The sequence below is a fragment of the Paramisgurnus dabryanus genome, chromosome 17 (genome assembly GCF_030506205.2).
Source record: "Paramisgurnus dabryanus chromosome 17, PD_genome_1.1, whole genome shotgun sequence".
NCBI classification, from domain to species: Eukaryota; Metazoa; Chordata; class Actinopteri; order Cypriniformes; family Cobitidae; genus Paramisgurnus; species Paramisgurnus dabryanus.
In genome coordinates this window covers 3,585,315-3,649,806 of record NC_133353.1, presented here as the reverse complement: position 1 = coordinate 3,649,806, position 64,492 = coordinate 3,585,315, and the positions used below count along the sequence as shown (strand labels likewise).

Below are 64,492 nucleotides of genomic sequence, written 5' to 3'. Positions count from 1 at the left end.
AACTGCAACATAAGTCGCTGTTTATTTACTTCCATCATTGCTGGTCTTCTCAAATTATACACAACAAGTTGCTATTTCTTCTTCGTTTGTGGGTTAACTTGCTTAGCTTCTTCTTCTCTGACGACTTCTGCTGCTACTGTGGTTACACGCGTGATTACTGCCAACCAGCGGTTTCGCGTGTGTTTGCACGTCGACGCGGACGGCGACGCACAAGTATAAATGAAAACCGACGCGGAACCTACGTCGTCGCTGCTACGCCGTAGGACCTACGCACGACTATAAATCGCCCTTAAGGTCACGTGACATAAGAACGTCCTCGCGAGAGCTCGCGAAAGAAAGGGTCAACTTCCTGCTCCAGCCTGCATTTTAAAGCGTAACTAATGCTGCGTTCCAGGCAACCTGTAAAGGGCGATTTATAGTCGTGCGTAGGTGCTACGCCGTAGGTACGGCGTAGGCTATCCGTAGCCTGTGCGTAGCTCTGCGTAGCCTGACGCGCACCTCACAAAATTCCTAACAGCGCGTCGGCTCTACGCGGACCGCAAGCTCTGTGATTGGTCCACCAGAACCCCTCCCGTCAGGTAAAAAAACTGCGTCATAGGTTTTTCCGGTTGAGACGGTGAAAACAAAGATGAGCCAAGTTGAGGAGTGATTTAACTCAAACTGCAACATAAGTCGCTGTTTATTTACTTCCATCATTGCTGGTCTTCTCAAATTATACACAACAAGTTGCTATTTCTTCTTCGTTTGTGGGTTAACTTGCTTAGCTTCTTCTTCTCTGACGACTTCTGCTGCTACTGTGGTTACACGCGTGATTACTGCCAACCAGCGGTTTCGCGTGTGTTTGCACGTCGACGCGGACGGCGACGCACAAGTATAAATGAAAACCGACGCGGAACCTACGTCGTCGCTGCTACGCCGTAGGACCTACGCACGACTATAAATCGCCCTTAAGGTCACGTGACATAAGAACGTCCTCGCGAGAGCTCGCGAAAGAAAGGGTCAACTTCCTGCTCTAGCCTGCATTTTAAAGCGTAACTAATGCTGCGTTCCAGGCAACCTGTAAAGGGCGATTTATAGTCGTGCGTAGGTGCTACGCCGTAGGTACGGCGTAGGCTATCCGTAGCCTGTGCGTAGCTCTGCGTAGCCTGACGCGCACCTCACAAAATTCCTAACAGCGCGTCGGCTCTACGCGGACCGCAAGCTCTGTGATTGGTCCACCAGAACCCCTCCCGTCAGGTAAAAAAACTGCGTCATAGGTATTTCCGGTTGAGACGGTGAAAACAAAGATGAGCCAAGTTGAGGAGTGATTTAACTCAAACTGCAACATAAGTCGCTGTTTATTTACTTCCATCATTGCTGGTCTTCTCAAATTATACACAACAAGTTGCTATTTCTTCTTCGTTTGTGGGTTAACTTGCTTAGCTTCTTCTTCTCTGACGACTTCTGCTGCTACTGTGGTTACACGCGTGATTACTGCCAACCAGCGGTTTCGCGTGTGTTTGCACGTCGACGCGGACGGCGACGCACAAGTATAAATGAAAACGTAGGTTACGCAGGTAACCATGGATCTGTGAGACCGAGGGATGACCGTCACTACGGTCTAAAAAGGAATGATCACCTTCGTTCTGCCTATCACCGAGACCATATGTCAACAAAGTCATGTCCATGACCTCCGGAAGCAGAACGACCCGCGTCTATAATTAGCAGAGAATGCTCCCGGTTCAGTCTCCTACCTTGAGCGCCTCAGATTGGTCCGAGCGACAAGGATAGTGACGGTCATCCCTCGGTCTCACAGATCCATGGTTACCTGCGTAACCTACGATCTGTTTCGACCTCACTCTGACCGTCACTACGGTCTAAAAAGGGATGACACATACCAACAGAGTCGCGAGGAACCCAGGATCAATTAGAACCTCGCTCAGTCACAGACATGAGGGCAGCGTCGCCGACCGGAGCTGGTCGAGTCACATCCACCCGGTAAAATCTTGTAAAAGTGCATGGCGTAGACCACGAAGCCGCTGCACAGATGTCGCTTGCTGCCACCCCCTTGAGGGCAGCCCAAGATGTAGCCACACTCCTAGTAGAATGAGCCCTTGTACCTGTTGGGACCGGTATCCCCTGAGCCTTATAAGCATGGGAAATAACCTCCACCAGCCAATGAGATAGCCTCTGTTTGGAAAGCGGCAGTCCCTGCCTTGCTGCCCCATAACAGACAAACAGTTGAGAGTGCATTCTTCTTAAAGCCTGTGTACGGATCAGATAGGCTTTCAAGGCCCTGACTGGACACAATGTGCTAAGCTTGTCATGCTCTGCCTGTGAGGCAGCGGAAGGCTGGAATTGGGCCAGCTCCAACACCTTGTTCATGGACTGCTGATCAAGCACTTTTGGCAGGAAAGCTGGATTCGGCCAGAGTGACACGACAGTGCCCCCTGCCTGCCACCTCAAACAGTCATCACTAACGGAGAGAGCACACAGCTCCCCGACTCGTTTGGTTGAACAGAGAGCCAAGAGAAATGCTGTCTTAAGAGACAAAGACCGTAGATCTGCGTCTGCAATAGGCTCATAAGGACCTTCAGTGAGAGATGTCAGAACTGTAGGCAGGTCCCAGCTTGGTGCCCGCAAGGTGCGACCTGGACGTAACCGGCGGGCTCCCCTTAAGAACCGGCTAATCAGAGGGTGCCTACCCAGGGATGTGTTATCTGCCCCCTGGTGAAAAGCTGAAATGGCCGAAGCATAGACCTTAATCGTACTGGCTGCCTTGCCCAGATCAAAATGGGACTGCAAGAAGCATAATACTTGTGGCACGGGACAAATTGTTGGCTCGATGCCCAAGCCAAAACACCACTCTGAAAAGATCCTCCATCTGAGTGCGTAGCCAGCTCTGGTAGATGGGGCCCTGGCATTATTAAGTGTCTCCTGTACAGCCTTATCTAGCTGTCCATCGATGGGCTCTGCAGGGGCCAAACCCATAGACGCAGGGCTCCCGGGTTCGGATGCCAAATCCGCCCGTCTGCTTGCGTCAGGAGATCTGCTCTGCACGGTAACTGCCATGGCTGACCCTGCAGCATCCGGAGGAGTTCTGGGAACCATGGCCTCGCCGGCCACCGTGGCGCGACCAACAGGACTGAGTGTTGGCCCTCTCTGATCCGTCGGAGGACCTGAGCTATGAGAGGGAGTGGAGGAAAAGCGTATAACAAGCCTGTTGGCCAGTCTTGCGACAGAGCATCCAGGCCCGAACTGCCCTCCTGCCCCATGAGGGAGTACCATTCTGGGCAGTGTGTTGTCTCCGCTGAAGCAAAGAGATCCATCTGGGCCGCACCGTAACGCATCCAGATCTGAACAACTACGTCGGTGTTCAACCTCCACTCTCCCGGGAGTGGCCCTGTCCTGGAGAGAATGTCGGCCGCTCTGTTCTCCACACCTGGAATGTGCACTGCCCTCAGTGAGGAAAATCGAGGCCATGCCCATATCAGAAACTCCTCTGCCACCTGGAGGCATCGCTGGGACCTCGTGCCTCCCTGGTGATTGACATGATACACTGCTGAAGTGCTGTCTGTCCTCACCAGAACATGTTGGCCTTGCAACTCTGGCAGGAATTTCTGAAGAGCAAGATGGATGGCCTTCAACTCGAGGACATTTATGTGCTCCTTCATCCACAGTGGCTGCCATGTGCCCCTCACTGCCCTTCCTTCCCAGACAGCCCCCCAGCCTGTCAGGGACGCGTCCGTTGAGATGACCTGTCTCCTGTGGGGAAGGCCCCCCAGTGGGACACCTTGTAAAATGAACTCCCGGTTGCTCCAAGGGCGTAGGGCTTTGATGAAGGTTTGAGATATACGCAGTTTCATCTGCCTGTCGTCTCTGGGGTGAAGATGGAAAGCATTGAACCAGCACTGCAGGGGGCGTGCCCTCAGCAGGCCCAGAGGAATCACTGCTGCTGCTGCGGCCACCAAGCCCAGTAGCTTTTGAACTCTGTGAGCTGTGACAAGGCTGCCCAAGTGGAACTGCTTCGTCATGTTGATCAAGCTGTCTGCTCTTTGTGAAGTGAGAGATGCAGTCATGCTTACCGAGTCCAGAAGGATGCCGAGGAACTCTGCCTGTTGGCGGGGTTGCAGGTTGCTCTTTTTGTGGTTGACCGTGAAGCCTAGCATTTGAATGTGGGCCAGAACTGTGCTCGTGTCTCGTACTACCTGCTCCTGAGAGGGGGCGCACATGAGCCAATCGTCCAGGTAGGGCAAGATCTTCAACCCTCGAACCTGGAGGGGGGACAGCGCAGCTGACACCACGCGAGTAAAGACCCTTGGGGCCAGAGAAAGACCAAAGGGAAGGACCTGAAACTGGAATACCCTGCCTTGAAAGGCAAAGCGCAGGAAGGGCCGGTGTTCTGGACAGATTGGGACGTGGAAGTAGGCGTCTTTCAGATCCAGGGACGTGAACCACTCCCCCTGCTGGATAGACTGCATCACCACCCTTGTGTGAACCATTTTGAAGGGTAGCACCTTGAGATATCGGTTCAAGGGCCTGAGGTCGAGAACAGGCCGATGACCGCCGTCTTTTTTTGGAACAATAAAGTATTTGGAGTAAAACCCAGTGAGCTGTGCGCTGGGCGGTACTTCTGAGATGGCCCCTTTCAAAAGTAACTCCTGGACCTCTTTGACGAGGACGGACATTAAAACAGGGTCTTTTACGGACGTTATCTTGATCCCTGAAAACGTTGGGGGTCGCCGCCGAAATTGTAATCGGTAGCCGCGAGCCACCGTAGCCACGACCCAAGGGTCTGGCACAATGCCTTCCCAGGAGGTCCGTGACAGCTGGGAAGGACAATCGACGGGCGACCCGGGACTCCTATGCAGGACCGCCACCGCGGCCTGCACCCCTGCCTGTGCCCCGCTGTGGTCCTCGTCGTCCCTTAATTCTGGAATTTGAGGCTGTATGTCGGTCAGGTGCACGAAATCGCCAGTCCCGTGCCTCTGGGTTGTCACCTGCTGATGGAGGCCGGGTAGGCTGCCGCAGCCTATACCTACTGACAGGTGGGCGGCCGGCAGTTGAAGAAGACCTAGAGCAAACCCTCTGGACAGCTTCCCTAGATGCTGCAGTCCGTTCAATCCGATCAAGCACCTCCTGGAATCCAGGGTGAAAGACGTGTCCTGGTACCACAGGGAGGTTGAGTAGCTCCTGTCTGATGGCATCTGGCAGGGAGGTTTGTGCCAGCCAAACTTGTCTGCGACACAGCACTGCAGAGGCCATAGCATCCCCCACGTCACGTGTCAGCTGGGAGTGGGAAGAAAGAGCCGCGTCGACCAGGGCCCTGGAATCATGATCGTCTGGGCCCAGTGTCTTCCGTAGAGCCGCCAGGGTGATGGCTAGAGCGTTACCCATACGGGCCGCTCGAGCTGATGCGTTGAAGGAATTGGTGACCAGCCGGTCCGTCTTGGCACACTCCTTGCGAGGGCACCGTGGATCGGAGGATACACGGGAAAACCCCAGAGACGTCAATGCAGCCATAGGCGACTCAACTGGTGGCATGTTCCCCAGTCCAGTTTCAACCGGATAACTAGCATTTGCCAGCTGGCGACAACCTGCATTAAACTGGGGCCGTTTCGAATTTGTACCCCATGATGACCTCAGCATTGCAGTATAGTCATCTGCTACAGGTATAGAAGGCCGTGGTTCAGGTCGGGAGATGCCCTCCCAAACACCTCCAGCGGGAGCCGGGGCAGATGTAGGCCCCTGAAGGCCCAAAACCTTGGCAGCGCTCAGTACCCGTGACATCAGGGAACTGACAGGGGCCTCTCCTGTCTCCGTGGAGCCGTCAGCTGGCTCAGCAGAGCTAGAATGTAGCTCCCTTTCGAGGTCGTCGCCACCTGTGGTGTCGTCCACCACTGTGTGTGAAGCGCATAGGGATAACACATCTACATTGTCTTGATGTTCCTCCTCGCCGAAGCTCTCGGGCCTGACTGAGAGGGGATCCTCATGTAATAAGTCCTGTTGGTTACCTTCTAACTTGTCCAACCTCCGTGACAGAGCCTGGAGAGCCGCAAGGATCTCGAGTGACCCCGTGCTGCTGCTTTCTGCCACCGTAGCTGAGGCAGGGGGCTTAACAGATTTGGGTGGCTCAACCTGGGTAACTCCATGGGGGGAATCCCGCTGTCGATCACGCGAACGTGAACGCTTGCGCTTGTGTTTACGCCCATGCCTACTGGAGAGGGACGGCTGGTCAGGGGAGCGCCGCTTCCCGCTCCCTTCCTCACGCACATGCCCGCGCACCTGGCTGGCCCGGCGTCGTCGCTCGTCCCTGGAGAGATCACAGGCTGCACTACAGGGATTGTCCACGTCTTCCAGCACGTGGGCAGCTCCAAGGCATGTGGGGCACTCCCTGTGCCCATCCCTAGCACTCATGGAGGCGTTGCAGATCCTGCAGTAGTGGGAAGCCATTGCAGCAACACAGAAACCCAATATAATGCCTGGAGTCCTCCTCCAGCAATCCGCCAAGGTAATACGGTGGGCCGCACCAGCGCACGAATGCACTTAGCGGTCGCACACTAGCCCCACCAGCTGCAAACAGGGGTATAGGGTGTGTCAGGGGGTATTGCAGGAAAAAGTGTGATTGTAGCCGCCACTCAAGGCGAAAAAAAGTACCTAAGAGCAGAAAAGCACAGCACACAGTATTATGATGGCCCGCACCGGCGCACGAATGCACTTAGCAGGCACACACTGACCCCTTACCAGCTGTGAACAGGGGTATAGGGTGTGGGGAAATACTGCCACAGCCTGCACCAGCACGTAAACGCACCTAACAGACTGAAATAGTGAACACAATAATAACAGGGCTGTTTATAGTGTACTGGAAAAAACAGCTCCCAACTAAATAATTCAACAAAAAAATAGCACTAGTAGCAAACACAATATACCAGCTGAAAACAGCAGTAAATACAAACACAGGTATAATGGCGGCCCACACCAGCGCGCGAACGCACTTAGTGGGCTCGCACAAAGCCCACGGCTGCGAACAGCAGTAGAGGCACACGGATAAACAACTTAAATTCCCCGGAAATCTAGTGCATATGAGTTTAAATGAAAGGTATATACCTAGAAATAATAAGTTAATACGCAAACCACAACAATTCTCGGGGGCACAAGGCACCCGCACCGTTTAGGTAACGAATTAGTGGAATGCAACAAGGAAATAGTCAGGAATTTCTTACCTGAATACGTAGTCTCTTACTCACGGTCTCGTATGAGGCGATCAAGGTGAGAGACTGAACCGGGAGCATTCTCTGCTAATTATAGACGCGGGTCGTTCTGCTTCCGGAGGTCATGGACATGACTTTGTTGACTATGGTCTCGGTGATAGGCAGAACGAAGGTGATCATTCCTTTTTAGACCGTAGTGACGGTCAGAGTGAGGTCGAAACAGATCCGACGCGGAACCTACGCCGTCGCTGCTACGCCGTAGGACCTACGCACGACTATAAATCGCCCTTAACCCGTAACTCACGACTTCAAAACCACGACTCACGACTCCACCCACTGGCAATATTTGAAAAATGCAAGTAAAGTGGGCCACTTTTATCTCCTTAAAGGCTGGATTTTACGGCTCGACAGCTTATATAAACTTATTTCTGTTTTTTTTTGGCTTGTTAGCTGTACACCTTGTCACACAACAGCTTTTAGGCATTATTCTGTTTTTAAGTTTTACTGTAAATAAGTAAATGAATGAATAAATAAATAAATGTAAATGAGACGGTTGGATTGTTCCCCCCAGTGGGCGTGGTTTTCAGGTTATGACGCGCTGTTCTCTGTCTCTATATCCAATAGGAAAATTCAATTGCAGTAGCCACCGTTCAACCTGAAGAGGGCAGCACTCAGACATTTTAACACCATATATTGTCCAAATTTCAAAAAACGTACTAAAATCAATGAGCAGCAGATCATTAACTAAAAAAGTTTGTTTAGGGTTTAGTTACTTTTTAAATGGAGGGATAATAACACGTTATGAAAGTTATAAAAAATATTGCGGGATTTTATATAATGCTTAATAAATGATGCATGTAAATGTACACACATGTTTATTACGTCAATTACTTTTTTTATTGCATTTAATACTTTTATATTGATTGAAATTAAAATCTTATTTAATCTGGCCCACCACATTCTTCTTATTTAATCAGAATTGATGGACAGCTATGCCTGGGAAGACACAGCTGTTTCCAAATGGAATAGAAAAGTCAAAATAAAACACATGCATCACTTTCAGGTCAGTTCTGTGAAAATGTATAACTTTTGCTGCAGACCCACCATCTCATCTGCCTAATTTATATATTATAACAATGTACCAATTTATATCATGTAACTTCAATTGTGACAAAAGTGACATTGTGCTGCGTTGCGCATGGTAAAGATATTCATGCTAAATACGTTGTTTTGTATATGCTAATAGCTACACTGTTTTCTTAAAGCTGATTTTTAATTTACTCACAAGAAATGCATTTAGTAATTCTCCAAAATTGCTTGAATTTCTACTGACATGTTACATTAGTTTTGTCACATTAGATTAAGTCCATAAGCTACACAGGTATGGATACTGAAATATAGGCCTGTGGTGTTTTAAGGATGTGTCAACTGGTGTGAAACATTTTATAGGCTAACGCGCTACCCTGCAACACTGAGCTATATTTTAAATTGGCCTTCATTTTATTTCACAAACACTTCAAATAAATCTTGGAATGGTGAACATTTTTTTGTTAATCCCATGATGAGGGAATAGAGGAATCATCATAGACTGAACCCCTATTGACCCCCCACATTTTTTGGCTTCCAACACTCATCTATGAAACACAAAACAAATAAGTCTCCTATTGCTTTTGTTTATTAACATTGGGTAGCTACAACAGTTAAATTGATTATGATAATGAAAGATCTATCAAATAATACTGACAGATAAGATGTTTCAGTTTTGCAGCAAACAAGGTGGCTTTGGTAACTTCAAAAGTTCAAGATGTGTCCATATTTCACCATTTAAATATGTGAAGCAAGTTTTACAACTCTGCCATCTAGTGGAACATGGTTATACTACAACATGAAGGACTACCATCAGATGAAACTGGCATTCATTTCCTGTCTTACATGAATATCTGGTGTATGAAAGTCTATATTGCACGCAAAAAGTTACAAAACACAATATATTAACAGATGATGGTCTGACGTAAGCAGAATAAGACAATCAAATCAAATATATGGTAAAAAATACAAATCTGCTTGCATGTCTTTGGTTTGTTTTGCACACTGAGATAGATGAGATGTATAGCAGGCCTTTGCCTTACATGATAACTTCATCGACAGTGTCTCCTTTCACACCCTTTAAACGGTTTTTAAGGACCATTCAAAAGTAGCAGCACTTAATTTTGTCTCATTGTTGTGACAGCATTTAAATAGCACAGGCACCATTACATCTATAGTGATACTGCCTAACATATTCTCTCAAACTTTGGGGTAAAGGCAGGACATCGATGCCCTGATATGTTGTACGACTACAGATAACCGCTCTGCACATGTGCTGTAGTGAAAAAGGAAAGTTCCTAGGTAGTGGGCGAGAAAGAAGCGGCTCAAAAAACAGACAGGCGGAAGGGTCGCTATAATGCTTGAGCAGGCCGGTGACACTCGAGTCTCTGTACATGCATGGGTCACGGCCATCAAAGCTAAAACGCTTCCCGTTTTGCTCTATTCGAGCATGGAGGGAGCGACTGTAGCGTCTGAAGCTAACCGAGAAGAGGTATTCATCCTGGGCAGAGTCTCGGAGCAGAAATGTCCCCTCGGGTTGCCCCTCCAAAAGCTGCTCGGCTTCAAAACGGTCCAGGACGCCCCAGTAACAAGGGCTGTTGTTGATCTGAAGAAGATCAGGTACCAAGATATAATCAGTGTGGGAACAACACTGGCTGTCCCCGTGTAAAAAAGATGGATCCCAGTCATCCAAGCTAGAAGCTCCGTTGGAACTGATCTCCTCCCAGGAAATAAGTGGTGGAGGAGAGGAAGTCGTACGGGGCCCTTTGGGTTCTGCTGAGATGCTTAAAGGAGGTTTGATGTGAGTGCCGTGTTTCTTGATCAGATGCCAACATTGAGCTATTTCGGACTTTGGGGAGAAGGGACACTTGTCCTCCATGAGCTCAGAAACGTGAATCTTTCGTTTGGACCAAAGAAGGACAGAGAACGGACGTGATGAACCAGACTGGTGATGATGATGATGGTGGTGGTGGTGATGACTGCGAAGAGGAAGACACTGGCCGACAGCGTCCTGAAACTTCTGTCTCAGGGATCGACGAGTCATAGCTTTTCTGCAAGGTGTGTCCGATTCGGGTTCTCCCGGGATCGTGCAACTGCACTTTCTTTCCCTGCGTCTCCGGGGACAAGAGGCCGAGCGCATGCTCTGATCCTCCATTCCCTCCCCTTCTTCCCCTTTGGGCGCTGTCTCGTGGCGTGACCCTCTTGAGCGTTTTTTGATGCTGCGGATGTAACTATCGGCACTCCAGCTCCGAAGATTCTTGGGGCGCGTGTCCGAGTTTTTGGGCTTCCTTTCTGACATTGCTGCAGGTCCTTTATCAGGACGATTTCTGCAGAAAATATGGAAATAAAATGAGATTGAGACAAACAATATATTGAATAATACAATACTAATAAATAATAACTCACATTGGCACTTCTATTTAACTGTGAACCCTTAAAAATAATGGTACGTGATACAGTAAAACCATTTTTGGCTGTATGCTTCAGCAAAGAACCAATAACAACTGAGGAACCCTAATGAAAAGTTTTTATAGACAATAAAATGATAAGAAAAATGGTTCTTTTAAGAACCTTTTGACTGATTGGTTTATTGGGGAACCAAAAATAGGTCATACCTGTGACAAAACTTTTAAAAACCTTGATTTTTAAGTGTTAAAAATGTTTCTGTATTTGTTATTTTTTATTTAATGTTAAATGGACTTTATATAATCAACCACAAGATTGACACCTACTCAACTTAAAAAAGTGGAAGGGTAACCCCCCCAAAAAAAACAATGGGTCTCATTCACTAAGCATGGGCACGCACAAATTTGTTCGTAAAATGTGTGCACGGAGGTTTTAATTTACGAATCTTAATTCAACAAAAACTTTCATACAAAAATTTATTTTAAATGCATGCAAAAACGTAAGAACAGAAAAAAATATATAAAATATATAACACAGATATACTATTGGGTTATATTTCCTTGTTTATGACTATTGCACACGCATGTCTACATTCTTTTTTCAAACATTTAGAAGAAATTTTAGTATGACAGTTTTTGTTGAATCATGATTTGTAAGTTAAAACGTCCGTACGCACATTTTACTAACAAATTTGTGCATGCATGCTTAGTGAATGAGACCCATTGTTTCCATTTAAATAAAGTTTCTGACATGGGTTGTATCTGATCACACTCCCACATAAAATGATTTATACAAGTAACAGAAATATAAACCTGACTGCATAATCTACTTAAAGGAATAGTTCATGGAAGATATGCATGTAGCCAAATCAATCGTGAGCTCCATTCACTTCCATAGTACTAAAAAGAATACTATAGAAGTGAATGGGGCTTATGAACATTCCTCAAAATATCTTCCTTCGTGTTCATCAGACAAACAAAGAAATGTATACAGGTTTGTAACAACATGACAGTGAGTAAATGATGACAATATTTTCATTTTTGGGTGAACTATCCCTTTAAGAGGTGCATGCATCATTCCCAAGAAGTGTGTAGGAAGAGTTTTGATAAGTACAGATAAGATGGGTTTAGTCCCCATTCAGATAAGCCGTTTAGTATAAAATTTCTTAAATGACTTTATATAAATAAGAAAATCTATGCCAAAATTGCCAATCATTTTGCAGCAACATGTAACATTGTAATATATCTATGTAAACTATACTATATAGCTTATTATCCTGATCAATGCAAATGTATTATGTGAAAATATTCGTGCATATCGTACCTTTAAAATGTATACCCAAGGAAAAATGTCAATCCTCACAGAGCAGTGGTCAGTTTTTCCATGTCTGAAGTTCGTTCAGTGAGAGCTCAACATAAACTGAAGGGGGGGAGCTTATCTCTCCTATATAAAACCTCTCCAGTATCAATTCCTCTGAGGAATAAATGCCCTTCACTGGACGGAAGTGTGTACTTTTGTCAATGGGCAGTTAACCCACGCTGTATCATATCCGACAATGAATCTGCTGTAGGCTTTACTCAAAAAAATGACATTGAGAATAAGAGATGGGTTTAAGCTATTATATCAGTATACTGTATGCTCTTCCTATAGGAAAAATATGCCAAATATTTTTAAATGTATCTGCACTTTGACTCACCGTCAATGAATCAATGAGCTCTGAGATCTAATTAGTCAATAATAACGGACATCTATTTACGAGGGCAACCTTGTTAGGAAGGAAACGGGAAATGTCCTAGCAGCCATTGAAAGCTTCGCTTCATTGATTTATTGATCAGTGTCCTTCTTTAACCTAAGAACTTCCGCCACAGAAGATTTGCCGGGCACAAAAGCAATTTTTGACACCCATTCAGGTCCGTTCCCAATTTCCACCCGGAAAGTGTCAAATATCAAAAGTAGTATCAGAGGGATGCGCATCCGGTCTGCTAAATGGATTACAAATAAATTCAATAACTCATTACGGCTGTATGGTACGGTCATTAGGTGATGTCATTCTCAAGTTTTAATATATGCTACTCTCATTTTTTAATGTCGCGAGCATAGTTTATAACAATGAATTATTTATTAGAGTAAGAATGTTATCATATTCAGGCTTGGTGGTGGGGGTGGATATCATAATTTAGAAACAGATCTGCTGTTGGGGGCATTAAAGGGATAGTACACCCAAAAATAAAATTCTTAATTTACTCGCTCATTACTTTGTTCTGAGGAAGATATTTTGCAGAATGTTTTAACCAAACCATTCGTGGGCCCCATTGACTTCCATAGTAGGAAAAGAATAATACCATGGAAGTGAATGGGGCTTATGAATGGTTTGGTTACAAACATTCCTCAAAATATCTTTCTGCATGCTAATCAGATCAAAGAAATGTATACAGGTTTGTAACAACATGAGGGTGAGTAAATGATGACAGAATTTTCATTTTCGGGTGAACTATCCCTTTAAATGTGCCTAAATGTAATAAAAATGAAGGGCAACCACAAGGAAGGATTGTTCAATGTCTATAGTATGTCTTTTTATTTTATTTTGACCTCTCTTGACGTTGGTAAACCAGGACACAATCCAGGACAGTGAGGGATAAAACGGTGATTTGTTAGTGCAAATCAATATGGCATAAGTGATTTCGAGATCACATGATGGGTTGTTCAGGCTTGCACTGCATGTATAAAAACTCAGATGTCTTTAAAAGATCCGATCAGAATGTTAACAGTGATTTACATGCATTTAAAGAGAACCCTTTCTTACTTATCTTCATCTTTGAGAAGAGCAGCATCATTTGCCCTCTAACCTCTCCATTCTCCTCTGCGATTTCCCAGAATGCCACAGCTTCTGTCAAATACTAAATCTGGATTCTCCCCGACCACATGCACGCAAAACCAAAACACGTTGAGCTGGAAGAAGTAACAAGATCACACAACTGGGAGAACAAGCTCCTGTGTGCAATACGTAGCATATCTGCAAGAAATCATCTCAGTGTGCACGAGGATGGTAACGCAGTATGCCCACTAACATGGCACAGTTTATCAAAGGAAGGGAACCATGCCAAATAGATCTCATATGCCAGCTATTACCGTGCTATCGATCTGCTACATTGCAAAGCAACCAAGGATATGATGAATATTTTATTGGATCGTGTTGTCAAACTGTTACACACAGGGCCATAGGAGCCTCGCCCATTTTACGAGCACCTTTCTTTTAGCGTACGTTCTCAACACCTCCCCAATGACTTGTTTATGGTAATGTAGAAGTTTAAGGCTTTTAGTAAACAGACTGGTAGGTAGTAGGTCCTCCGGTTATAATGGCTCCATTGTCTGCACCGGTTCAGAGCGTCTGGACGATAATATCGCATGACCATCATTCAAGAATAGATGCACTGATGTTGGTCGAAAATGGTGGCTCTTTGAGTGATGGAAAGTCTGTAATTAAATCAACAGGAAGTCTCTGGCTCCATGGCTCTGGCGTTCATGTTCTCTCCATTGATCTGTATCTGTTTCTGGACAGCTGCTTTAACTGCTGGTGCAGCCGATGTGCTCTGCGCCCAGCGTTACTGTGATGGGGTGCCATTGTGGTTTTGGGAGAAATTTTGATTGCACCTTACATTTAGAATAAAACATACAATTGTAAAGTATTATATTATGTTTGACAAGAGATTTAATATTATACATTGAGTATATATAGTGTTAAAAAATGAAAGGGTTACATGGCCTTTAAATGTTTGTAATTAATTGGCAACATTAATTAATAGCAGTTTGTCCATGCATAAATTATAAGGTTCTTATAGAGCTGTTTTTATGCATAGCCTACTGTACAAAAAATAGTGAGGCTACACATTCATGCCATTACAATACATCAATGATTATGAATAGGCCATCGATATTACAATGCTCAATGTCAGTAAATTTAATCTTTTGCATTAAAAAAATATGAAAAGACCAATATCTGCTGTCTCATTTTCTGCCTCTATGTAAAACCATTAGACAGACAGGATTTCTGTGATTTGTATTATCCACTCAGTGTAATGATCCATGGCGTAGTCATGTGAACCAGTATATCAGCTTTCTGCAGGCATTTTTTGTGCTCTCAGCCTCCCAATTTCCCGCAAGCTTCATTCAATACCTGCTGTCTCCCTGCTTTCCTTTTCTGCTGTCTCCCTGCTTCCCTTTTCAAAGTTATTGAGCTTATTAAGGATGCCTTTTTAAGCTGTAATAGGAGATGCATTATAGAGATACCGTGTTGTCACAAGCGCTTTGTCTCTGTTGCATCCTTATTTTATTAGATGTGCGCACCTGACAGTTACACTGACATTTCAGACCCTATAAAAATAAAGCATTCTTGTTATATAATGTACTATACTTTTACACAATACGCACACACATTATCACTGATGACGACCATTGCATTTATTAGAAAAGGGATGTATTTATGTAACATTACTGACTGCTCCAGGAATAAAATCACCGTATTATTAGTGTTCTCTTTTAACAAACAAAACGAATTAATACATCAATACACAATTATATTAAACAATAAAAAAACTTATCTATTTTAAATTAAATTATTTAAATTACAATATATTAATTTGATAATATTTGTTAAAAATTATGGTTACCATGGTAACTTTTGTAAGCGCGTGAACACGTGCATTGCTGACAAACGCATTTTTATCTGTCTTAACAGTCTCGTCAAACCTGATGAAAGCAATTGTTCGTATTCAACCGCAAAACGAAAACAAAAACGTATGAAACTTCAGAAGAACCAGTTTGTAATCTGGATCTTTTCTTGCGAAACGATAATTTCTCTCAGACATCCGCAAACGTCATTACACTCACCGAACCCAAAAGGCTTATTCGCCTTCATGCGGCGCCGCAAAAACTGACAGCCGGATGACGTCAAAGTACCGCGAGAACGAGACGAAATTAGACTTTGTATGATTTCTCTAATCGTTCTCGCGGTACTTTGACGTCATCCGGCTGTCGTTTCTTGCGGCGTTGCATGAAGTCGAACAAGCCGTGCATGCCACGTCATACTCCACGAATGCACATAGAGGGAGGAGACGTTACCCGTATAAGTCCCGCCCCATTTTTATCAATCTTCACAACGATTGGTGTACGCTCCTTACAAATAGCTATGATTGGATATGATAAATTTCGTTCATTCTGATGCACCAATCAGAACAGACGGTGACGGTGAAAGGCGGGACCAGCCGTAATTCGGGTGGGGAAAATAATAACGCAGAAGGAAGTGTGTCATGCTGGAATATTAAGTATCCCTGTTACTGTATTCAGAGTTTCCAGGATCCATTCAAACATTTTAAAAGAAGCGAAAGCAATCCCTATTCACATGTCTCCGTAAGTAAATCACTGTTTTAAGTAAAACTGATCTTAGATATATGAATACTTTGATTGTAAGACTGATTAAGAGTAAACTGTACATATGGATTGAATTTGATGAATTAGAGCTTTATTGTAAATCGAGTTGGGTCTCAGAAAAAGAAATGGTAGCTTAAAATAAGGATTGAACGTTTACTTTAAACGATTAAGAGTCCGGCACGTGCTAACTTTTATTCACTGTATTTTGACCTTTTTCGTTTAAATGTTGCTTGTATTAGGAACTGCTATAACTTCCTTTGATGTTATCTATGTTATTTGATTTAGTACAGGGATACGAAACCTGACTTGTACTGTATATTAATTTTGTTATCTTAGTCAGTATATGTACAAGGTGTGTCTTATATAATTGTAATGGTTTTTATAACAAATAGCATATAACATTAAAACTATTACAAAATTCCTTTATTTAATGTGTGTTTTGGGTGTTTTTCAGTAGAATATAATGGTGATCTATTGGTTCCCATCTGGCATCAATAGAACCCAACTATTACCAGTAGAGACTCATAGGGGCGCTTTCCCGGACAGGGTTTAGGTTAATCCAGGACTAGGCCTTATTCATATAAGGTAATTTAAGAAGTTTTTACAAACATGCCTTACAAAAAACACTACAGGTGTGCATCTTGAGACAAAAAATGTCACTGATATATGTTAAAATTGAACAGGACAAGGTGTTTTTAAATGAAAACATCTCAAACATGCATTTTATTCTGGGACTAGGTTAAGCCCTGTCCGGGAAACCAGCCCATAGTTTTCATTAAAACATCCATTATAACCCCGCTTCTGTGATGGTTTCGATTACTTTATTGCAGGTTTTGTCATTTCGGGTACAGACCCCTGCACCCAGGGCTGTAGGCTGGGCACAACTTTGACTTTGAAATGTAAATGTTTGGACAATCAAAGTCCAAATAAATTTTGCCAGTAACACACATGTAGCCTATTGATAGAAATGCTTAATCTCTGATAAAGTTGTATAAACTGATAATCCCTGATAAAGTTTTATAACTTTATTGTACTTTCATGAATTATTTCACACCAGGACAGCTAGAATGTTGCTCGACGAGAGTCCGCTGTTTGATCCATCTCTTCTCCATGAGCTGGACTGGAGCAGCAACAATGTCTCCTTCTCCCCCCAAATCTCCCCCCTGCAGCCTGGTGATTGTCTGGTGCTCCGACCCCTCTGTACTGCTGACCTAGACAGAGGTACAGGTTAACTTTTCAATCTTGATCAGCAATGGGGCCATAGTAGTTCAAAACATGGGCATATGTTTGATTTTTGCAGGATTCTACAAAGTCTTATCACAGCTCACAGAAGCTGGGGATGTGACAGAAGAGCAGTTCAAAGGTATAGCACACCATTCTTCATCACTACCTGGTTTAAAGGTGCACTGTGCAACTTTTAGAAGGATCTCTTGACAGAAATGCTATATTATATCCGTAACTATATTATCAGTGGTGTGTAAAGACCTTCCATAATGAATTGTATTGTTTTTATTACCTTAGAATAAGCTGTTTTTATCTACATACACAGCGGGTCCCCTTACATAAAAAAGTTGCCGCCATGTTTGTATAGTAGCCCTAAATAGACTACGGCTGGACCAGAATATTCGAATATTTGTTCTGTGGGTTGACATTCGATTTTCAGTTTTGAGGAATTTTAACGCTGTAATTTTTTTTTTTTTTACAGTCCCTTTTTAATGCAGTGTTCGGTAACGCTTTCATCTTGGTGTATTGTTTAATCAGTTTAAATGTTTGTGTTTACACAGCAGCATGTTACATTTGATAAGTATTAGGGCTGTCAAAAGATTAATCACGATTAATCGCATACAAAATAAAAGTTAGTTTTCGCATAATATATGCGTGTGCACTGTGTGTAATTATTTTGTATATATAAATACACACACACACATGCATGTATGTATTTTTAAAAAAGTATGTATTTATATGTTTTTTTTGTTTAGATCTTGATTTATTTTATTAAATAAAAATGTACATAAATGTATACATGTATGTGTGTATTTATACATACATAATAATTAGACATAATACACACACAAATATATTATGCAAAAATAAACTTTTATTTTGTATGCGATTAATCGTGATTAATCTTTTGACAGCCCTAATAAATATACAGTAGTATGGTTGTCGTTGCAGAGATTTGCGTAAAAATCTAATCTGTCCCAATTACCTTTTCACAAATACCAAAACTTTATTTTCATAAATAAAATGCAAAAAAATTCCGAACAAAATCCATCCACATTTAGTCTGTGAAAAAAAACATTAATGTCAACAGTTTTAAAATAATCAGATTCCGCAGGAAACCGCCAACTTGGCAACACTTGGTTTCATACCGCCCAGGACAGTTCCAATTTGGCAGACGACTTATACATAACGGCCCAAAGAACCAACTGCTAATGACGTATCTAGTTATACATTCTGTATCTATGCTTATCGAAGTCTTTTTTTTACAGCAAAATTTGAACATATGAAGAGAACTGGAGACTATTATGTTATAGTGGTGGAAGACACAAATCTTGGACAGATTGTTGCCACCGCAACGCTTATCATCGAACACAAATTCATCCATTCTTGTGCAAAGGTACATGGCTTGTTAATACATAATTTTGTAATAAATATTTTACAGTTTTAACTTGTAATCACTCTGGCCTATTATATAACGTTTTCATTATGGCAGAGAGGACGTGTGGAGGAAGTGGTTGTAAGTGATGTTTGCCGAGGAAAACAGCTCGGAAAATTGTGAGTTTGTGTTCTCTCTTATTTTATGTGATGGGAATATATTCTGATATCGATAAACAGTTTAACACCCATTCTACTTAAATTCTGTTAAAATCAGATTATTCACATTTTCTTTATGTTGCCTAAAGCAAAAATGCATGTACATTTCGACCAACAGTTATTTTCGTTTTATAGGTTGGTATCGACATTGACCCTCCTTAGCAAAAAATTACAGTGCTACAAAGTAACTCTGGAGTGCGCGCCGAACAATGTGGAATTCTATAAGAAGTTGGGCTACTCGGCATCACACGAGACTTACATGCAGTGCCGTTTCTTTGACTGAACCCAGACGGATCTAGAACATTGCAGAATGTTCGCTGAAGAATTATGAGCTGTTGTGAGGTCTTTTCTCTAAAATGGTTAAATCAGACTACCTCAAAGTTGCACCTTTCAGCCAGCAAAAAAGTAAAAATAAGTCTTGACAGGTCTCAGTGAAAGGTTATGTGACATTAAATAAATATCATGGAATGAGCATTTTAAGTTTACCGTAACAGAACAAAATGGATTTTGTCTAAATGTCAGCAGTCAATGTCAAGCACTTACATCAATATTGAAAAACGATTTTATAAAAAAGACCTCTTTATTGGAATTTGCAAGAGAAGCTGAAGTATGATCTGATCATGTATTGTACAAATCACTATGGCCTGTCAAAGAGAAAAGACACCATTGGTTTATCATATGTACTTGAATAATTTACCATGATAATTTAATACAGAGATTATCTTTTTGTATAGGTGATGTTTTCACTTTTGAAATAGTTTTAATAATATGCTATTTACAAACTGCATGGTGAAGGTTTTACTCTTACTGTTATGCTATATGTCCTATATGAACTTAATCACATTTGACATTATAAGTTATTTAAATGCATTGAATTTAATTTAATCTCATATTTTTCTGTCCTCCAGGTACTTGGCTTTAATGTAGAGAACAATGATATAAAAGTTTACATTTATTTATTATACTTATGTGTTTGTCACACGAAGTTGGCTTTAGTTTAAGCCACTGGTGAGGAGTTATGTGCAAAACAGAATGAAGGCAAATAAATTATTTTGTTGTAAAATATATCCTAATGCAACAAGTTCATCTTTATACAATAAATTCATTTATTTTTATACTTTTATCGATGGCAAAAAGGGGCATTGAGTTGGATAGCACTCATCTGTCAATCAACAACTTAATATGTGATAGTAATTTTTTAAAACTGTTATTAAAACCAATGACAAGATGGTGAATGGGTTTAAACTGTTACTTTACTCTTGTATTGTATTTAAATAAAGGTTTTGATTTTTTAAAAATCAAATCTGATTATACCTTTTAATGACTCAAAATGAAGTGATGGGGGGTGGACTAGGCCTTAAAGGGCACCTATTGTCCAATTGACATATTTACATTTCCTTTGGTGTGCATAAGTGCATGTTAACGATATGCAAAAGGTACAAACCCCAAAGTAAACGATGACGCGAGTTATCGTCTCCAACGTAAATCTCTTTTCTTGGACTACAACAAACACACGGATTGTAGGCAACAGTTTACTTCCTGGGATTGGTGATGTAAACAAGACCGACATCATAATTCTTCCCGATTCGGACTCGCAGCCTGTAAGTTAACTCCTGTGGGGTTGTGTACACCAAAACTTTTACGCCCGCGACCGGCGCATGTTTTCAATAGTTTCCAATGGAAGCTCTGCGTTTTTCAAATAAGCCAGCAGCTAGCGGGTTTTTTCCGCGCTGAAAACCGGCGCTCGGCGGTTTTTCCACGCTCGACGCTGAGCGTCGAGAGTTGAACGAGATTCAACTTTAGGAGAAAAGCTCCGCTCGTCAATGTCAGTTCTCACACGGCCGCCCAATCACAGTGGAGGAGGGGCGGGACATTACCACAGCAACCAACCGGCTCGCAGCTGAAGTATCACAGCTACCAAAGTGCTCAGCTGAAGAAAGCTGGCACTCAGCTGAAAAACAGCTGGCATTCGGCGTCCTCAAAGCGTTTTCAGCCGCGTTTAAAAGTTTTGGTGTGTCCAGCCCCTTAGCATTGCATTGTGAGCGAATCTTTCAAACATGGTAAGGAGCGTCACATTTCATGCTGACGTCAGGGGCACGTTCAATCTCACACCGGTGCGCAACGTTTTGCTACGGTTTCCGGGTTGAACGACATGTTTCCTGGAAACGGTGTGCAACGGAATGCAACAGGTTTTAGAAGCGTTTTCTCTTGTTTGGTGGGTGTGTCAGAAATGTCGGCCCAATCAGCGGCAAGATGTATAAAACCATGCGGTAGTAAAGAGACAGCTCGCTCAATGGGTTCAAGTTGGAATGTTGTCTTTCATTCTGGACGGCAAGGTTAGTGACTGTAACATCGAGGGTATTTTACAGTATTAAACACACATTTATAATGATTTCATCAGGCTTCAGAAACATTTAAAAAAGAACATAAAGAATGGCCTCTCAGCTATACCGTAGTTGCAACTCTTGCGTCATCACAACAGGGTGTTCAATGCATCACCGTTTCTGTTTAATAAACGTTGTGCAACGTTTTGTCGGGGCTGAACGCAGCCCAGGTATTCAGGCCAATCACAATGTACAGATTAGCTGGCCAATCAGGGACACAGCGCTTTTCAGATCAATAATAAGTTTTGTACAAAATCAGTGCGTTTCAGGAAGAGAGTAAAATCTGTACGGTATGTAGAAAATAACATGTTTTTTGAACCATAAACTACGTGAACACATTGTATTACACCAAACACACAAAATAATGTTTTTTTAGCAATCAAATAAGTGCTCTTTAAGATATAATAAGAAATTTAAGTAGTTTTTGCAAACAAACCTCCCTGATCTTATCATGATTATGACAAATCCTTATTCCATGCATCAATAACACTAAAAACACAAAGTGAGTAGCCATCTTTTATTGAGCAGTGGGATGTTAATTCTATGGCAAACATATTTCAAACTTAATTCATTTCCACCTGAAGACTGTTTCGTTCCACCAATTCATTTATTACGGCAGTGACAGTCCAATTTCTCGGATGCCCCCATCCCATCGTATCAGCAACAGTAGTTCAAGTATCAAAAGTGCATTATTGCAATACTGTCCCGCTGCAAATGCAAAATGCTTTAAATACTATAAAACTGCAAAAAATTTCAGTGCATACAGCTCAAAAAAAGAAAAAATATCAAATCTTCCCTAACTCCAAGAATAACAAGGAGCAGTCACTCCCTCCCAACCCCCCTGTACAAATATTTACACTTTTAATCCCAATAAAAAAAATGTATAAAGAAAAGTCTGCTGCGGTTAAGCGCTTTTTAGTAAAGCCTATCCGTTTTGTGCTGCTGTGACTTGCATACTCCCGAAGTCTTCGTCCTCCTCTAGTGTTCGCTTTAGACTTCCTGTGGGACAACAAAAATGCGAGACATCTGGTTTGTATTATGAGCTTTACAACTGCACAAATGACAGATTGCTCTTAGTACATCATCTCAATCATTTAGCACCATTTATATATTACATGGACATATACAGCCACAGAAAATAATAAGAGACCACTCCAGTTTTCGCCAGTTTTATCATCGTCTCTATATGTATTGTGCTGTACTGACTGAACTGTACATCTACAGATATTGTGTTGTGAAAGATGCTATTTAAAAATCTGGGTAAAAATATTTAATTTGAACTATTCCTAATATACATGTAAAACATTATTGTGTTCTTGAAAAATGAATTTGAACTTTGAAAATCTGAACACACTGCATCTTTTTGGTATTTCCTCATTTCATTTTTTTATGAATGCAAATAAAAAAATTGGTAACACTTTACAATAAGGTTCATTAGTTAACAACATGAACTAATAATGAACTGCACTTATACAGGATTTATGAATCTTTGTTGATGTTAACTTTAACAATTTCTAATACTTTATTGAGAAAAATTACAACATCCACAACATTGCAATGTGTGCCTCTGCAATAGTTACATCGCAGAACATTTATTTCAAAAGAAAAACTATTTTGGATGCCTTTGCCACTGTTACACCTATGAGAACGCTTTCAAACGACAAAAAGAGAAATCACAAAATTTTCCATAAAAAAAATCTGTGAGCATACAAGAAATCCAAGGCAGAAATTTAAATAATCTCAAACAGAGCTTTTCATGTCATCCCGTGAAGCCATACAGCATTTCACATATCAGAATTTACATCAAAGAAAAATAAATAAATAAATAAAACAATGTCAGTTTGCCCCAATACCGTGCAAGCCTTGAGTAATCCATAAACAAATTCCAATACAAAATAGCCATTGAATGTCCCTCACCTGGCATCCCAGCTTGGATGGAGTAAGACCTTCCCAACTGAATGGGTGACATCATCTTGATGGTTAACTTGGCAAGATATATTGCTTCATATTCCTTCAAGTTAGCAGAAAGAACATCCATTTATTAGTAAATATATAAAAATGAGAATTATTAAAGGGATGGTTTGCCCAAAAAGTAAATTCTGTCATCATCATACCCACCCTTAAAGGTGCATTGTGTCATTTTTAGAAGGATCTCTATAATATACATAACATTGCGCTCAGTACATTACATTAGATCAATATGCGCAGAGTAGGCGGTCTTATGTGGCTGCTCGAACACATCCGACATGCTCGTCTACACCTCAAAGGCGTTATCTACTACCTCTAAATGTGGTCGAAAGGGGACAAGCTCAAAATGTTTTACACTCCATTTAAACCTGTATTTAATGTCATCCACTTATGATCCGCCTGATCAAAACGTTTCTTAATACCAGGTGTAAACAGCTTCAAAATGTCTTTGTTAAAGGATAAGTTCGGTATTTTAGACTTAAAGCCCTGTTTTCAGATTGTTTATGGTCAAATAGAATGGTTTTGACTGAAATTTCGACATTTTCGGCTGCCCTGAGAATTTTCGCGTGTTTGTGTTTCAGCTCAGACCTCTACAATGGGTTTATAGGTGCACTGGAACAATCCTTCCTAAAATGCATTAAACTTTCGTTTACAAAGACGTGAAACTCACCGAGTGGTCAGGGGTGTTCACTGATATGCTCACACAAAAATCGCTCCAAAAGACGCATTCCAACAGGTTTTATCGTAGTTTTTACCAACTCCATTGACTGTATTAGACGTCCTGTGAGGTACGGTATTACTCCGCGCCGGGAACTTTGTTTCTATTCTTGCAATTGGCAAAGGCGGATTAGCGCCACCACCTGGGCTGGAGTGTTTATTATTCAAGCTCTAAGCGGAAGAATGTACGGGTGTGAGGCGTTTGGGGAAATAGGTCCACAAGTTAACAACGAATGCTAAAACAGCTGTTGGAAAGCATATTTTGCAGCGATTTTTGTGTGAGCATATCAGTGAACACCCCTGACCACTCGGTGAGTTTCACGTCTTTGTAAACGAAAGTTTAATGCATTTTAGGAAGGATTGTTCCAGTGCACCTATAAACCCATTGTAGAGGTCTGAGCTGAAACACAAACACGCGAAAATTCTCAGGGCAGCCGAAAATGTCGAAATTTCAGTCAAAACCATTCTATTTGACCATAAACAATCTGAAAACAGGGCTTTAAGTCTAAAATACCGAACTTGTCCTTTAAGCTGAACACAAATGAAGACATTTGTATTCAAGCAGGAACACTATTGTCCAATTTATCGTCTAATTTACGATAGAAGTAGATTAAATATCATGGAAGTCAATGGTGCTCTAAAACTATATGGTTACAAACATTGCTTAAAATATGTTCTTCTATTAAAAATGTACACAATTTTTATTTTTGGGTGACCTATCCCTTCAATGTTGAGGTTATTTTTCAGATCTTACCTGGAGCTGATGAACGAAGCCTACGTTGGGATTAATGCAAAAACGTCTCTCCTGTACATGACTAAAGGCATCTCTGTGATCAAATAACATAACACCAATCAGTTTCAAAAGTACGTACTTTTTATATTAACATTTTTAGCCACATTTGAACGGATTTTTGGCTATTACCTGTATTTTACACCAAATGTTTCCATAAGGTAGGCAATAACTAAGGCAGCACTGGAAAATAAATGGCAAAGTTGTTCTGTGTTTTATTTTAATTAAGCAAATCACATTGTGTTCCCATTCCAGTATTATGGAAAGATTTTGGATTTGTTTTGTTACATAACATACCTTCTTGATATCCCTGCATTTCCATGAACAAGTACCTTCCCTGCAATGGTACAACATGGAGTGTTGTTATATAGGTATTATACAATGACGTGATGTTAATTATATTGTGTCCGTATGGATAAATTAAATATGAAAGGGTTAAATTTCAACAAAAAAAAATTGCAGATTACTTGCATACATTCTCTTTTTTGAGGACCAAGTCTAAAATTTCTGGTTTTATTTCATTTTAAAAGAACATTTGGGAGATGATAGCAAAAATGTCAATGTGGTGAAACCAATCTGTGTCAATTGGTGTAACTAGTAGTTTTTTTAATTAAAATATAAATGTATTCATAAAAAATGTGGAATAAAATATAATCATCTAGCTTAGTGTAATATGATTTTTTACATACATTTTTACATCATTTGTCAAAGATTATTTAGAAAACAGAGCTGTTTTCAGGACAAATATTACAAAAACGCATTAAAATTTACATTTAGAAATAACTAATAAAATGATATTTTAAAATAATTTTTATGATGATTACACTTATATGCCATCAAGGTGGACAATATATTTAATATTTCTCATTCTTTGGCGCAATTGGTGGTTACACCATTTGACATTTTCAGGTCCACTCAGTCTTAACTTTCATAATTTATTGGATAAAATTAACATAAATACACTGTGCATTGAAATAAACCTGATGCATGCTTTTAACACAAGTTTAAAAAAAAATCTCATCTTGCCAAACTGTTTTTGTCACTGACCCATATACTTTCAATCAGTGCCAAAATAAATACATTACCTCCTGTCTCTAAACATCCATCAATAAATTCTTTTGTCTATAGAGAGACACAGAAAAATGGGTACACATGCATAATTATACAAAAGAAGCACCAATAAAAACCTTATTAATTATGTTGAATTTTTCATGAAAGGCAATCTTACCATTGGGAAATATCTAATTATATTTTCCACAGGGTTATCTGCTATATCTAAAACAAGGTACCTGTAAACAATAAAATAAGAAAATCCTTCAACCTTTTTTAGTGAATTACACATAAACAATAGACTAATAAAACATTACCTAAATTTAAGGGGAAAGTTTGGCTTTATGAAGTTGGCCTCAATGTCTTGTCTCACACACACAATGTGAGTTATTCCCTGCTTCTCCAGCACTGAGAGCTAAAGGACAAAAAAATTTTATTTGATCAAAATAGTCAATTGTCATCTTTTAAAATAATCAAAAATTATTTCTACAATACCTTGCTCTTCATAGCAGCTGAATAGGGTCCAAGAAACAAACCTGGGAGGATTTCCTAAAATCAAAGCATCATACATTTAGTTAAATGGATCACATGTCCTCCATGTGATCACATTAATGAGAAATGTTCAAGTGTTAGTTTACCCAAAAATGAACATTCTGTCATTTACTTACCCGCATGTTTTTCCAAAATCTGAATAAATGTCTTTGTTTTGATGAACACAAAGAAAAATATTTTGAGAGAATTTTGGAGAACCTTTGACTTTCATAGTATTTTTCCTACTATAGAAGTCAATGGTGCCCAGTGTTGGGAAAGTTCACTTTCTACATGAACTAATTTTCAGTTCACAAATTTTAAAATGAACTAGTTCAGTTCATAGTTCATATTTCAAAATTTTGAACTAGTTCACAGTTCCAAAAATGAACTTTTTGGGACAAATGTGATGTTATTTAATGTTAAACTATGTGAGTGGCGAGCTTTGGCGGCAGGGATTTCAGTGCATCACCCCCATGCTGCGTTTTGTTTTGATGAAGCATGCAGCCATGAAACACTGATGGCTGGTGTTTTTTTCGCTACACATTAAAGGTAGGGTAACAGATTTGATCCTGAAACATTTTTAGTTATGCTGGTTAAAAGTCTCCTCACATCCTGATAGCAATCACTGTGTTAAGTTGTTTAAATGTATTTGTAAAAATTTATGTCATCTGTGAAAGGCGTAGGACCAAAAAATTTTCAACAAATCATAGATTTCGGTCCGAACGGACGTTTCCTTTTATGTCCCTCATACGTAAGCGTAATTTGAATTCCCACCGCGCAGCGAGTCCACGCAGACACCATACGTCATCGGCGCGTTCACGCGCTCTCTGTCTGTAAACAGCGAGAACACCAAACTTTTCTGCTGAATTGACAACCAACACAGGAGCAACAAAACTAAATGCATCTTTTATAACAACAACAGCAAAAACTGCCTGGATCAGCAAGAGCAAAAACTCAAATTAACATCAGTAACTTTACTGCTTTACAACGAGATGCAAACAGCTACAGGAGGCAAAGGGTCTGAAAGGGTCGTTGCACTGTTTATTTTGGTAAGGTAGGTACGCGATATGTTTGTATTGAGATGGATTCGGATATTATACTTTGATGAAACGTTGTGTTGCTTATGAAATTTGTGTTCGTTTACGGATTAGCATAACGATATAGTTACTACGTCTACAAAACCGAACGTGTGCTTAAACTAATTCTGATGTAAACCAGTTGTTTATGTTGGTTATTTTGGAAGTGTTATTCACTTTGTACTGCAAAGTTCTCTCACTGGTGAATGAGACATGAGACGTGACCGTCTGATCTGTGCGTGTTCATGTGTTTGGAAAGAGGCGTGACTTTGGAGAGCGATTTGACTTGAGGGTGGGATCGGGATTTCATTGCTAGGCGGCTACCGTTAGCATTTTTCAAAATGTGTTACCCTACCTTTAAGGCTTGTTTACAGTGTGTTTTAGCCGGGTTTTCGCCTGGAAGACTCTGGCACCCTATTGAACGACGTTAAACTGAGAAAGCATGCCGTTCACAAACAGCAGAATGAACGAGTTCACAGTAACGTTCATCAGGCAGTAATACAGTACGTTCAGTTCACGTTCGCCCAAAATATGAGCGAGTTCATGAACTTTCCTTCAATGAACTCATTCAGGCACAACACTGGTGGTGCCCCAAACTTGCTTGATTACAAACATCCCTCAAAATATCTTCTGTTGGGTTCAGCAGAACAAAGACATTTATGCAGATTTTTGGTTAACTATTCCTTTAAAAGAATTTAATACGCCTAATACCTTGAAAACAAGTATACTTCAATTGAGTAAAGAACAGGTTCATACTGATACCAGCTAAACAAAAGAAAGCAGTTTGTATTACTATGCCTCAAATTAACATAATCCCACAATGTATTTATGTTGTTTGTTTGTACATATGCAATTTTATGGAAAGCACTTGAGTTGGGTTTAAATGTGCTATATAAATAAATGAAATTATCTTAATTACCACCCACCTGCATCTCTCTTCTCATTGGATAAGCCCAGTCCTGCAGAAATGTAATGGGAAAATTATATTAATGGTCTACAGACATTGCTAAAGTACTAGTATTAAATTCAATCTCAGATTGCACAACTGCAGTCTGAAACAGAGAATACAATTCTTATGAACAGTATAACCGTGTATTTATTTATGGTCATGACCCTTAACTGTAAAAGTATACAAAATAACCAGGTCTGGTTGTCATTTGGTAAGATATATGTTATAAACCCAAGACTTTAACTTCTATGCTGTTGTTATTCTTCTGAAACTGGATAGCAAATGCTAACTGCACACCGGTCACAGCCACGAGTTTTACACTTCAATAATAATATTACAATTATCCGCATTTATTTAATCATTTATATACATGTAACAAACATACACCGGTTCAAAATTCGTTGTACAGCAACTGATATTATTCAGTTGTACGGATTATTAGCATTGGGCTAATTCGTGTGTTCGGCTTCATGCGTACTGCGCAGACAAATCGGCCTATGACATCAGAGTACCGCGAGACGATCTGTGACCACAGCTTTTGAATCGTTCTCGCGGTACTGTGATGTCGTCAGCGCAGAGGCCATATTAAATTCATACATCTTTTTTAACATACCAACTGCTCTTCTTTGGCGACTGGCAGGGACGGGAACTGAAGTTTATTCCCTTCGTCCATCCTGCGATCTTATTCCAGCCTTTATTACGCGTACGTCCACGGTGGCAGATTGAAAATAAAGACGAACTAACGTTAAGTGCAAAAAAAGTGGAGTTTGTGGAGGAGCTTCGCACTCGTACGCTCCATGCTGCTTCCACCCAGGACGATCACGTGACACGCCAGCCACACACGTCCCTTAAAATGGGCGTGTCTCACTTTTCAATGCGCTACGTTTTTTTAAACATTAAATTAAAGCAGATTGTGATAGGACTTTGTATTAAATCACTAATTTTAAATCATACAAATATAAACAATAAAATAAAAAACATGCAATTATTTCGCACTAAAATACTTGTGCTCAGACCCCATAGACCCTTTAACAGCTCACGTGATCAAATAGCCTGCGCGCGCATTTTGGCAACGGAAGTGGTGTTGTTCCCCAGTGGTTCTAACGTGTTAGCAACTCAGAAAGTTTATTATAACGGTTTCCCAGCATCAAAATGTCTGGTTGTTGCGTTTGGTTGCACTATATGTATATATGTATCTGGCCACTTTATATCTGGCCATCTGCTAACGTCTTCTATCCACTCCACTATGGTACATCTGGTAGCTGTGTTTTAAAGAAACTTTCTCTGTCTGTGTTGCTCATGGTGTTGCTTCACTGCTGATTCTTGCCATACTTCCGTTGCCAAACTGTGCGCGCATACGTTGCCACGTCATCATTGTGTACAAACAGTAAAAGGGTCTATTGAAACGTAAATAACTTTAGCTAACCATTTGTAGGTTTTTATAAGGATTATTTTCTTTCAGGTAATAAGGACTAAAGGTTGAAAATCTCCCCCGACAATTAACGAAATACAAAACAATACAATCATTTATTACATTTAACATAAAAGACGTTTTTAATTTATACACTTACATCAATAAAGTATACTCATTAAAGTTACAGTCTTGATGACGAATGGATCCTTAGAAATGCGACCTCCTGAACTGGCGAGAGCGCAAGTACTTTTTAAACAGCTGAAGTTACGTCCAAACCCAGTTCATATTTATCCACCTCTGCCAGTCAATTTACAAAGAAAGTATTGTTTTTGTAAAGCAGATGATGACACAAAAGTACTGACGTGTCTGCAACATGAATATTAGTTTATTATATATATATATATATATTTTGTTAACTTTTAATTAGCTTGCTAGTCCGCTAACGCAGACAAGATATTGCAATGACAAATTTTTGAACAGGCATTAGTGCTAGGTACCAATCGGGGTCCTAGAGGGGACCGAATTGCTCATGACACCGCCCCTCTGCAGGTTAAATTCAACAATTACTAATACTTAGACTAATTCAAATCTTGTTAACGTTAGTTAATGCACTGAAAACTAACATGAACAAACAATTTAAAGCTTTATTTCTATTAACTAACATTGACAAAGATTAATAAATACTGTAACAAAATGTATTGCTCATGGTTTGTTCATGTTAGGTAACTAATGTTTGTTAAAACTGTTATATTTCCTAATTAAACTAAGGCCTAGTCCTGGTTTAAGCTAATCCCTTTCTGGGAAACCATCCCTTAGACTTTCAACAAATACATGAACAAGTTTATATAAATAACGTAGACTATTGTAAAGATTTACTATCATATAAACAAGTAATTTTGGATAAACAAACAAATAAATATTAAACAATTTGAGCCATAAGAGTAATTCAAATGTATGTAGGCCTAATATGGTTATCAGCTGTGCATCTTGACATCAGAGGTGGGTAGTATCGAATTACATTTACTTTGTTATGATTTACTTGAGTAAATATTTTTGGTAATTGTTACTTTTAGAGTATATGTAAAGATGGACAATTTTACCTAAGTACATTTCTAGTGAAAAAACTGTACTTTTATTCTGCTACTGTCAAATGGTAATAATTAATAAATATCAATATAGCCACCTGAGTCCCAGCTATTTATTTTTGTCTTCTGTAGTGAACATGAGTTTCAGACCTCTAAGTCAAGCACAATTTGTTCAAACTATTTCAATCATACTGTTCGGTCAAGAGGACATCCTCTTAGGTATTACATGGGGACACAAACTTTCTTTTCAAAATAACGACAGTTGCAATTTTCACATTTTATGGCAACAAGGGAACAAGTAATACTTTTCTGCATATTATATAGTCTTATCTTTTTTTTTCAAAATGTGAGTCTAGACTCAAAATTTAGCAGTATTTCGAAAATGTAGGCTACAAACATAAACTATATAGACATAATATAGACATAATTGTGAGGCATCCTTCTTTAAAAACAGGTTTAAATTCTTGAATAAAGCTCAGACCTGAACTCAGCTGAACACCTTTGAAACCTTTAAGGTTTTTAGCCAAACACTCATCACCTAAACCTATCAATGATTTGCACAGAGACGTACTGTATAATCATTTCGGAACTTAAAAATGCACTTCCAAAACTGTTGCAACAAAAATCTAAAAGACGCTTTGAAGTGGTATTATATGGTATAGCATTTATATTTGTCCTAAAGTGTGCTTCTTTGTAGATGTGACCGATCCATCATTTCCAGCTCCAGTGAGCATCTCTAATCCAGACCCTCATGCAGATGGTTGGAGTTTTGATTCATCTAAAGTAACATACAAGGTGAAAGAGCATTTGTTGACATAATTAGGAAGAAAACAAACGCATTGTTCACGGCATTTAAATACAACATAACACTGGGTAATAATACTACAATTTCTGTTTAATCCATATAGCAATCATTTTCACTCTTCAGACCATGGTGTGACCTGCAAGGTCGAATGCAGAGTAAGTAACATAAAAAAGTAAAAACTAAATGTATTTATAAAAGCTCTAATGAAAAATCATCATCATTAGCTAAAAATCAACATGTCCAAGAAAGATGCAGGTCTGATGGTCCGTCCAACATTCAAAACTTCACAGTAAATCTACAGTCTTGAGTACTGTACCAAAACAATGTACACATATGCACATTATCAATTTAAATGCAAAAAAAAAAACACTTAATACTAGATGTAAATAAAAAGCTACACTCCTAATTCAATTATCTTTGATATTGTAGCTATAGACAAGACAATCTTCACTGTCTTCACTGGTCCAGTCTCTTGTTACCCCAAATGCAGATGGAGATTATAGAAGAGGATGGTGTCTTTTCTCCAACATCTATTGAAGATCTAGACATGTGCTGGAACAAAAGGAAACAGCCATAGGATTTATGTAAAGAATGGTATAAACCATTTTATCTCTCAAACCTATTACCAATTATTTTAAACATAAACAATATTATAGTGCTTCATTTGTGTTGAAACATTACTTTAAATGTACTGGATCTGTTTAAGGTGAGCAGCTACACATAAAAGAAGAACATGGAGAATCTGCTCAGAGGTGTTCACCGGCAACGCAGCTGCTATAGAACTATTGATGCAGGAGGAAACACAAGCGAGGTGTGTATGTTCAATGTGTGTATGTTATAGGTCAGTGGCAGCCGGTGACTTCTTTTTTCGAGGGCACTCCTTTGGTTTGCCTTTGTCATGTGTGTGGTTTGTAATTTCAAAATATGTGTTCTGTGCGTCGAGTGATCTTATGTGCATCACGTGTTTTGTCAAAATAAGTGCCTGCTGCAGACGTGTCTAAAGGGTTTATGATTGCTCGCATTTGCCAGATACTCGCATAATCTCATGGGTAATCAGAGTTTACTGTTAAGGGAGTGTCTTGCGTTTATTTTGTGAACGTGAGCATCTCTTTTATCATAAACGGTTTTGACTCGTGTGCAGAAGGCACTTATTTTGACAAAACACGTGATGCACATGGTTCACATGAAGCAACAAACACACATATTTTGAATTTAGGCCCCTTAAATGAGCAGTCACGAGCCGCCACTGTTATAGGTATATTTAAATGTTGTACAATATACATAAACTAAACTGGTGGACCTGTCATTATTACGATAAATATCGTCAATAAATATCAGCCATACTGACGGTAAACATAATTTTTTTTTTAATTACAGTATTTACTTTTTTAGCAATTTACACGAGTTAATAAACAAAGACTCCATACGTTTCCTTTTTCCAAAATACTGTTATTCTTGTCCCCTAACACTGCCATTAACTCAAGTTATATATTTTATTTTATGTGTGTTTTAAAGTTATTATAAGTAAAGTGATGCTTACTGTTCAGTGCACTGATGTCAGGGTAACAATTTAACAAGTTTGTTGTTAAATTGTTACCCATGCCCCCATTAAATATCTTTGTCACATCATTCATAAGTGTTTGATAAACATATTTCTTGCAATTATCACTCAAATGTGGTGATGTATAGTATATTCTGTTTATGTATGTACTGTATTCTATATACAGTACCAGTCAAATGTTTGAACTTACTTCCAGTGTCCAAACCTTTGACTGGTACTGTATACAGCACTATACTGTGGTATATGTGTACTGTACTGTCCTATAATATACACATAAAGAATATCGGTCTATATATCAATATCTGCCTTTTTTACTTCCTAATATCTGTATCGGCATCTGCCCCCCCCCAAAAAAAAACCCTTATTGGCTGGGCTTTAATTATGCTTAAAAGTTATATTTAAAAAAAAAAACTAAATAACATCACAAAAATAGACAAAAAAGACTTTTTTATTTAAAATGTTTTATTAATCTCTTTTTTGGTAATTTTTCAGTATCTAAACAACCATCGCTGGATGTTGAACATGGAAGGTCAGGTTGTGTGTGTGAAAGAGAGCAGCCCAACTTTGTCTCTGATCTTGAAGCACTGATTGCCACATTCTACATTGTTAACCTCCAGTGTCAGGAAGAGGTGGCATACACCTTTGAGTTTGTTCAGAGGTTAGACACTCATTTCCCATTCATATGTTTTTTACATTTATATTTATTCCCAAAGGTTAAATACAGTTTATTGATAACTTATCACATATTTTACATTATCAACGTCTTCAATAAACACATTAAATGGGTGGTAATTCACTTATATGAAGTTACTAAGGTTTGGATTGAATCCCCACAATGTTTTTTTGTGAAAAGCTGAATTTGCTCTACATAAGCTGGGTGTCTAAAGAAGACAATATCATTAAAAACTGGGTGATGTACAAAAAAATAAAATCACACCTAAAAGATTTACATGTGCAGGATACAATTTGCGAGAGTGTACATGACATTACAAGTGTAAAAAGGTGAAAATCAAGTTGCAAGCATAAGTTTTGCAACATTGTAAAGTGTAATCGTAAGTGTGGGTCATGTCTTGTAAAACTGAAACTTTATATTAAAGCTAAATAAGTATAAACTGTATTCATCTGACCTCATCTTAATCTAATAAAAAAATACTTAGGACACATTTAGTTGTGATATAGTTGTGATCCAGTGCACAATAAAGATCAGATTTTTTTCTACAAATTCTGACTTGGGCATGAACAACGGAAGGGAGTAAAAAAGGAATTTTGGGTTGATATTTTGATATGCTTAATGATTGTTTAATGTGGGTTGCAGCCCTAACATTCAGATTTCCGTTTTGACTAGAAAGTTTTTTTAACAGACCATTGATCTTCCCCAGTTACTTTACACCAAATAATACAATTAAATTGCACAATTAATGAATAAATATTTAATAATTACTGTGTAAGTAAGAAGACAACATCTAAAAGTTCATAAAATTTTTATTTTTAATATGCAGCCTTGGCTGAGCACCTAAAAGTATACACAAGTTTGTTATTTTTTTATAGCAGAATATAGTTTAAGGTGGAAAGTTTGGTTTGTTTGCAAGTTTTGGCAGTGAAATGCAATGTATTTTGTGTTAAAATAAATAAAAGTGAAACAAAGTTGTGCTAAACACATTCGTTTTTAGAGTGTAGACATCAAAATAATAGTAATTTTTGTTTTTTTGTATTTTTTCCTCCTGACTTTCATTTTTTTTCTTCTTTTTTTTGCATAATTTTAAAATAAATATTTTAAAACATTTCCATTCTTTGAAAGTTATAAGAGCACTTGATTGTTTATGTTCTGATCATTCTTAACTGTTCTGTTAACTGTCAAGTGCATTTATTTCATACAGCTGACATTTCAGCCAACATGTTTATATAAGGCAGTTTTATGGCTTTTGCCTGTAAAAAATAAACGTTTTAAATTTTGTGTGTGTGTATTTTGTATTTACTTTCCATTTGAGACTGTATAGCTTTCATGTTTTAATAAAAACAATATTTACAATTTATTGCAATATAACACATGTAATGATTAATTTATAATTAAGTGGCATATCAGTAGCTTGGTTATAGCTTTGTAAAAATACAGTAATTTGCTGGCATTATAGCTGCCATTATGTAAATTTACAGTGTAAAGTTTTATAGAAAATACTGTAAAAAATAAATTGCAGCATGATACTGTATCTGGCAATTACTGGTCAAGTCTGTAAAAGTTGTCTAGAGTTGTAAAAATACAGAATGTGGCTGGCAACCCAATTTACAAGGAAAAGTTTTACAGTGAGAAGACGGCCACAGACTCTGCACCTACACACACTAATAAACTAATTCAGTCACACACGCCCTCCAGATGTCTGCGCTCCGGTGGCTTGTGGTGCCTTCATCATCAGCGCCACAACCCTCAGAAATCGACTGAAGACACATCACTTTCATTTACACCTGAGCCTGCATTGCTACCACTTACTTTTCTCTTATTCTGTTCTTTCATAATGTTTCCTTTATATAAAAAATAACCACGCCTCATGTACTGTGTTAGGTTAACCGAGACAAGATTTAGAGCAATTATGTACTGCTGCCCTTTTGTTGATGTGATTGCTTCCACCTCATTTGTAAATCGCTTTGGATTAAACCGTCTGCTAAATGTAAATGTACTTATTACTACCAGCCAAAAGTAATTAGTTACACTACTAGTTATATTACTTTTCAATTGCACACCCCACCATAAAAGTTTTGTGAGTCTGTGAATCCATGAGTTGCAGATAGATGAAGAGTACAACAGCCTCAAACTATTTGTTAAACAAGTTATGTAATGTAATAAAGCAGTAACATACATACCAAAATTTGCAACAGGCTCAAGCAGGGGTCAATTAAACATGTAACTAGCAACTAGCCATTTTTGGATGGTAACTGTAATGTATCTCTTTTTTAGTAAATCATTACACTACCAGTTACCAGGGAAAGTAATATTATTAAAGTAACTAGTTACTAGTCTCTGCCCAACACTGTGAACCTTAATCCATTTTCTACGTTTTAAACTTTGTGAATGGATTTAGGGAATGTTTAGCCCACACTAATATAGCCACTAATATGAAACAATACACGGTCACTATTTTCTTTCGGATGATAATTAGGGTTTATTTTATACGAATTATATAGTCAGAGATAAATTTTACTGAATGTTAAAAATAAAAGAGTCTTACAGTTAACAACAACAAGTAATTACAATACAAACATAACCTATAGAAAACACTTCATATACAGTAAAGACAGTACCAAATACTGCAGTGATGATTAAAATTATGTTACATATGGCTAATATTTATGTTTTTACATCATAGGCCTAGCTTTGGGTCGAAGGACATTTTAATAGCGAATATGTTTATAGACAGTTTTACAAGATGTAAACAACACTGATCCAGAAGACTTCCTGTTTCAGTTTTTTTTTAACACTGAACAAAATATTAATATTAATTAATATTGGAACAGAAAATTTAGAATTGAATCAAAATGTAAAATAAATATTAACAAAAAAAAAAATTTTTAAACAAGAGTGTAAGTGCTTCTGGACCAGTGTTGTTCACATCTGGCAAAATGGTCTATAGTTTATCCTCTGTAATGTTATGAGTCTAATAAGTCTATTTTGTGCTTATTATTATTTTTTTAACAAAATGTATACTTTTTTGTCTATTTAATGGGGTAAATATTCAGTTTGACGTTTTAAACTATTTCTATGGCGCACAAGGTGATGTCACAGTAGAAGTGACGCTAATGGAACTGTATAGAGTGTGTGATTATTTCGTCACTGCAAGAGGGCTATATAAGACCGCGCGAATTCCAGAAAATTCGTGGGTTTACAGTTAGGAGTTCAAGAGATTGAAGTTGAAGTCAGCGTTTTATTTGTCTATTTTTGGCTTGTTATCTGTGTGTTTTCGGCGTGTTATTTGTGTTTTTGGGCTTGTGTTCTTCTGCGTGTTTTGTGTTGCGTTTAGCGTGTTTTGTTTTGTGGTGTGTTTGGTATCTTCTTCATGAAGATATATAGAAGGAGAAAAAAGCCCGCTGCGGTTAGCCGGCCATTCTTTGGCTGGCTAATCGCACGGGTTTTTTGGGGCATCTACAATTGGCTGCTCGTCTCTTTCTTGGGACGCCAGCCTACCGTAGAGCCGTATTGCCGGGACCGTAGCGGCGAACCGGAGGTCCACCGCGGACAATACAGCAGGCGTCCTCGGATGCCAGCTGTGGAGTCCGCGGTGATGCCGGTTTACCGTATTTCGGACACCGCGAGAGAGACCGGTAAGTGAACCCATTTCTTCTGTAATTAACTATAAAGTAAAATGAGATGTGTTTATTATATTTGTGTTAATCAGAGTTTGACATGAACTGTGTAAGTGAGTCAGTATCTGTTAAGTTACTAAAGTCGTTTAAAGTGTAAAAATCAGTTATCGTTTTTTTGCTACTATACTTAAAAACTTGACAGTTAATTTAAAACCATGGGTAACGCTTCATATTAAGACTCGCAATGTACAGTAGCCTAGAAATCTAGACGCACCCTAGTATGAAGGTATATTTGGTGCAAAACAACTGCACACCTGTGACAGTGGAATTTGTATTTGTAGAGATTATCCACACATGTGTATCAGTAAACTTGAAGTCGGAGAGGACGAGATGCAAACTTGTAGATTTTTTTTCTTTCCCTCAAATACAACACAACAGTTACACATTCACAAATCCTTCAGTGCAGCTGCACAAATCCCATTTTACAAATCACAGATTAAGAAACTCACAAGTTCACATTTTTTGCTACAATTGATGCAGTAAATATGGTGCATAACCTACTTGAACGCCTGCATCAAATAATGTGAAGTCACACACAAATTTTGTACATTTGCAAAATCAGTTTGTGCATCTGTGCGATGAGACTTGCATGTGTGTACAATTTATTTTTCACAAATATATATATTTTTTTAATATTTTCTAGCCCAAACACAAGTACATAAATACAACTGCTTGAATCTGCTGCTACGAGTTTCAAATACTTTTTTAAGTGTGCTCTCTCTTCTGCACCAAATATCTCGAGATAAATGGTGCGAAAGTGATTTGTATACCTGTAGGCTTTGGCGAGCACTGTTCAGCACTGCCCACCAGGTGGCGCCCCCGACACTCACTGAAGCAGAGTTTATTAATTACCACCAATGTTTCAGCAAAGTAAATCGCCTTTATCAAGGTATTATTTTCACCAAGTGGAGAACAATATAAATGGGAGTGCTAATTATACACAAATGAAGGTAATTACATACAATACTCCAATGATTCATTAGTAAACAAAATATAAGTTCCATAAATTTCAAACCATCAATATAAGTAGATTAAAAAATACAAGCAGCAAATACACACATAGGCCTACATTTAAATAAGATACCAAATGATGTAAGTCCCATTCATTTTTAATATCATAAAACAAATTATTTTATTTTTCAGACTAATTTTTAATTCAAACAGGAGGTGGGGCCATGGAAAGAACGTTTGTAATTTCTTTTGCAAAATAACCTTTTTTTGAAGAAAAATATGTGTATTTAAATCATGCTTTTTCTTCTAATATACTAATTTGGATGATTATTTCTTTTTTTTTTAATCGGGTTACTGAACAACTAAATTCTTTTTATTATTATCTAAACAGTTGTTCTGATTTCTTAACATTTACTTTGGATGCTAACCCAAATCAAATCAGCTTTTTAGACTTGTGGATAGCTCGTAATTGTTTATATAGGGATCCGATTAAAAAACCTACAGCTCGTAATACACTATTGAGAGTGGATTCTTATTGTCGTGAGCAGGGCCGTACGCAGGATTTTATAAATACCGAGGTCCATATGTATTTTTTTAGGGCATGCATGCCAGGAAAAAAATTCTTATTTCTCTGCTCTACATATATGAATTATAACACATCAGAAAACCAAAGAATCGAATAACTATAGATTTCAAACCATGTCAGTATGCACAAGACTTGTGTTGTTTATTAGTAAGACATTGAAATAATTATGTTACCATCCTGGGCACTGTCAGTTAAGTAAACATAGGCTAACTGAATATAGGATCAGTTTAGTGAATTAACCAAAGGCTATCAAGAATTTGTTTATTAAATTCATTCACAATATGCACACACTTATTATACACTTAATATTCTGAAATACAACATCAATATTGCAGTGGCAGAACTAGAATTTTATAAATGGGGTGGCCAAGGCTACTTTAGGGGGTCCATATCCCATGAAAGAAAACGATATGTAATTATTATAATACTTCACATTACCCCATATTAGATCAATATTCTTCTTGCCCTGAATTCATTACATGCATTATACTAACTGTAAGATACAAACATAATGCAAGGCTGAACTTGCATAATAAACCAATAATAAACCAACTTACTTCAAAGAGCAGAGCTCAACATTAAGGATTGTTGGCAAAAAAAGATATTTATTTAAAATTAAATATGGATTAATCTTTTTTTATGAAGTTACAGTCAGGACCAGTGAGTGATTTTCTCTTCTTTTGTTATTTAAGTAACTTTAATGACTTCAACAGGTACTGTTTTTTAGACTTTAAGAGAGAATGTAATAAAATGTTTACATTCGGAAGACATATTAAGACATAATCAGTAGTTTACTATGATACTCACTAAAACAGTCCTGACCTCGATGGTGGGTACGGCCAAGGTCAAGAGTCCTGTCTGTGTCTGCCCTATTTCCCTCTTATTCCTTTGTTGCCCCGCCCCCTTTTTTGTTGCCATGGACATTAATTCATACTCCACCCACTGCCCATCTGTTTCCATAGTAATTAATTGTTTCTGTTTTGTAAACTGCCTGTTGATTGCCTGTTTGTCAGCCGTTGTTTTATGTTGGTTGTTTCCTGTCATGTGTAACTGTTCGTGTTCTTGCCTGTGCTCCTGTACCTTTTTTGGATTTAATACACTTAAAAACTGCATTTGGATCCACTCATCTTGCCATGTCTTGCCTTCCTGTGACAGTTATCATCCGTTAACATTGAAGAAAAGTCTTCCTTAAGGTCAAATGTAATATATAAAGTCTAAAAATAATATATAAGGGACCAAATGATTTTATTAAGAATCTTAATGATATGGAAATATCTTTGGGATTCACCCCCAAACAAATACAAGCTTATTTATTTGATAACATGTCACTGTGGTAAATCATATGTAGGAAAAACAAATAGAGAGTATAAAACACACATCACAAAACATCAGAGTGCAATAATATGCAGAAATATGAACCTGCCATTAGCACTGCATTTTGTTGAACTTAATCATCCTATTACTTCATTATTGTATATAGGAATTGAGAGGGAATTTCCATCTAGAAGGTGAGGTGAGTTTGACCAATTTTTACTTGGACAGAAGGCCTTTTAGGTATATTAAAAGTGAACATTGGCACACATGGTTTAAAAGTAGATTTTGATTTGGGTTGTTTTTATAGGTATTATGATATTAAAAATGAATGGGACTTACATCATTTGGTATCTTATTTAAAGTTAAAATTTGTGTATTTGCTGCTTGTATTTTTTAATCTACTTATATTGATGGTTTGAAATTTATGAAACTTATATTTTGTTTACTAATGAATCATTGGAGTATTGTATGTAATTACCTTCATGTGTGTATAATTAGCACTCCAATTTATACTGTTCTCCACTTGGTGAAAATAATACCTTGATAAAGGCGATTTACTTTGCTGAAACATTGGTGGTAATTAATAAACTCTGCTTCAGTGAGTGTCGGGGGCGCCACCTGGTGGGCAGTGCTGAACAGTGCTCGCCAAAGCCTACAGGTATACAAATCACTTTCGCACCATTTATCTCGAGATATTTGGTGCAGAGTAGAGAGCACACGAAAAAGAGTATTTGAAACTCGTAGCAGCAGATTCAAGCAGTTGTATTTATGTACTTGTGTTTGGGCTAGAAAATATAAAAAAAATAAAAAAATATTTGTGAAAAATAAATTGTACACACATGCAAGTCTCATCGCACAGATGCACAAACTGATTTTGCAAATGTACAAAATTTGTGTGTGACTTCACATTATTTGATGCAGGCGTTCAAGTAGGTTATGCACCATATTTACTGCATCAATTGTAGCAAAAAATGTGAACTTGTGAGTTTCTTAATCTGTGATTTGTAAAATGGGATTTGTGCAGCTGCACTGAAGGATTTGTGAATGTGTAACTGTTGTGTTGTATTTGAGGGAAAGAAAAAAAATCTACAAGTTTGCATCTCGTCCTCTCCGACTTCAAGTTTACTGATACACATGTGTGGATAATCTCTACAAATACAAATTCCACTGTCACAGGTGTGCAGTTGTTTTGCACCAAATATACCTTCATACCCTAGCGGCCGCAAAATATATTTGCTGCCAGGGTTTAGTCTAGGCACTCACAATACACTTAACAGCTCCAAAAACCAAAATTTGGTCAGGCCAATCACATCGTGTGTAGCGTCTGTGGGGCGGGCTTAACATGATGACGACAGAGCTGCGACGGTTCCTACTTGAAAACTTCGTTCTTCGTTGCTCTGATTGGTCATAGCGCTATCCTATTGCGTGCAGAGGCATTTTGAGGGACAACCTTATATCCCGCCCCTTGCATTGAGCCGTTTGTGTGAAGAGTTGCCAGACCTTACATCTTGATGTAGGTCTGGCTAACCAGGCTAAATGTACAGCGTAATTAAACAGAATTTACAACATACCTATTTGTAACAACAGAGTACCTTTACAGTACATAATACTTGTAGGAACTACCACACAAAAAATGAGTGGAGCTAAATATGACAGAATTACCACAGCACTTTTTTGTTGTACTGTATTACACGAATTTACCATTAGATGCCATAAGTGGTTTTTCTGATGTTTTTGTGTGGTTAAACCAAAGCTTTTGGACAGAGCTAAATACCTCAGAACATTTTTTGTAAGGGTACAGGGTAACTATTGTAATATTACTTGGTATGTATGACTAAGAGGCGATATTATTATAAATCAGCTGGACTTTTGCTATTTAAAGCATATCAGTAATATAGGCTACTAAAAAGTGATGTGCTGTTATATTTTATCTGACGATGTGGCTCGTAGACATCGACTGTATACAATATGCTTTCTTCAGGTAAGTAGCGAATATGAAAAATTTACAATAAAATCATTAAATAGTCTATACATAATTTCCCCAGATACTTGCCTAAGTCATACATACCATGTAATATTACAATAGGTACCCTGTAGTTATAAAATACTTATAAATAATTTATAAACTATAAATAATTGATAATTTTCCATATTCTTACCACCTCATTACCCCAAAATAAACATATTGTTACATTATACCTACAAGTATTGTAAAGGTATTCTGTTGTTACAAATAGCTACGCTGTAAATTCAATTTAATTATGCCGTACATTGCAGGTCGTAATATAAAGCGTTGCCAAACTCTGTTGTTGACATTGCCTGTCCTTCTCACACCTGACTAAATCTCAAATGGACACTTCTGGACAATATACTGGAGGAAAGAATGATCTTGTTGTTCTTCTTAACTCTTATACTGTAAAACTCATAAAATGCTTTTCATATACAGGTCTAGTGTTTCAAGACCAGAAACTTGTTTCGAAGTTTTCTGCGGCTTCAAACAAAGGCGGTCTCAGTAAAGGGTAACATAAAACATTCTCAGTAAATAATGTAAAGAATCAGTTGAAATGCATGAACTTGTTAATGCAGGGGTACCCAAACTCTGTCCTGTGGGGCGGTTGTCCTACAGGGTTTAGCTCCAACTCGCCTCAGCATACTTGCCTGGAAGTTTCTAGTATGCTTAGTAAGATGTGTTTGATTAGGGTTGGAGCTAAACTCTGCAGGACACCCACCGAATTTGGGTACCCCTGTGTTATAATGTCAGTTGACTTGTAATGATTCAGATGAGTGCTGAAGGAATCATTTGTCTATTGGTCTATTAGAAGGCACTGAATTCATCAGAGAATATTGCAATGTTTCCTTTTAACATTTGTAATTTAATGTTTTAAACAAAAAATATGTTTAGCTGTAAATAAAAAATTACATTGTACTTGAGTGTTTGCACAAACAGGTTTTATTAAATTTTGTATTTGTATTTATAGACCTTCTATGAGCTGTCCACGATCCCTGGGACTAACTCCTCACAAGCGTCCCACTTGTGCTTCACGGGTTAGAGTTTTACCAGAGCCCTTATCATAACTAGTGCCACGTTACAAAGTAATTGAATGTGCATGTACTAATTCTCTGTTTTCTGCATTTCCAGCCAAGTGGGACAAAGCTAGTTGAGGAGTTCCCTCAAGGATGGCCGGTGGAGGCTCGAGTAGGTTCTGTGTCCCGCTGTTTGTCCCGGGGAGTCTGTAAGTTTGAAATGTTGTAATACATATTTATTAAGACTTGAGGGCTTCACAATTGTTCTTTAACTTGTAATTTTTATTCTTGCTTATCAGCTTTTGGAAAACCCCAGCATGGTCGAAGGCCAGGCCCGGGCAGGATTCAGTCTGCGAAAATCTCGCAGGTTTAAATTTGATCATAACTAGTTCAATTTTAAGTTAAAAAGTAGTTTAATGATCATTTGTTAATTCTCAGTTTGTTATTTTTCCTGCAGACTGTTACTGAGACGTATGAGGAGGTGGATGCGAGCGTACAAAGATCTAATGCTCCGTGAGTTCAGCTATTAACCTTTGTTTTACTTAATCATTTGTATTATTTGTTTTAGCCATATTTATGTAAATATGTAAACAGCAATTGGGTAGTCCCTGAAAATTTTTATATTTATTTATATATATAGACCAGTACGCCCCCTCATATGTCCAGTACCTGCCCGGGTTACCAGACGACCAATGGCCGTTCGTCCTGAGCGGTTCCGGTTCTCTGAGGATATCTGTAAGTTATAAAAAAATTCATTTAAATTTCAATCAGTTTTTCTTATATGCACAATTGTTCTTAAAATCGTAACTTTTAGTGTTACTGACATTATTTTTATTCTTGCTTAAAATGTTCAGCTCGGCCTGAGCCTGTGCCCACGGCTGCACCTCTGCCAGTCCCGCCCACGGCCGGCCCTCTGCCGGTCACACCCGAGGCTGGCAGACGGTCCTCTGCAGGTTGCGCCCGCTCCTCTGGCGGTCACGCCTGCTCCTCTGGGGGCCGGGCCCGCTCCTCTGGGGGTCGTGCCCGCTCCTGTGGCGGTCCCGCCTCTAAGCCGGACACACAGCTGCCAGTTCCGCCCCCTCAGCCGGTCGTGCCGTCGGCCGGTCCTTTGCCGGTCTCTGGCGGCCCCGCCCCTCTGCCGTTTCTGCTGAGTATCTGTAAGTTATTCAAAAATGTATTTAAATTTCAAACTGTTTTTCTTATATGCACAAATGTCCCCAAAATCGTAACTTTTAGTGTTACTGACATTATTTTTATTCTTGCTTTAAATGTTCAGCTCGGCCTGAGTCTGTGCCCATGGCTGCACCTCTGCCAGTCCCGCCCACGGCCGGCCCTCTGCCGGTCGCACCCGAGGCTGGCAGACGGTCCTCTGCAGGTCGCACCCGCTCCTCTGGGGGCCGGGCCCGCTCCTGTGGCGGTCCCGCCCCTCAGCCGGACACACAGCTGCCAGTTCCGCCCCCTCAGCCAGTCGTGCCGTCGGCCGGTCCTTTGCCGGTCTCTGGCGGCCCCGCCCCTCTGCCGTTTCTGCTGAGTATCTGTAAGTTATTCAAAAATGTATTTAAATTTCAAACAGTTTTTCTTATATGCACAAATGTTCCCAAAATCATAATTTTTTGTGTTACTGCCATTATTTTTATTCTTGCTTAAAATGTTCAGCTCGGCCTGAGCCTGTGCCCACGGCTGCACCTCTGCCAGTCCCGCCCACGGCCGGCCCTCTGCCGGTCGCACCCGAGGCTGGCAGACGGTCCTCTGCAGGTCGCGCCCGCTCCTCTGGCGGTCCCGCCCCTCAGCCAGACACACAGCTGCCAGTTCCGCCCCCTCAGCCGGTCGTGCCGTCGGCCGGTCCTTTGCCGGTCTCTGGCGGCCCCGCCCCTCTGCCGTTTCTGCTGAGTATCTGTAAGTTATTCAAAAATGTATTTAAATTTCAAACAGTTTTTCTTATATGCACAAATGTTCCCAAAATCATATTTTTTTGTGTTACTGCCATTATTTTTATTCTTGCTTTAAATGTTCAGCTCGGCCTGAGCCTGTGCCCATGGCTGCACCTCTGCCAGTCCCGCCCACGGCCGGCCCTCTGCCGGTCGCACCCGAGGCTGGCAGACGGTCCTCTGCAGGTCGCACCCGCTCCTCTGGGGGCCGGGCCCGCTCCTCCGGGGGTCGTGCCCACTCCTGTGGCGGTCCCGCCCCTCAGCCGGACACACAGCTGCCAGTTCCGCCCCCTCAGCCGGTCGTGCCGTCGGCCGGTCCTTTGCCGGTCTCTGGCGGCCCCGCCCCTCTGCCGTTTCTGCTGAGTATCTGTAAGTTATTCAAAAATTTATTTAAATTTCAAACAGTTTTTCTTATATGCACAAATGTTCCCAAAATCATATTTTTTTGTGTTACTGCCATTATTTTTATTCTTGCTTAAAATGTTCAGCTCCGCCTGAGCCTGTGCCCACGGCTGCACCTCTGCCAGTCCCGCCCACGGCCGGCCCTCTGCCGGTCGCACCCGAGGCTGGCAGACGGTCCTCTGCAGGTCGCGCCCGCTCCTCTGGCGGTCCCGCCCCTCAGCCAGACACACAGCTGCCAGTTCCGCCCCCTCAGCCGGTCGTGCCGTCGGCCGGTCCTTTGCCGGTCTCTGGCGGCCCCGCCCCTCTGCCGTTTCTGCTGAGTATCTGTAAGTTATTCAAAAATGTATTTAAATTTCAAACAGTTTTTCTTATATGCACAAATGTTCCCAAAATCATATTTTTTTGTGTTACTGCCATTATTTTTATTCTTGCTTTAAATGTTCAGCTCGGCCTGAGCCTGTGCCCATGGCTGCACCTCTGCCAGTCCCGCCCACGGCCGGCCCTCTGCCGGTCGCACCCGAGGCTGGCAGACGGTCCTCTGCAGGTCGCACCCGCTCCTCTGGGGGCCGGGCCCGCTCCTCCGGGGGTCGTGCCCACTCCTGTGGCGGTCCCGCCCCTCAGCCGGACACACAGCTGCCAGTTCCGCCCCCTCAGCCGGTCGTGCCGTCGGCCGGTCCTTTGCCGGTCTCTGGCGGCCCCGCCCCTCTGCCGTTTCTGCTGAGTATCTGTAAGTTATTCAAAAATTTATTTAAATTTCAAACAGTTTTTCTTATATGCACAAATGTTCCCAAAATCATATTTTTTTGTGTTACTGCCATTATTTTTATTCTTGCTTAAAATGTTCAGCTCCGCCTGAGCCTGTGCCCACGGCTGCACCTCTGCCAGTCCCGCCCACGGCCGGCCCTCTGCCGGTCGCACCCGAGGCTGGCAGACGGTCCTCTGCAGGTCGCGCCTGCTCCTCTGGCGGTCCCGCCCCTCAGCCAGACACACAGCTGCCAGTTCCGCCCCCTCAGCCGGTCATGCCGTCGGCCGGTCCTTTGCCGGTCTCTGGCGGCCCCGCCCCTCTGCCGTTTCTGCTGAGTATCTGTAAGTTATTCAAAAATGTATTTAAATTTCAAACAGTTTTTCTTAGATGCACAAATGTTCCCAAAATCATAATTTTTTGTGTTACTGCCATTATTTTTATTCTTGCTTTAAATGTTCAGCTCGGCCTGAGCCTGTGCCCTTGGCTGCACCTCTGCCAGTCCCGCCCACGGCCGGCCCTCTGCCGGTCGCACCCGAGGCTGGCAGACGGTCCTCTGCAGGTCGCACCCGCTCCTCTGGGGGCCGGGCCCGCTCCTCCGGGGGTCGTGCCCACTCCTGTGGCGGTCCCGCCCCTCAGCCGGACACACAGCTGCCAGTTCCGCCCCCTCAGCCGGTCGTGCCGTCGGCCGGTCCTTTGCCGGTCTCTGGCGGCCCCGCCCCTCTGCCGTTTCTGCTGAGTATCTGTAAGTTTTTCAAAAATGTATTTAAATTTCAAACAGTTTTTCTTATATGCACAAATGTTCCCAAAATCATAATTTTTTGTGTTACTGCCATTATTTTTATTCTTGCTTAAAATGTTCAGCTCGGCCTGAGCCTGTGCCCACGGCTGCACCTCTGCCAGTCCCGCCGACGGCCGGCCCTCTGCCGGTCGCACCCGAGGCTGGCAGACGGTCCTCTGCAGGTCGCGCCCGCTCCTCTGGCGGTCCCGCCCCTCAGCCAGACACACAGCTGCCAGTTCCGCCCCCTCAGCCGGTCGTGCCGTTGGCCGGTCCTTTGCCGGTCTCTGGCGGCCCCGCCCCTCTGCCGTTTCTGCTGAGTATCTGTAAGTTATTCAAAAATGTATTTAAATTTCAAACAGTTTTTCTAATATGCACAAATGTTCCCAAAATCATCATTTTTAGTGTTACTGCCATTATTTTTATTCTTGCTTTTATTCTTGCTCCTCTGCCAGTCCCACCTGCTCCTCAGCAAGTCCCGCCATGGACCGCTAATCAGCAGGTCTTAACGTGGCCCGCTCCTCTGCCGGTTCCACCGTGGGCTGGTCCGGCCACTTCTCTCCTCTGTACTTCAGTAGCTCAGTAAGTTTAACAAATTCTAAAGTGTTTAGGTTGAACATTTGTAAAATAACGTTTTGCTTTAGGGATTTTACAAATAGCAAATGTTAAGTGTTGGAATATTTGAAGCAACAGGTCTTAACAATATTGTTTTATTTTATGTATTTATAGACCTCCCTCTCCACAAGTGCAGCCAGCAGCAGCACGTGCGTCCCTCAAACGCCGTGCTGCTGCTATGTCACAGGTAAACATTTACCAGAGTCAGACATAACTAATGTCAATTAATATGTAAAATGTAGTGTGCTATGCATTCATTAAATCTCTGTTTTTTTTTTTACAGCCACACACATTTGATGAGGGGGAGGTTGCAGCAAAAAAAGCCAGAGTAAGTCTCAGTCTCAGAGGTAGAAATTTATCAGAACCCTACACACATCTACTGCCAATTTATTTGTAGTGTAATATACATGCATTAAATCTCTATTTGTTTAATTAGCTGCAAAAGAAGAAAAAAAGAGGAAGAAGACGACGGGCGGCAAAGTCTAAAGCTCAGTAAGTTTTAGCAAAATAACTTTAACATTTGTAACATGCTTTTTATAGGCAGCATTTGGTTAGTGTTGGAATATTTGCAGCAACAGCTCTTAAAAATATTGTTTTATTTTATGTATTTATAGACCTTCCTCTCCACAAGTGCAGGCAGCACCAGCATGTGCGCCCCACAAGCGCCATGCTGATGCTATGTCACAGGTAAAAATTTGTCCTAAACAAAACTAATGTAAATCTATATGTAAAATGTAGTGTAATATACTTGCATTCAATCTTTGTTTGTTTATATTTACAGGAGATACAGACTAGAAAAAGGGCGAGAACTACGCCTCCAGCTCAGTATGTTTATCAAATTCTCTCTGTTTTAACTCAAACATTTATAATGTAATGTTTAACTGTTTCAACATTTTTATAGACAGCAGTTGTTTAACGTCTAAATGTTTGTAAAAACAGGTCTTAATTATATTGTTTTATGTATTTATAGACCTTCCTCTCCACAAGTGCAGCCAGCACCAGGGCCTTCATCTGTTCTTTCAGAGGTAGAAATTTACCTTAACATATCTACTGCCAATTTATATCTAATGTGTAGTGTAATATACATGTATTACATCTCTATTTGTTTACTTTGCAGCAAAAAAGAATAAAGAGACAGAAGAGAAGGCAAAGGCAAAGGAGAAATCGGGCTATTAAGTAAGTCTCAGCAAGTCTAGCAAAATCTCAGTTTTAACAATAGTTTAATGTTTGACTATTTGCAGAAATGAAGAATATTGCTGGTCATTAAGAAATGTGTTTTATGTATTTATAGACGTGCATTTCAAGCCCAGAGAAGTGCTCCTACTCCCCAGGCTTCGTCTAACGCTGCGGTGTCACAGGTAAAAATTTACCAGAGCCCTGAATATAACAAGTGTCAAGTTATATTTAATATGTAGAGTGATGTACATGCATTAATTCTCCATTTGTTTTATTTACAGCCTTCAATAAGCAGTGCTATGGACAGCCTGGAGAGAAAGCTGTTTGTTTTGTCGGTTCAAAAAAAATGAAGTTGAGGGGAGCAGCAGCAGAAAGCTTCAATGAAGCACCCCCCCCCCCAAATATAATTAAACAATTTAAAGACCTGAAACTTGAGATCATTGGTTTACAACTTTTTAAACTTATTACTCAGTTAGCTGGATTTCATTGTTATTTTTTGATCTATTTGGATCTTAGGGATCAGGTTTAGTTCAACAAAAATTACAGCTTATCAGTATTAGAGGTGATAGGGAAAGTCTGTCACATGCGTGTCCTCTCCATGTTATTAAGTGCAATCTGTTGAGGATGGTGTGATATGAAGAGCTTTCTGAAATCAACGTGTAAATTTTAAAGGAGAAATTTGAGAGATAGAAATTTGATGAGAAAGAAATTGGACTCAGACAAAAGGTCCTCCATTCTTTTCTAATAGTAACATTTAAACAGGTTAGATTACAGATGAGTACAGTGTTAAAACTTAAAATACAGGTAAACAATTCAAGATGTCAGGATCTACAGCCATACATTTTACATAACATTAACATTAACTATTTAGCAGATGTCATGAGTTGCAGGGTTTCTTCTTATGGTTCCCAAATGGCTACAGACAGACAGCTGTATATTCTGTTTGATAATCGTATATCCTCCAGCAATGAAGAAACTCAAAGCTGGACGTTTTATGTGAAGAAGTGACAGACAGAAATACTAATCGTGCATCATGGAAGTGTTATACAGCGAATTATTAATGCGTTTTGATTCGTTTTAAATATTTAATTTTATTAATTTTTTAATTGTTTTGTAGAAAGTTTTGAATGAAGTTTTGATTCCTTTACACACTCGATCAGTCTAAAGACTTGTATGTTTAACCAAGCGTTCATCTGATTTATTGCCTAAACATGTTTACACTTCAATAGTGAGCTTGACCCGAACCAAACGCACATCTATCTCACTGTAAAACCTGTACATTATATCAGCAGCCTTCAAACTAACTTGTTTTTTCTGCATTTCTCATCCTTTAGTTCCCAAAAGAGCCATGAAGAGCGTGACAGACCCAGCTCCGGTTCAGTGTGATGCTCAATGATGACTGCAGCCGTAGCCTGAGTCAACCAGAAGCAATGAAATCTGTGATGATCAAAGCCTTTAACTTTGCATCCCATGATCTGCCGCCAATGAATGTGACGCCATTGCATTCATTTGGTCATCTTACATCCGGCTGAGAGGGACTTTCGGGCACACAAAGATATTCAGATATTGATAATGACTTATTTATTAACACTGGAGTTAGATGTTGTGTGTATACGGTCTTGTTTTTAACTCTCTGTTCTGTTTAAGCATAGGTGCCATCATATATTATTTCTCAGGGTGTATTTTAAGTACTAATGTAAAAATATGTTTATGGTTTTATTATTTTCACAGATAAGTGATGTGGTGTGAGGATGAGACCTTCCACATGCTCCTGAACTGTGATGCAGAAACGAAATCGGAGGATTTATCTGTCTCTGACCACAACTACACCTCAAAATCACAGCTGAACCTGAAGCCACCTACATCTGATATGACACTACATCTGTTTCCCAGACGGGCTTATTCTAGTACCAGACTAAAATGCATATGTGAGCTGCCATCATTTTGTACTGACATCTCAACATATATCAGTGTCATTGTTTTGTCTCAAGATGCACACCAGTATTGTTTTTAATATTGTTTTAAACTACTTAAATTTGGTCATATTTTTTGTCAACTAACGACATATTAAACCATTTGATTTGATTAAGGGGAAGATTCCCAAAGAGGGATTAGATTAATCCAGAACTAGGTCTTAGTTATATTAAGACATTTAAGTAGTTTTTACAAACATACCTGACAAAATAACAATATTGGGTGCATCTTAAAACAAAACAATGGCACTGATATATGTTAAGATATGTCAATACAAGAGGTTTTTAAATATATTTAGATTTTTTTTTTTTATTAAGGCAACTCAAACATGCATTGTAGTCTGGGACTAAGATAAGACCTGTATGGAAAACCACCCCTAAATATCTACAGTATCTAACAGGTGGTAGAGCCTCTTGGCCTGTTTAATAAAAATATAGAATTGATGTTATTTCTTGACACTAAACATTTCTGTTGGTTTTCATAGTGAGATCCAAATAATTTTAATGTTGGAGCACACACGCACAAATATACTGAATGACATTTTATTCATTATGTTTAAACACTTTGGTGCGGTTTCCCAGACAGGGATTAGACTAGTCCTAGTCTAAAATAAATGTAAGAGCTGTCCAAACTGAGGCTCTTTGTTTTGCCCCAAAATGCACACAAGTAATGTTTTAAGTAAAGCATTTTGGTAACACTTACCATAAGGTTAATTAGTTATCTACATTAGTTAACATGAACTAATAATGAACTGCACCTATAAAGCATTTATTCATCTTGATAATGTTAAAGCAACACCAAAGAGTTTTTGCTCTTTGCTCCCCCTACAGGTTAGAAGCGTAATTGTCCATTACCCACTGTCATAAATACTGAGGCATAGCTGGCTCTGATTGGATTGTAGGTCTGCCGTAAAGCAAGTTTTTGTAGTATTCACTCGGACTACAGGACCGCTACCCGACGGTTGGAAACTTCTTTAGTGCGGTTTTGGCCGATAGAGGGCTGCAAAGCGAATGTGAAAGTGCTGTTCACCCTGTTTAGAGTGGATGAACGACTGAAACTGTTTTGGAAGCGTTATTTTAAGGTAAAAAAAACTCTTTGGTGTTGCTTTAAATTCAACAATTACTAAGACTTTATTAAAATCTTGTTAACGTTAGTTTATGCACTGAGAACTAACATGAACAAACAATTTAAAGCTTTATTTTTATTAACTAACATTTACAAAGATTAATAAATACTGTAACAAAATGTATTGCTCATGGTTTGTTCATGTTAGGTAATACATTAACTATTGTTTGTTAAAACTAGTTATATTTCCTAATTAAACTAAGGCCTAGTCCTGGCTTAAGCTAATCCTTTTCCGGGAAACCATCCCTTAGACTTTCAACAAATACATGAACAGTTTATATAAATAAAGTAGATTATTGTAAATAAAGTGAAGATTTACTCCCATATAAACAAGTAATTTTGGATAAACAAACAAATAAATATTGAAACATTTGAGTCATAAGAATAATTCAGATGTATGTAGGCCTAATATGGTTATCAGCTGTGCATCTTGACATCAGAGGTGGGTAGTATTGAATTACATTTAATTTGTTATATTTTCTTGAGTAAATATTTTTGTAACTAGTACTTTAAGAGTATATGTAAAGATTTCTAATGAACAAAACTGTACTTTTATTCTGCTACTGTCAAATGGTAATGATTAATAAATATAGATAGAGTCCCATCAATTCATTTTTGTCTTCTATATAATGAACATGAGTTTCAGATCTCTAAGTCAAGCACAATTTGTTCAACCTATTTGAATCCTACTGTTCGGTCAAGAGGACATCCTCTGGGTCTTACATGGGGAAACAAACTTTCTTTTCAAAATAATGACGCGATTTTTACATTTTATGGCAACAAGGGAACAAGTAATACTTCTCTGCAGATTATATATTTGATAATCATCTTTTTTTCCAAAATGAGAGTCTAGAAACATTTCCTGGAGTAGATAAATTTTTCTTGTATTCTGGTGCCTTTTCATTAAACAATTGTTTTATAGCCTAAGAGCTTTGTTTACCTTGTTTTGTTGTAGGAGCGCAACAGGCAAAAGTAGTGAAAACACGAAATGGAGTTTAAATTATATCGACTCTGATGAGCTAAATGGAATGGATTTGAGGACGCAGCAGCGTGAAAGTCAATGCTGTAGCTAAAACGCGGAACGGAGTTTAATCTACTATTAAAATGACCTTTTTTAAATATATCTAAAGCAAATTTGGTACAGTTTTGTAGCTTTAGTGCATCTGATATGTATACGTATACGTAATGTTACTTTTTAAGGGGACATATCATGAAAATCTGACTTTTTTCATGTTTAAGTGCTATAATTGGTTCCCCAGTGCTTCTATCAACCTAGAAAATGTGAAAAAGAACAATCCAGTAACTTAGTTTTGGTAAACCATTCTCTGCAAGCATGTGATAAAATAGGTCATTGAAATTTGGCTACCCTTGTGATGTCAGAAGGGGATAATACCGCCCCTTAATCTGCACTATCCAACCACAGCACTGCCATTAAGTGCCGAGATCAGCTCATTTGCATTTTAAAGGACACACCCAAAACGGCACATTTTCACCTACAAATGTCAATTTTAACATGTTATACCAAATATTTATTTGACATCTTAAAAAAGTCTTGTGAAATGTGGTTTCCTAGTCTTATCTGTCATCTGACAGTGTGGAATTGTCTGTTTTGACACTGTCTGGACTCTCAGCTCGATACATCAAGTAATTCAGTCCATCGTTGTTGAGCACAGGAGAAAGTCCTGTTTCTACATCTTCATCTTCATCCACCCTTGTGCAGACCTCCTCCTCTGACAAAACCAAAAACAGATACTATTAGTACATTTGTACCAATTTGCAAAATAGGTTAAGTTTGCAATGCAATTTAATCCAGAGGATTTTGAGAAACCTAATCATATGGTTTTTTTTAGGTGAAAAGGAAAGCTTATATATTGACAATACAAAGTGGTTCTAAAGGGTATATAAAAGAAGAGATAGAAAACATTTAAACATGATTGTTTCTTACCATCTTCTTGGTATGCTTGGTTTACATGACATGCAATCATATTTTCGCCTATTTGATCTGCTTCGTAATCTCGCAATTTATGCAGGGTTTCCTTTAGGTCCTGGAAGCTTGGCCTTTCATTTGGCCCCTTTTTCCAACAGTCCATCATCAGATTATACCTATAATATAATATAATAAAACAAAACAAAACATGATATAAACAATACAATACATGTTTAAAGCAATTGTTATGTCTTTGTTTTCAGTCAACATATTTAACAATTATTTATTGAACTCACAAACTCTTAGGACACCCTGTTGGTAAAGGCAGTCGTCCACCGGCATTAATGTAGCTTAAGACTTCATGGTTGGTGTATGTTGGATATGGAAGCTTTCCTAATGTCATAATCTCCCACAGGAGCACACCAAACGCCCTGATAATATGTAAAAAAAAGTTTTCATGATAGGACATGAATCCTAACAAAAAAGTAGCAGCAATATTGTCAATATTTACCAGACATCTGAGTATTTGTTGAAAATTCCATCTGTTAAACTCTCTGGTGACATCCAGCGAACCGGAAATAAACCTTCACCCTTTTTCCTGTAGTAGTCATTCTTGTACACATCACGGGCCAATCCAAAGTCGCCTATTTTAATGACTCTGTTTGGGTCTGTGTAGCTTTTTACTGAAACCAAACAGTTCCTAGCGGCAATATCTCTGTACACAAGAAATTGATACAGTGCACTATTGAATACAGTTCTATGTCTTCTAATGGAGAGTAGACAGCTTTAAATAAAGGTTCCTTAAAGACATCAGTCAGGCTGTATGGTTCTATAAAAAAAGTTTAATATCCACAAAACCACTGTATTGCACAAAGGTTCTTCGTAGTGGATAAAAGTTATTGCAGACTGCATTTAAAGATGCAGTGTGTACATTTTAGTGGCATCTAGTGGTAAAGTTGCGAATTGCAACCTACGGCTTAGTCCACTGTTCACCCCTCGCTTTTGAAACACAGAGAAGCTACGGCAGCCACCACCGGACAAACATGTCATCATCGGAGACAACTTAGTAAAAAAATTGTCCGTTAAGGGCTTCTGTAGAAAAATGGCGGCACAAAATGGCGACTTCCATGTAAGGGGACCCTCTGTGTATGTAGATAAAAAGTTCTCATTCTAAGGTAATAAACACATATATATATATATACCCCTGATAATATAGTTTTGTATATTATTTTGCATTTCTGTCAAGAGATCCTTCTAAAAATTACTGCACCTTTAAAAAAGTAATAAAGGTGCTGTATGACGCTATACAAACATTTTTAGCTGCATGGTTCCATAAATAACCTTAACATTTTTGTTTTACAAGAGATTCTTTGTAGTGAAGAAAGGTTATTTAGATTATCAATGAACAGATAGGAAATAATGTTCATTTCTATAACATTTTTTTTAAAGGGGACTTTTATCAGAAGGTGTCTCCAGAGTACATATTTGAAGTTTTAGCTAAAAAAACCCACAGATAATTTATTATAACATGTTAAAACTGCCACGTTTTAGGTGGGAGCAAAAATGTGCCGTTTTTAATGCAAATGAGCTGATCTCTTCACTAAATGGTTGGTTAGATTAAGGGACAATATTATCCCATTCTGACATCACAAGGGGAGCCAAATTTCAATGACCTATTTTTTCACATGCTTGCAGAGAATGGTTTACCAAAACTAAGTTACTGGGTTGACCTTTTTCACATTTTCTAGATTGATAAAAGCACTGGGAACCAAATTATAGCACTTTAACATGGAAAAAATCTGATTTTCATAATATGTCCCCTTTAAATGTAGTTGAAATATGAATAATACCAAAAGATTTTACCTATGAACAAAGCGCTTCCTTTCTAAATAAGCACACCCTTTGGAGGCATCCAAACTGATGTCCAGAAGGCTGGTTACATTCAGTAGCTCCCTGTGGTTCTGTAGGATATAAGACTGGAGATGTTATTAAAGCATTCCCGAGCAGGGCCGTGCACAGAGCTTTTGAGGGGCATGTGCTGAAACTGAAAAAGGGCACCCCCTCCAAATAAATATCACTTAATAATCATCTTAATAGCTTTATATTTATTCGCTATTAATGATTGAAAAAAATCACTATTAATGAATGAAAAATGACATTTTATGATAGCTTGGCATTATACAGTGCAAACGATATCTGCCCTTGTAAGTTGGCTTTAACAATTTACATCCTGGGTGTTTGTCTGTATTAGGCCTATTTGTAGTCATGTGTTTGTGAAGTGCTCTTGTGTACTCGCTCTTATTTAATTGTAGAATATATTAATTTTAATTTTTTCCTCTGCTTACATACATAAAGTTACATAAAAATATGTTTGAAGAAAAAAAGGTATTCTGTTTGGTTTTATAAGCTAATTTTTATTATATTGTTAACATGTTTATGTATGTGATTGAGAAGAGGGGGAAATAGGAGATTAAAGATCAAAATAGGAGATTATACTATACTATAGCCATACCATAAGCATATTCAACATGTATCTGCCTACCTGGCAAAAACTGTGCTGAGGACCAGGAACCTTGGTCTTTTGAAGGTGCAAATAACTGCATTACTGAAAAATATACTAAATACTAAATAGACTTAACTCTATGCAGTTGATTTCAGAATAAAAAGTTATGAACCAAATAATCATACAACTCCCTTGACTAATTCAATGCATAAGATACATGCATATACAATAAATTATATCCAGATTGCATATTGTAATGAGTGACAGGGCAATATAATGTACATACTTGTATCCTTTACACGTTTTTCGTCTCTATCCAGTTTTCCCAACTGGGCATCTGATGTCTAAGACCTTTGTAATCTGATATGTTTTTGGTGTTAATGTAGGCTAGACATTTACCCGCGCGGGCGCGTCTTTTCGCGTGAGATGTGTTGACTTTAGTTTAACGATTGAGACGCGTCATGCAAAAAAAGCGATAAAAACCCGACCGTGCATTCCGTATTGTTGTCACGGGTGCCCTTCACATGGGTGAACACTTGTTTAAAAACTGCTCGCGCTTTGTCAAAAACTCAATTTGGTCACAGTTTGGAGCCCTAAGTGCCCCCTGATTGCCCACTCGACCAATCCCGTCTGGAAAATTAGGCTCTGCTCAAATTTATAAAACATGCGCCGTTATATACATACTAGTGTTTCTTTCGTAATGAGACAGCATTGTACTCAAACAACAAGATACTTATTTACCGTTGCAAGACGTTCAGCTGCTCTGACTGCTGTGGAACTTCAGCTCGCTGCACTCAGGGGGCGGAGTTAAGAGGTTTGACAGACAGTTTTTTGCGGATCCAAAAATATTTAGTTTTTTAATAATTTTATTTGATAAATATATTTGTAAAACACACAGACAGACGTAAGTGATTAACAATAGCATTAATTTATATATAAAAAAATAAAAAATAAAACACCTCCAAAAAAGGGCACTTCGGAGTGTAAGGACAAAAAGGGCATGTGTTCTGCACAGGTTGAGCCCTATCTGTGCACGTGCCTGTTCCCGAGTCTTTCAAACCAGAAATGTAATGAAATCTCACATTCATAACAGTGTGACCTCGACGTTTGTGTGTTCTTACAAACTAAAGGACCAGAATTTTTTTTATTTCAATGTAATTGCTACTTCAATGAGACTCTTACATGGGTAGGTCGAGCTCCAATCAGGTAGGAACGGAGGTCTCCTCCCTCCATCAGCTCCAGGATGAGGTAATGAGGTTCATTCAGCAGACAGACTCCAAGCAAACGCAGGATGTTAGTATGATTAAACTGGCTATAAAAAAAGTAAAAAATCATAAACATGTTCCAATATCTTAGACAATATGTGACTCTGTGAAATTCACCCTAAAGACTCGTAATCTAATGATGAGAAGTAGCCAATTGATTTTTTTTTACATTGTTTCAATTTTTGACATGGCCTTAGTCAGTATCCCTAATAGTTATGTATTCACAGAAAGTCTTTATGTAGCATGTTTGATGTAAAAAACTGTAAATCACAAAAATGACTTTAAAGGTGCCGTGTGTACATTTTAGCGGCATCTAGTGGTAGGGTTGCAAATTGCACCCTCCCTTTCGAAGCACATAGAGAAGCTATGGTGGCCGTCACATGATAAACATGTCATGGTCTCAGACAACGTAGTGACTAACGCGCTCTGTAGAGCAGTTTGTTCATTTGGGGCTACTGTAGAAACATGATGGTGCAAAATGGCGGCTTCCGTGTAAGGGAACCCACGGTGTATATAGATAAAAACGACTCATTCTATGGTAATAAAAACAATACAGTTCATTTTGTAAGGTCTTTATGCATCACGGAAAACATAGTTATCTATATTATATTGCATTGCTGTTAAAATATCCTTCTAAAATTTACACACTGCACCTTTAACTGTAATTTCACAGACTGGGTTGTATAAAAAAAGTATGATTGTGATAATTTAATGTGATCCTGAGAGAAAATGTTGTTTATACCTCATCAGATGAGCCTCCTTCAAGAATTCAACTTTCTCATTTTCACTGGCTCCTTTGCGCAGTGTCTGTCAAGAGATAAATTCCAAACGGGCACCAATTGTGTTTGCAGAAAGATTTATAGTGTCTAAGGGGCCGTTCACATGTCGCGCCTAGCGTTTTTAGGTTCTCGTCACATGACCTGCCGTGTACTTGCGGCATTCTGAAAAATTGAGATGTTTTTAGCTCAATGCGGTGCAGACACACCTGGAAAAAAACGAGTGAGTCACATCGCGTGCGTGTTGCAATAGCGTCGCTTTCATTACGGTACGTTCACACCGGGCGTAAGCGGTAACGCTTCTCATTTACTTTCAATGACGTCATGCATCGCCGAACTGAATTGTGGATCCATCGCCGTCGTGTCACTGCCGTTGCTCGCGGCAGAAGTTGAACACTTCTCAACTTTTCAAGCACCAATGCGCCAATCAGATCGCCTTCTTCAAATAACCTAGTGCGAACCAGCCAATTACGTTTATGCAATACCAGAGCATTTGTTGCGGCCACTGTGATTGGCTGTTGGCCATGCTTCAGACAAGAATTCTGTCAAGCGTTAACGCTTTTGCCCCGTGTAAAAGTACCGTTATGAGCTCACATACATTTGAAATAACAAACTTGAGCGCACAAAAGACGCGATATGTGAACGGCCCCTGAAGAAGTATACTTGGTCCATTACAGAAGTTAGGAATTAACCTTTCAAACTAAACTAATTAAGGGGCGGTTTCCTAGACCAGGTTTATCCTAGTCCCAGGCTAAAATGCATGTTTGAGGTGCCTTATTTGCATCGGCAAATAGAAATGCAAAGTAATAAAACTTCCCACTCCTAAATCACAATGCTCAGGACACTCAAATGAACAGCAATGTTTGTCAGCATCACAGAGTATTTACACATGCTGACGGAAGTCAACCTAAGGCTTATTTATAAGATTTACACTATGCAATATTTGCAAGTGCAATGAGAAAATGAAAATGCAAATTCCTGGAGATTGAAAGGCATTCATCAAACAACATACCGGACATTTAGAGAAGCCTATATAAACATCCCTAAAGTATCCCTGAAGTATTCATTCAGATGTACCTTAACAGCCACTCTCATCTCTGGCATGACTCCAGCAGTGAGTTGGCTGCCAACTGTGATAGCTTCATAAACCTCTCCAAACGCTCCACTTCCCAACAACTTCTGGAGCTTCAGACAGTCCCTGGGAAACACGGGGATGGACTCGATCTCTCTTTGGGCAGGTATGGCACTGGAGACATTTATTTCAATATAAATACACTTGCAATTAGAAACAATAAAAAAAACCTTGGACACTGGATGTGACATTCTTGTTCACCTGACGGCATAGCAAGCGTTCCCAAGACCAACCAAACCTCGGATATACTCCAACTCCTCATCGCTGTGGATATGCCCACCGGTTTGTGTAGATGTCCCATGATCCTTTTTATGTTGACGTCTGTGCCAAACTACAGAAAAACAATGAAAATAACATGCAGTTAAGTCTAGTAAAGCGTAAAAATTTTTTCTATAGTTGTATCCCTTTTACTTACAGACTGCAGACAGGATGATAATAATAAGTGCAATACTGACACACACTGCTATGATTACAATAACCAACGTCATGTCAGATTGTTTTGGAGAGCCTGTTGGATTACAGAGTTAGATTACACATAGTCCTATTTGAGCTTTCTTTATTTTGATATTATTGTTGCATATATAAACTGATTTATAGTACATATTATAAATAATAAATCAAGCATCCTTACCCTTTCCTGGTGTATGGAGAATCGTGCTTGTTGATTCCCCTTTACCCCAGTATGAAAAGGGAGTAATGGTGACGTTAAATTCACTGTCCGGCTTAAATCTGGTCACATTTATGACTGGCTCAGAAATTGTATTGGCAGGGTGACAATATCTGCTTGGGTAGTTCTGTAAAAAAGGAATCAAAAAGACGATTATTAATACTTTTCTCTTTAAAAACACTCTTATATCTTATTAAGAAAAGTGATGTACATTTTGAAGTCGTTTCACATTTTGTGACAGTCCATTAGACACCACACAATAAAACACATTCCCAAAGTCAGTATTACTGGCATCCCAGAGTATCTGGAAAAACGTGTGATTGCCTTCAAGATGAACAGAGGTTTTGGGAACTGCAGGTGGAATAACTACAGGAGGAGACAGGAACCCATCTGCAACACACACAGACACATGAAAGTGCTCACTTTAAACTGCATGAATGTTTGGCAGATGATGACTTAAAGGATTAGTCAATTTTCTTTAAAAAATCCAGATAATTTACTCACCACCATGTCGTCCAAAATGTTGATGTCTTTCTTTGTTCAGTCGAGAAGAAATTATGTTTTTTGGGAAAACATTCCAGGATTTTTTTCATTTTAATGGACTTAAATGGACCCCAACACTTAACAGTTTTAATGCAGTTTAAAATTGCAGTTTCAAAGAGCTCTAAACGATCCCAAAAAAGCGATAAGGGTCTTATCTAGTGAAACAATTGTCATTTTTGACAAGAAAAATATGCACTTTTAAAACACAACTTCTTGTCTATCTCTGGTCCTGTGACGCGCCAGCGCGACCTCACATAATCCGTCATCAAGTCAAGAGGTCACGGATGACGTATGCAAAACTACGCCCCAGTGTTTACAAGTGTGGAGAAAGAGGACCGTTCCCACGTTGTTGTATGTTGAATGATACTTATTAAATGTCTTTGTGTCAGTTTATTGTTTAAAATGGTCCGCAAATGTGCATTTCATGTATCACGTGACCTTTCCACCGCATTACGCAATTATGTGAGGTTGCACGTTTTTTTTCTTGTAAGAAATGACAATTGTTTAGCTAGATAAGACCCTTATGCCTCGTTTGGGATCGTTTAGAGTACTTTGAAACTCTGTTGAAACTGCAATTTTAAACTGCATTAAAACTGTTACGTGTTGGGGTCCATTAAAGTCCATTAAAATTAGAAAAATCCTGGAATGTTTTCCTCAAAAAACATAATTTCATCTTGACTGAACAAAGAAAGACATCAATATTTTGGATGACATGGTGGAGAGTAAATTATCTGGATTTTTCTTTTAAGAAAATGGACTATTCCTTTAAAGGTAAAGCTCATAAATAACTCTGTATGATTATTTTTCTGATTAACACATATTATGAAGATATTTTGATAAATGATGGTAACCACACAGCTGATTGTAACCATTGACTTCCATAGTAGGAAAACAAATATTATGGAAGTATTGTGATAAATGATGAAGAAGATATTTTGATAAATGATGGTAAGAACACAGTTGATGGTACCCATTGAATTTCATTGTATTGTTTTTTTCTACTGTGGAAGTCAATGGTTACAATCAGCAGTGTGATTACCATCATTTTTCAAAATATCTTCTTTTGTGTTCATCAGAAAAAAAATTCATACAGGTTTAAAACAACATGCGGATGCGTAAATGATGACAGAATTTTAATTTTTTTGAGTGAACTATCCCTTTAAAGTTCGTGTAAAGTCTGATATGAAATGTGTTCTCAGTTTGTGACACCACAGAAAAATGTGATATTATCCAGCCAAATTTACATTATAAAAAAAAGGCAAATAAATAAAATAAGTTATCAAAAAATAAAAAAAAAGGTCAGGTACGCTGGGCTCGTGTCCTCTGTCGACGTTTAATGGTATAACTCCACAGTTCAGTACTAAGGAGCGGCTGCCAGCGACTTCTTTTTTGAGGGTGCTCAATGCGAAGTTTGTCACAACATGTATGTATCCCGTCGTGTGTGTGGTTCATAATTTTTAAAATATGTGTTCTGCACGTCGAGTGATCCTATGTGCATCACGTGTTTTGCCTGCTGCTGACGTGTCTAAAGGGTTTTTGATAAAAGAGATGCTCGCGTTTGCCAGATACTCTCATAATCTCATGTGTAACCAGAGTTTACTGTTAAGGGAGTGTCTTGCGTGACATGACACTCTGAACACATATTTTGAATTTGTGCCCCTTGGATGAGCAGTCAAGAGCCGCCACTGATACTAAATAGTTTACAGTCTTCGTAATGTGTTTCAGCAATACATTTCTTACATTTATAATGCGTTTAGAAACAATCCTCTGAAATAATTTTACACAGAGTTGGAATGTGCACAAAGTTGTAATGTGCAATGAGATGTGGGCTACTTTACCTGGCAGAGGTTTAAGCATCTTCTGTACTATGGTAAACGCTGTCAGTGTGTTACTGGAAGACATATGGACACTGGTTTTTTGGTTCACCTCTTGAATCCTCAACTGTTTATTCTCATCCAGCCACACAAGTCGTCCACTGTAGTAGCCCACTTGATGATTCAAGATTTGAGATGTGGTCCATTTGACATATTCTACCACTTTAGGCTCTTGCATCCTTTAAAGTAACATCAAATGGGTACTTATTTATTCACATATAAACGGTTTCAGCAGTAACAACATAAACAAGCGGCTTTCGTGGTCATCACGTAACTTCCGGTAAACTCAGCGAAGAATAAATTACAACAAAGTCCTTTTAAAGTAGTTTATTTATATAACAAGCAAAATAAACAACACGTAGATTACATAGGAACCCAAAACATTTGTTATTTTCGACGAGGTGTTTGTTTAAGAGTTCAGTTTCAGCAACTAGTTAGACTATTAAACAAACAGAAACCGGAAGTAAAGTTCGGACCAGACGCTTATCGCGTCACCGCACGTGCGCCCGATGAAACGGTCTATAGCAATCATTTTAACAATCCTTTATAAGATCTGACATTTTTTTAAATATTTGCTCTGTACCAACCTGTCTCTGCTAAAGTTTGCTCTGTACAGATGTAACAGTGTACCATCCTTCACCAGCCAATAAAGATTTCTCTCCATCACATCCAAAGTGATTCCAGCAACCTACGACAAGTGTATTTAACACATTTGTTGTCGATATAAAATTTATCTGCCAGGCTTTAAGTGCCTATAAGACTCTAATATCAATTTGATGTGCACATCTCACCTCTCTTCCAGAGAACACGCTCATTTTATCCAGAAGTTGATAACCACCTCCATCCAATCTACAACTCTCCACAGATATTTTAGTGGTCCAGTAGATGGCAGCATTCAATGAATCGATGACCAAACTGAGAATCTCATCATCTGCCTGGAAAAATACCTCAACATCCTTCGATGTAGACCCTCTGCATATCTAATAAAGGGGGACAAATATGTCCAACAGTTTTCTTTTGTTTTCAGTGTTTTTTTTTTAAGTCACACTGTTCAAAGTTGATATTAAACATCATATGGATGTACCTGATTTGAGTTGCAGCTCCAGTATAGATACTGACCAAGCCAGTCAAACGCCACAGATTCAGCCTTTAGTGATAATGGATTTGTCATGACTCTCTTACTCACAAACGGGTCAGCTAGTTCAACCCAGTTAATGTGGCCTGAGCTGTTGGTCCAGTAGATTGTTCCATTATACCAGTCAATGTCTTTTCCACATGAAAGCAGGTAAATGTGTTATCCATTACATTCACTTATACATTTACAGAAGGCTTTTTAGTATGAAATGTCACAAAATTGTATTAAATATTGTACAGTACGTTTGGACACATTTATGTAGACAAATGTGTACTTGTTAAAACAATTTAGCATGAAGTGTTTTCCTTATTACAATCCCCTTTATCCCACTCATAAGGGTTATTATGCAGTATTCTTTATAAAGCTGCTTTAAAGGGGACATATCATGAAAATCTGACTTTTTCCATGTTTAAGTGCTATAATTGGGACCCCAGTGCTTCTATCAA

At 39.2% G+C, this 64,492-nt stretch overlaps 5 protein-coding genes across 7 annotated transcripts in view; 2 read left to right on the top strand and 3 right to left on the bottom strand.

Annotated features, from left to right (window-relative positions):
- Positions 1 to 8,886: 8,886 nt before the first annotated feature.
- Positions 8,887 to 10,586, bottom strand: socs4 (suppressor of cytokine signaling 4). The gene has a single exon (XM_065248879.2). It carries the CDS (start codon positions 10,573 to 10,575, stop codon positions 9,424 to 9,426), a length of 1,152 nt encoding a protein of 383 aa, XP_065104951.1. The 5' UTR covers positions 10,576 to 10,586; the 3' UTR covers positions 8,887 to 9,423.
- Positions 10,587 to 15,958: 5,372 nt separating this feature from the next.
- gnpnat1 (glucosamine-phosphate N-acetyltransferase 1) lies at positions 15,959 to 20,223 on the top strand. Of its 3 annotated transcripts, none has more exons than XM_065252982.2 (6): positions 15,959 to 16,088; positions 17,167 to 17,330; positions 17,410 to 17,472; positions 18,602 to 18,729; positions 18,826 to 18,887; positions 19,062 to 20,222. In XM_065252982.2, the coding sequence occupies exons 1-6, from the start codon at positions 16,081 to 16,083 to the stop codon at positions 19,207 to 19,209; spliced, it is 573 nt and encodes a 190-aa protein (XP_065109054.1). In that variant the 5' UTR covers positions 15,959 to 16,080; the 3' UTR covers positions 19,210 to 20,222. The 3 variants fall into 3 exon arrangements, with proteins under 3 accessions (XP_065109054.1, XP_065109056.1, XP_065109055.1); XM_065252984.2 differs by having other exon boundaries at positions 15,966 to 16,088; positions 17,172 to 17,330; positions 19,062 to 20,223; XM_065252983.2 differs by lacking the exon at positions 15,959 to 16,088 and adding an exon at positions 16,547 to 16,694 and having other exon boundaries at positions 19,062 to 20,223.
- A 1,590-nt stretch (positions 20,224 to 21,813) lies between these two features.
- Positions 21,814 to 29,232, bottom strand: styx (serine/threonine/tyrosine interacting protein). The gene is made up of 11 exons (XM_065244723.2): positions 29,005 to 29,232; positions 28,369 to 28,401; positions 26,331 to 26,384; positions 26,153 to 26,250; positions 26,014 to 26,074; positions 25,871 to 25,907; positions 25,083 to 25,122; positions 24,918 to 24,968; positions 24,750 to 24,822; positions 23,228 to 23,321; positions 21,814 to 22,309 (listed from the first exon to the last, which is right to left on the bottom strand). Exons 1-11 carry the CDS (start codon positions 29,062 to 29,064, stop codon positions 22,236 to 22,238), a joined length of 675 nt encoding a protein of 224 aa, XP_065100795.1. The 5' UTR covers positions 29,065 to 29,232; the 3' UTR covers positions 21,814 to 22,235.
- Positions 29,233 to 44,998: 15,766 nt separating this feature from the next.
- LOC135727306 (uncharacterized) lies at positions 44,999 to 49,247 on the top strand. Its single transcript, XM_073812428.1, has 8 exons — positions 44,999 to 47,916; positions 48,064 to 48,136; positions 48,233 to 48,277; positions 48,386 to 48,441; positions 48,564 to 48,636; positions 48,731 to 48,774; positions 48,920 to 48,974; positions 49,067 to 49,247. The coding sequence occupies exons 1-8, from the start codon at positions 47,348 to 47,350 to the stop codon at positions 49,127 to 49,129; spliced, it is 978 nt and encodes a 325-aa protein (XP_073668529.1). The 5' UTR covers positions 44,999 to 47,347; the 3' UTR covers positions 49,130 to 49,247.
- A 3,578-nt stretch (positions 49,248 to 52,825) lies between these two features.
- ros1 (c-ros oncogene 1, receptor tyrosine kinase) overlaps positions 52,826 to 64,492 on the bottom strand; it is a 23,228-nt gene continuing 11,561 nt past the window's right edge. The window contains exons 13-28 of the mRNA XM_065252973.2: positions 63,996 to 64,177; positions 63,703 to 63,891; positions 63,499 to 63,599; positions 62,876 to 63,090; positions 60,706 to 60,884; positions 60,459 to 60,621; positions 60,243 to 60,335; positions 60,029 to 60,158; positions 59,773 to 59,941; positions 58,662 to 58,726; positions 57,837 to 57,966; positions 56,015 to 56,112; positions 54,663 to 54,866; positions 54,448 to 54,582; positions 54,170 to 54,327; positions 52,826 to 53,954 (exon numbers count right to left, since the gene is read on the bottom strand). Of these exons, the coding sequence (XP_065109045.1) occupies positions 53,800 to 53,954; positions 54,170 to 54,327; positions 54,448 to 54,582; positions 54,663 to 54,866; positions 56,015 to 56,112; positions 57,837 to 57,966; positions 58,662 to 58,726; positions 59,773 to 59,941; positions 60,029 to 60,158; positions 60,243 to 60,335; positions 60,459 to 60,621; positions 60,706 to 60,884; positions 62,876 to 63,090; positions 63,499 to 63,599; positions 63,703 to 63,891; positions 63,996 to 64,177 (2,366 nt within the window). The 3' untranslated portion in view covers positions 52,826 to 53,799. The remainder of the gene's footprint in view (positions 53,955 to 54,169; positions 54,328 to 54,447; positions 54,583 to 54,662; positions 54,867 to 56,014; positions 56,113 to 57,836; positions 57,967 to 58,661; positions 58,727 to 59,772; positions 59,942 to 60,028; positions 60,159 to 60,242; positions 60,336 to 60,458; positions 60,622 to 60,705; positions 60,885 to 62,875; positions 63,091 to 63,498; positions 63,600 to 63,702; positions 63,892 to 63,995; positions 64,178 to 64,492) is intronic.

What these genes read in the sequence shown, in the direction of transcription:
- gnpnat1 (XM_065252982.2), top strand. An exon ending in GACAGAAGAGCAGTTCAAAG is followed by an intron (nt 17,473 to 18,601) that starts GTATAGCACACC and finishes TTTTTTTTACAG; the next exon opens with CAAAATTTGAACATATGAAG. An exon ending in GGAAAACAGCTCGGAAAATT is followed by an intron (nt 18,888 to 19,061) that starts GTGAGTTTGTGT and finishes TTCGTTTTATAG; the next exon opens with GTTGGTATCGACATTGACCC.
- LOC135727306 (XM_073812428.1), top strand. Translation starts at nt 47,348, where the DNA reads ATGCACAAATGTTCCCAAAATCATAATTTTTTGTGTTACTGCCATTAT. An exon ending in AGAACTACGCCTCCAGCTCA is followed by an intron (nt 48,775 to 48,919) that starts GTATGTTTATCA and finishes ATGTATTTATAG; the next exon opens with ACCTTCCTCTCCACAAGTGC. An exon ending in CTTCATCTGTTCTTTCAGAG is followed by an intron (nt 48,975 to 49,066) that starts GTAGAAATTTAC and finishes TTTACTTTGCAG; the next exon opens with CAAAAAAGAATAAAGAGACA.
- socs4 (XM_065248879.2), bottom strand. Translation starts at nt 10,575, where the DNA reads ATGTCAGAAAGGAAGCCCAAAAACTCGGACACGCGCCCCAAGAATCTT.
- styx (XM_065244723.2), bottom strand. Translation starts at nt 29,064, where the DNA reads ATGGACGAAGGGAATAAACTTCAGTTCCCGTCCCTGCCAGTCGCCAAA. An exon ending in CAATGAGAAGAGAGATGCAG is followed by an intron (nt 26,385 to 28,368) that starts GTGGGTGGTAAT and finishes CTTTGATTTTAG; the next exon opens with GAAATCCTCCCAGGTTTGTT. An exon ending in AATGCAGGGATATCAAGAAG is followed by an intron (nt 24,969 to 25,082) that starts GTATGTTATGTA and finishes TTTATTTTCCAG; the next exon opens with TGCTGCCTTAGTTATTGCCT.